A 57,185-nucleotide genomic window follows, 5' to 3' on the forward strand; every position below is an offset into this window, starting at 1 on the left:
ATTTAATTAAAATTTAATTAAAATTTAATTAAAATTTAATTAAAATTTAATAAAAATTTAATTAAAATTTAATTGAAATGAAATTAAATTTAAACTAAACGAAAAATAAATCAAATTAAATGAAAGATTAAATTAAAATTAAAGTTACTCACCGGCTCGATGAAGCCAAACTTAACGGAATCGGACACTGTTTTGGAGATGACTGGTTCCGGCGACAGTACGACGAGAACGAAACGGACTTAGTGGCCAAGAGCAGCGACGAGGAATTGACGGGTTGGACAACCGAACGACGGAAATGGCACGGGTTTAACTAACTGAGACGAGAATTTTTTTCATTCTCTCGACCGACGAACGCGATTTTCAAGCTGCCGCAATCAACAAAGTTTTTTTCCACTGCCATTTGCTCAACTGTCAACGATGCGCGAAAAAATCGAACATTCAGCATAAATTCGGAGTTATGATTTATGCTCTCCAAAAATTTTCGATGAGCAACATGTCTAACCAATGCCTAACAGTGTCGAACGCCTAACTTCCTCCGTGCTGGGGCTGTTGGTAAGAGAGAGAGAGGTTCATTGTTTGATCTTGCATTCAAATCTCTGTCTATTTTTGTCCTGCGACTGGCAAACATGAAATGGAGGAATGGGGAAACTGGCAATACGTAGAACCAGTAAAGCTTCTATCGTCCCTCACTGCAAGTGCTGTGATAGCCTCATTGGTAAAGGCGACTGAAAATTTACGATAGCAGGATTGAAGGTTCAAATCCCGTCCATGTTTGTAAGTTTTATAATGAATTCGAACTTTTTTTTTGTGACCTATTAGGCTGACACAAATTTCGATTTTCTCTAATGTCACCCCCCCTCGGAAAATTTTGGTCGGAATTAGACATTTTGAGGGGGGACACTAATAAATTATTCATAAATTTAAAAATTTTGTACTGAAATTAGAGTTGTCGCGAAAATTTCTTAACAAATCCGATGAGTTTTACGATTTTGCCTAATTGTTTGGGTAATTTTTCATCAAATACATTTATTATTTATTATCCCCCCCCTTGACGAGTCAACGAGCAAAGTGACAAAAGAAGAAAATGAGATTTGTTCCGGCCTTATTTTCTAAAAATAGAATAACACACTTAAAATAACACAAGTTTACAAAATAAAACGAAAGTCGCGAACTTCTGTCAACGACCAAAATTTTTGAAGCACAATTTAGTGCTGATTTCGTAACCGACCTTCAAAAAATTTTAAGTAGAGCAGTTTTTGAGTTTTAGCTCAATATCGAGTTTTGAAACTTTTCAAAATATGTAATTTACTAAAATTCAAATATATTACGTTTTGTTCAACCAATTTTAAATCTTTTTCTATAAATTAAAAGCTGAATATAATACCATTCGATCATCTGAATACAGGTTTTGCGTCAGATTGATGAAATTCAAGATATTGGCGAATTTCAGGGACGATCTTCTTAAATTTTAGCAAAATTCCCAAAATTTTTTGAAGAAATGTATTTTTTTCAATAAGAAAAACCCAACTTAAAAATTCTTTCTCGACGTTTATTTGACATATCATATGTAGGCAAGTTACAGTAAAAATTTTAGCTTAATCGGAGCATTGATTACGGAGAATGAGATGTTTGAAGTGAGCGACTTTGCTTAAAAATAGAACAAAAATCGATTTCAAATCATCAACCTTGTATGAAAAGTCGAAAAAAATTCCGCTCTACTGTAATTTTTTTCCTTTGCGTTTTCGAACTCAGGGCATGATTCTACACCAAAAATGATCATCAGCTTACCGAGTTCAAAAATGCTGTAAACTAGTGTAATTACCCAAAAATGAGTAAAAAAAGTTAGTTTTTACCCTAATTTTGCTTTCGGAATGTTATCAATAACTCTTTAATATCAAAATTTGTTATTGAAATATTTCCCAAATTCACTGTTATTAAGTTGTTATTGCCACTAACAAAACATGTTATTAAATAGATTTTTCAGGAACAAATTTTTGTTATGTGACTTGTTATTTTGCCGCTTATGACAGACAAGTTTATAACTCAATATGTTATGTTAATAACATGAAAATTACTAATTCCATTATGCAGTTACAGTCGAACCTCCATGAGTCGATGTTCCTTGACTCGATATCGACTCATGGAGGTAATTTTTTCCATACTGAAAAATTATTTCTAGGTTACTATGATGGTCCCTTGAAACAGCTTTCCAAAGGATTTCAGTTCCACTACTCGATATTTCTATTAGTTGATGGTCCCTTCAATATCGACTCATGGAGGTTTGACTGTATTTTGCCAAAATAACGCATTTTGTTCTGCTGTTGTTATTCTCTTCTGCTCGGGGTGTGCCAATGATAGGAATCCTGTACCAGTTATGGTCACATTTGTTAATTTGGGTTCCACTTCGCACTATTTACATGCATTCCTTATGGGATTAGCCATAACTGGTACACTATGGCGAAATAGGGTGCAAGGAAGCCAAACAGTTAAGGAAAATGATTTATTTCTATCATAATTTGAGCAAATTATGCAGTTTGAAAATGATTGCAACCATCTTTTGTGAACGTGATCTATTGAACGCGATTTTTTTCTTGTTAATTTCCATTGTTAACTGAAAACCAACTATGGTGAATTTGAGGTACTATAGCCATAACTGATACACTGAGCCTAGTGGTAATGTAAGATAATTCAAAATTTTGCATCATTTCAAGAGTTTTAACGACAAGATACGAAAAGAAGTGTGGCTTGAAGTTTAGCTTTCCGCAGTTGTTACCTGTTATGTAGCCTACTTAGTAGTCTAGCGAATACAGAGTCGTAGGTTCGAATCCAACCAGAACAAGATTTTTTTTCACAATACCATCTCTCAATAGGGTACGATCGGTGAAGTACTAGATTAGTAGTAATGAACAAAAAGCGTGGGTGTTATAATTCCTTGTGTAAATTGAAGCTGTTTCAGCAAAACATTGGATATTATAGGGTGGACGAAAGCCTACTACAACAGATGATAGGGGAAGGGGTGTCTGAAATTATTAAAAATGAGTGCACGTAGTTTATGGCCAGCGCGTTATGGCACATGGGCCTCCCAGTACATGAATGAGAAAAATGAAAAATCTAAAATATATTTTGAGTTATCAAAATTCAATTATGCTGGAATTGTACCATCTACTAATCCAACGGTGACATATTGAAATCACGCTCCACACAGATGGATGTTACCCTAACAAGACCCACTCTTCTTGCATATAGTTTCTTTCAGTCCATATAAAATTGATTGACGCATGGATGTCATCGCGTGATAAAAACCAAACTTCGTCATAGTAGATCATGGAACCAATGATTTATTTCCTAGAAAAAAAATCTCATTATGACACAAAGTTGCACAAACGGCACTTAAAATACATCATTTGCTGCAATTAATCATTCCAGGGCTTATAAAACACAACATGCAGTACCATGTTCCATATAATGTAACGTATCTTTTTAACTTCACGACAGCGCATAGTTTCTTTCAGCTTCACAGCAAACGTTTCCCACACAATTACGAAATTAATCTTTCACTGTTCTGCGCGATGCAATAAAAAAAACCTACATCGTTCAGTTTTGCCCATCTTTCCATTGTCATCATCATTGTATGGTTCATCCCCTCTCCCGATCAATTTACTGAACAACCATGCATCTGAATATAAGTTAAATAAGTTAACAACCAAAGGGGCCTATTTTCTTAACATCATCGAGCCCTTAAGGGATAGCCGATGCGTTATGGGCATGCCATATACTGGTGCATTTGTACGCTACCATGGGGTACATAAATAAAGCTTTCGCAGTGCGTTGGTTGATATACGTAATGAAATTATAATAGTGATGCAACACGAGGATGTTAGTCAGTCATTGTTTGTTTGTTGTTTTATGAGTTTTGTTTATATTTTATATGTTCTATCTAAACAGTATGTAACAGATTCCATATTTTTGTGCTCCAGACAATATAATACAGAAATGACTAGTTCATTTACATTTCGTTATTTTTTTTTTAGAGATTACATCCATTTTTATATCATTTGGTTAAACATCTAAGTTCTAAAATCGTTTCGTTTTAACACAACAGGATTGAATTTCGTTTTGAGTAGTGAAAATTAATTTCAAAGGTTCGTTAAAGATCAGTGAATCCTAAGGCTAGTTCTTGACCATATTGTTGCATTCTGTTTAAAAAAATATTAATAAAAAGACAGTTTACTAACTTTCTCCTTTGCCTTCAAAATGTTAGTGTTTTGATGGAATGTAGTCTGATCGAGTCGTTTTTAATTTGTTTTGTAGCTTCACTTCCAGTGTGTTTCGTTCTCTTTCTCTACTGTTCGATTTAGTTTTTTTTTGTTCGTTTGGTTCGACGTTTTCTCCATTCTCCAACACCTGCGTCGAAGGTAGGTGACGGCTAGTAGATTCAATAAATTTTGGTAGGAAACTTCACATGCGAAAACCAACCAGACTGGCAGTCCATCAATCCATCCGTGAGCCGGTCCATTCATGTGCGTGCATCTATTTGGACGATGGATAATAGTAGAGCACGGTATTGCCCGGTAGTTGCCATCTGGACGCCTGCAGTTCGATCAACTGTAGCAATGTCCGGCGTATGGCCGGAGCCGAAGCCGACGAGTTCAGGAAAGCATCACGCACTCCGGTCAGAAGGGTTTCCAGCTGTTGCGGCAGGTGCGTCTCCAGGTCCCGCCCAATGCAGGTCAGCACGAAAAAGAGACATTCGATCTGAAAGTGGTGAAGAAAAGCGATTGAGTTTTCAAGGTAACAAGTTCGGTGTAACTATGTTTTACCTCCGAGAGTGATCGAACAGGCGGTTTGACACAATCTTCGCAGCATTTGCCCAGAACGGTTAGCAGTACGATGGGAGGTGGAACGCCGTCGCATTCCGTCCGGAGTTGCAACTGGCGGCGCTTCAGTTGGCAGAACATTTCAGTTAAGAAAGCCATAAATGCCGTGAAGCGGGGCCGTGATGGGTTTTTGATGTTCATCGGTGGGCCCAGGACCTGGAATAGAAGTGAGTAGATATTACAACCTGTTGATGGACTTCGCTCATATGATACAGTACTTTATCACGCTCTTGGTACCATTGGCGACACGTGTTCAGCAGGGCTTCCAGGAAGGTCTCCTTTTGCTCTTTGGCAATAATCGAAATGCACAATCGTGAAATTGGAAGGGCATATCTGGAATTGAAAGAAATGATTAATGTAATCTGTTCGTAAATATTCCGTAAGTTTTGAGATTTTTTATCTAGCTGGGTAAAATGAATGTCTCTATTTATAATTCGGGTTGGACTTTCTTGATATTGATAATTGAAAGACAAGAAAATATTTTATGTCCTTACATTTTGAATGAGGCGTATTGTAGTTGGAAGAAATCACTCATGTCGGGAGTGAGATTCGATCGCAGGTCCATCGCGTGATAGTCACGGGCTTTAACCATCACCATCATTCATAAAACATAGTAAAAACACTAACATTCTGTGAAAAAAACCCATATAGGTACATAAAAGTTCGATAATAGCTCAAATTTTGACACCGTTGAAGATAACGGATACCGTAAACCGGTAAACCGGGGTAACATTGATCACTTTTTTCAATCTTTCTTTGATAGTTTCCTATTGAGTAGGGTAATTTGCCAATTGTTGCACGGCTAAAAATTCGCCAATTGTTGCACACCTTATAAGAATAACATGGAGTGTGCAACAATAGGCGAATGTTTAATATTTTATTTTTTTAAAACAAGTACAGTCCCTCTTAGTACGTGTTACGCTACTTTGAAAAGTATTCCGAAGCTTTTAAAAAAATTTAAACAGGTTTGTGAACAATGATCGCACCCTTACCAAATTTATGCCTACTTGCTTCTATATCTATACACAATACGATGAAATTGAATATAATAACGTTATATTCTAAAAGCATTATTTAACCCTCCAGCAGTCGCGCTTTTGTATTTTGTACAATACGTTAAATAAACTCGCCTGATCTACATGATTCAAGGTGGTGCTGGTGGTAGCGGTGAGCAATTTTTGGAAGATTAAGGATTTTTAGGACTACAATTTCCTGGAGCAGTCCCTGGAAGACTTCCCTGATAAATCCCTGGAGCGATTCATACAGGAATGCCTGGAGGAAATTCTATAGAATCCCTGGAGGAATTTCCGGAGGAATCCCTGGCAGAATTTCTGAAAGTATACCTGGAGGAATTCCTGTATAAATTAGAGAAATAGGGTAATTCATGTATTTTGGACAGGCTGAGGACAACGTTAGAAAAATCGTCCCCAGCTCCCTTAGAAAAGAATAGATTATTTTGCAAAGTTACTATTACGCTTATAATATGATTGTACTTTGCATTCCTGGTGATAAAAAGCTTAACAAACGCATTTTAAGCTGAGAAAATCACAATTTCCAATCGCCTGTTAGAATTGCATTTTGGACACCGAATATATGTTTTGGACACCCTCAGGTATATATAATTTGGACAGGGCAATTATCTCAATGTTTAGCCATGTGTACTGCTAAATCATGGAAGTAGCATAAATTAGCATTATTTTGAAGTAAATTCTTAATAATTAAGCGTATTTTCAACGTAAGTCATCAGAATAGGGTCTGTTTGATCCAATAATCGATATTCAGAAGTATCTACTTTTATTAGCTCTCCGGAACAAGACATACATCGCAGTGCATGTCCAAATTATATACATGTCCAAATTATATTTTTTACCCTATCCTAAGAGATCTCATGCGAAAAAAAAAAATCAGAATAAATCTCTTGAGGAATTCCTAGAGGAAATCTTAGAGAAATTTAAAAAATTCTTGGGGGAGTTCTTGGAGAAATCTCTGAAGGAATTCCAGGAGGAATCCCTGAAGCAATTGCTGGAAAAATCTCTAGAGAGAATCCTGGAGAAATGCCTGGAGTAACTTCTAAACAAGTTCCTGACGTAATTGCTGGAAGAATTATTGGATGAGACCCAACAGGAAATCCTGAAGAATTTCCTGGAGAAACTCCTTGGATGAATTCTTGGAGCAGTCCCTGGAAAAATACTGGAGAAATCTCCAGAGGAATTCTGGGAGGAATTGCTGGAGAAATTTCTGCAAAAAAACCCTTGAGAAATTCCAGGAGAATTTCCTGGAAGAACCCTTGGAGGAATTTCTGGAGGATCCCCGGGAGGAATCTCTGAAAATATCCCTGAAGAAATTCGAGGAGAATTACCGGCAGGAAACCCTGAAGCAATTCCTGGATAAATCTCTGAAAGAATTCCTGGAGGAATGTCTGGAGGAATCCCTTGTAAATTCCCAAAAGTATTCCTGAAGAATCTTTGAAGAAATCCCTTAAGGATTTCCTGAATTGCTGACATAGTTTCTGAAGGATGTCCAGGAGCAATTCCTGGATAATTTCTTAGAAAAGTTCCGAAGAAACTTCTGGGGTATTTCCTGCAGATATTCCTGGATAAAATCCTAGATAATTCCCTGGAGGAATTCCTAGAGATGTTTCTGTCATAATTGCTGGAGGAGTCTCTAGAGGAATTCTTGGAAGAATTACTAGATGAATTTCTAGAGGAATCTCCAGAGAAATTCATGGAAATTTATATTTCTATATCTGAAAAAATCTCTTGAGAAATTCCTGGAGCGGAATTTCTGGAGGAATTCCTGGAGAAATACTTGAAGGAAATCCTGAAGGAATCCCTGTGGGATCCTTGAAGAAATTTGTGGAGAAATACCTGGAGAAATACCTGGGGGAATCCCTGAAAAACATCCTGAAGGATTTCGAAGAAGCTCTCTCCCTGGAAGAATTTCTGAAGAAATCCTTAGAATCTTTGGAGGAACTTCTGGAGGATATCCTGGAGGAATCTTAGAAGGATTTCCTGGAGGAATCCATGGTAAAATCCCTGGAAAAAATCGTGCAGAAATCTCGGAGGAATTCCTGAAGCAAATTCTAATGGAATCTCAGGAGAAATTCCTGGAGAAATGCCAATGGAATAGCTAACAAAATTTATGAAGGATGTCCTGGGATAATTTCTGGAGGAATTCCTGGAGGAGTTCCTGGAGAAATTCCAGTATAAAATCCTGGAGGAATGCCTGAGAGGTATTTCTGTGGATTCCATGATGAAATTCCTGGAAGAATCTCTAGAGGAATTCTTGAAAGAATTACTGGATACGTTTCTAGAATATTCATAGGAATTCTGGTAGATTTATATTATTTTTCTATTTCTGAAAAAAATCCCATGAGAATTTCTGGCGGAATTTCTAGAGGAATTCCTGGAGAGATCCTCCAAGGAATTCCTGAGGGAATCTCTGGGGGAATCCTTGAAGGAATTTGTGAAGAAATCCCTGGAGGAATCTGTAGAGAAATTCCTGGAGGAATACCTGGAGGAACCCCTGAAAAATTACTGAAGGTATTTTTGGAGAATCTCCTGCAAGAATTTCTTAAGAAACTCCATGACGATTTGCTGGAAGAATCCTTAGATGAACTTCTGGAGGATTTCCTGGAGAAATCTTCGAAGGATTTTCTGGAGGAATCCTTGAGAAAACTCCTGGAGAAATTCGAGGAGAAATCCCTGAATTCCTGAAGCAATTCATGAAGGAATATCAGAAGAATTTCCTGGAAAAATGCCTGGAGGAATCCCTGAAAAATTCCTGAGGATATTCCTGGAAAATTTCCTGGAAGAACTTCTGAAAAAAATCTCGGAAGATTTTCTGGAAAAATTCCTGGAAAAATTGCTGACACAATTTCTGAAGGATGTGCAGGGGCAATTCCCGGATCAATTCCTTGAGTAATGATGAATTCATGAAGAAATTCTTGGGGCAATTTCCTGGAGGAGTTCCTGGAGATAGTCCTGGATTAAAACCTGGAGGGAGGAATGTCTGGAGGAATTTCTGGAGGTTTTCCTTTGAGAATTGCTGCAGGAATCCTTGAATAAATTCCTGAAGGAATCTTTGGAGAAATTCTTGCAATAATTACTGGATGAATCTCTTGGAGAATCTCTAGAGTAACTCTGGGAGAAACTTCTGCAAAAATCCCATGAGCAATACCTGGAAGAATTTCTAGGGAAATTTCTGGACAAATCCTCGAAGGAATTTCTGAAAGAACCCCTGGGAGAATTCTTGGGGAAATTCGTGGAGAAATTGCTGGTAAATTCCCTGAAGATGTTCGGAAGAATTTTTAGCGAAATTCCTAGATGAATCCATGCCTGGAGGTAAATCTACAAGAATTCTTGGAGGAATTTCTGAAAAAAAAATTAGAAGGTATTTCTAGAGAAAATCCTGGTAGAATTATTGGAGAAATCCCTGAAGGATTTCCTAGAGAAATTCCTGGATGAATTACTGACATAACTTTTGATGGAATTCCTTGATTATTCCCTGAAGAAACTCTGAAGAGGAGATCCTGGAGCAATTCATGGAAGAAATCCTGGAAGAATGCCTGCGTGGATTTCTGAAGGAATCCCAGGAAGAAATTCTGAAACAATCCCAGGAAAAACTCCTGGAACAACTCCAGGGGAATTCCTGGAGGAGTTTCTGGAGGAATCCCTGAAGCAACTCCTGGAGAAATATCTGGTTGAATTGCTGGAGGAATCGCTGATAAAAATTTCTGGAGAAATCTCTGCAAGAATCCAAGGATGAATGTCTTGAAGAATTCCCGGAAAATTTCCTGGAAGAATGCCTAGGAGAATTCCTAGTGGAGTTCTTGGAGGATTCCCTAAAGTAATTCCTTCAGAAATCTTTGGATGAATTCCTGTAGGAGTCTCTGGAAAAAAACCCTTAGAAGAATCCCTTGGAGATTTCCTGGATAGTTTTCTGTAGGAATTCTTGGTGGAATTCTTGGAAGAATCCCGGAAGCAATTATTAGAGGAATCTCTGGAGGAATGCTTAGTCCTGAAAGTCCTGAACGAATGCATTGAGGAAAACCTGGAGGATTTCTTGGAGGAATCTCTGAAAAAAATCTTGTATGAATTCTTGGAGGGATCCATGGAGGATGTCCTAGAGGCATGCCTGTAGAACTTCCTGAAGGAATCTCCAGAAGCACTTCTGGAGAAATCTCTAGAGGAATTTCTGGCGGAGTTTTTGGAGGAATCTCAAGATGAAATGAAATTCCTAGAGGAATTCCTGAGAAAATTCGTGGATGGATCTCTTAAGAACTTCGTAGAGGAATACCAGGAAAAATTCCTGAAGAAATCGCAGATGGAATTCTTGGAAAAATTCTGGAGGAATTCTCAGAAGAGTACCTGATGAAACTCCAGAAGGAATCCCGAAAGCAATCTCAAAAGCAATTCCTAAGGGAATTCCTAAACAGTTCCTGGAGGAAGTACTGAATTATTTCCTAGAGGAGTTCCTTAAAGAATACAAGGATGAATTTCTGAAGGAATCTTAAGAAGAGTTCCTGGGAGAATCTTTGTAGAAATTTTTAAAATAGGTTGTTCCAGAAAGAATCACAGAAGGTATTCCCGTGTTAAGCCCTGCAGAAAATCTCAAAGGAATCCATAGAGGAATCCATGGAGGAATCCATGGTGGAATTCCTGGAGGATATCCTAAAAAAATGCCTGTAGGATTAACGGAGAAATCTCTGGGAATACTCCTGGAGGAATCTCTAGAAGAATTCCTGGAGGAGTTTCTGGAGGAATCTCTAGAGGCATTTCTGAAGGAATCCCTGGATGATTGTTTAGAGGAATACCTGCAGCAATTCCCAGAGGAATCCCTGGAATGATTCCTGGAGGAATCTCTGAAGAAATTTGTGGAGGAATCCCTTGAGAAATTCTTGTAGGAATCCCAGGAAGAACTCCTGAAGAAATTGCAGATGGAATCCTTGAAGAAATCCTGAAGGAATTCTAAGAAGCGTTATTGGAGGAACTTTTTTTCCGGATCTCTGAATTATTGATAATCTTTGAATTGGTTCAATATTAAAAAAAAATCTTGCGGCCAGGGGAGAGCCACGGCCCCTGCCCCTTCTGGCTACACCCATGGCATCGTCTATGTTGAGGTGTCAGAAGAAATTGGATTCCTTCAGCAAGGGTAGATGGGCACATAGGTTCATAAATGGACAAGCAGGCCTAATGGCAAGGTGAAGCATCACGTGACATAATTTCTGTCAGGCCATTGGTGTTTTAGGTGGTATCTGCACAGATTCGGACATGCAGCCTCCCTCGCATGTCCAGAATGGCAGACTGCGACGAGATCGTGGAGCATGTGCTCTTTCAATGCCCACGCTTCGTGGGGCAAAGGCCGAGTATGCAGGAGATAGGCGGTAGACATATATCACTTTGGACTACATTCCATGGAACTTAAGACCCACGGTTAGTCTAAAGTACTTGCCAGCAGGGCCCAAGCTTTCAGGAGAGAGTAGCTGGTGGAACGCTAACCAATAGAGTGTGCTTATGTACGGTCCCGCTCCCACTCCAAGTCATCCCTAACGGGTGCACCACGAAGGTAAGGATGATTTTTTAGTGGGTCGATCTCCACATAACCCGAAAAATCACCTCTTGGATATTTGATCAGTAGATTTTTTAATTCTATGAAAAAAGAATCAGCGTAGAATAAAAGCCCCAACTAAGTAACATGATTGTTACCATCCACTCTACACAATCATGCAACTCACGCATTCTGACTCGATCAAGGGGTTCCACAAAAAGTTATGTCTTTATCGTCAACAAATAGGCATTGCCATGAAAAATGACGTTCTTTTAAACACGCGTCGCATACATCCCTAGAACCCCCGCTACTTACCTTCGTCCATCAACTGCCCGTTGCATCAGCTGCATTGCCAGTTCCATGAGGCAGCGGGCATTCAGCTGGTTCGGATCTTCGATCGCCTTGCTGAGAATGGCTTGAATCTCCGGCGAAAACTGTCCGATGTCGTTCGCTTCCGGTCCCACAGCTAGTCCCAAGCCGGCCAGTCCCCGTGTCAGCGTATCAGCCGAGGACAGTGATTTTGAGCGTTGTAAGGGTGCCAGGCTCATCGGACTGCTGCTGCCCGGTTGAAACATGATAGACGGTGAAGGTAGGCCACTGTTGGAGGTGTTGTTCTGAGCTGCCTGGAAGTTGCTGTTTGTGTGTGGTGCCGGGTGAACCACCGGGTCCGGTGCGAACTTTACGCGTGGTCCAGACTAAAAGCGATGAAAAGTGAGATTAAACGCTTCTAAAAGTTTCGTGGTAGACAGTTGTTTTACGTGCAGAATATTTCCGCTGGACGGTGAGTTGACCAATGGCATATGGGAAGCTTGGAGCTGAACTCCTACGTGCTGCATCGGATGGGTAGACATCATGATCGGTCCCCGTTGAGGACTGCCGATGTTGCCCAGTTGCATTTGTGCTCGAGGATGCATGCTCAACGGCATGTGGGCGTTCGATTTCGAGTGCTGCAAGGAGCTGCTGTAAATGTTGAGAGATCTGAAAGAATAAACAATTTTAGTCTCGTTCGTATGCTTAGAAGACAATCGGGCCAACCTGGAGTTCTGCAGCGGGATTCGACCGTCCTGAAGGTTGTTCATCTGAAATTCCTGGGCATGCACGTTGAGCTTGTTGGGGTGTCCATCCATGCGAACATCTACGGGCGGTTCAAGTTACAGATTTGTCATGAAAAGGTTACGGTTAGTAGCGGGTATTACTTGGAGGACGATAGATTTCCATCGGTGGCTTACCACGCATCTGTTGTTGTTGGGCATGTTGCATCGCCTGACTCTGGGTAAAGGCCAGGCTGCGTCGTTTGTTGGCATTCTACGGGAAAAAGGGTAGATTAATGACGGGATCGTTATGAACAGCAAAATACAGATAATAAAGATTCCGAAAATTATACCTCCACCAATTGAACAGATAGGTTTTTTTCATGTTAGAAGAGAATACAATTGATTAGTGAACATAGTGTAAGAACAACAGAAAAGTGCAATCATTACCATGTCCATTACCTGCTGGTTGGAAGTTCGGATAAAACTTCGCTCACGTGAAATTCCTGGAGAAATGTAGGCCTCTTGCATTTTCATATTCTTTTGATCGTGGTCTGCCATCTTTGGATTTAGTTTCTGTTTGTTTTTTTTAGTAGTGGATCGTTGGTTTCGTTTTTCGAATCATTTGGCTAAGCCTCCAAATGTTTTCGTATCTACAAAAAAAATTAAAAGCTGTCAATGTAAACAATTTAATGTGTTTCGTAACTAATTTACAATACATAAGTGACCCGATTTTGTCAGCCCCTTTTCGGAACACATTCTATGCTCTCCAAAAAAACCTGAGCAGTTTTTCAAACATTTTATCCCTCTATGTTCTGCATTATAGCTGTAGTTTGATGATAAATACAAATTAATTAGTTAAAGTTTGATCGTGAGATAACGAGAGCAAAAAGTTTGTTGTAAAATGGGGCTGACAAAATCGGGTCCTTACTGTAATAGGGTTTCTGTGGTGCAGCCGGCTACACATTCGTTTCTTGTAATGATATATAGGTTCAATCCGCAGTGCCCCAAGTCACAACTTTTTGTTAATCTGTTTAGAGTTTAACCTAGATGAAAAAGCACTGAACACTTTGTCTTGTCTAAGTTACAGGTCACACCGAAGCGGTGAATGGCGGGCATTTTGCAAGACTATGCTAAAGGTGACGGGTTCTATTATCAACCGGTGCAGCAACTTTTTGTAATAGAAATGTCCTTAACCTGCTTAGACATACAGTGTATCCATGCCTGTCACACGATACACATTTAAGCCCTTCAAGAGCGCGCAGGTCCTCCTAAAGTCTTTTTAACAATTCTTGAGGTACACTACAGGTACAGGTCACTTTGAAATCGAAGGACAGGTAAGTTGATCGATGAAGTCTGCTTGGTACCGTAAAACGGGGTATCATTGATCAGCGGGGTAACATTGATCGGTTTGACCGACCTCATGAAATATTCAAACAAGCATTTTACATTGAATCAGTTTCTGCTATCGAATCGTATATCGTTATCTGCTATTATTTAGCTATTAAATGACATGGAATTCATGAAAATTGATTTTCATAAACATTGAAATAAATCGATTTTTCCATAACTGTGTTTCGTAACGCAATGAGATACATTTTCAAACATTCATGCATGGCACGGATACTAGATACAGTATAAGATTCGAAATGACTGTATTACTTAAATATAACATCCTAGAGTTGGATTTAATAACCGAAACATTTATGAAAATGCTACTTTTCAACAAAATATACGATTTATTAAAAGTAGACTATAAATTCCTTAAGCCATTGCCTACCTTTAGGCGTTATACGTGGTTTGGAGGATTTTAATCCTAAAATAACTCAAAAAGTACATAGCTTGTAAGAATTTGGACAACATATTCGAAATTAGCGACCTCGAATTTAGTAAGTAAGGGTATTTTCGACACAAACAGACATTGATCACTGACATGATCAATGTTACCCCAAATCAACAAAATCAAAAATTAGATTTAAAAGTCAATTTAAACATATTTTTAAGTTTCACAATACTTTTTTGAGTTGCTTAACACATACTCAGAGGGTCAGTACTTGTTTTAAAAATATAAAACATGTAACGTTTGCTTAAACAAGAGAAAGATAGAAAATTCTGATCAATGTTACCCCGGATTACGGTAACAACTTTCGAATTCATTCAATTTTCGAGATATTTTGGAAAGAAGAGGAAGAAGTAACGTACCTCTGCCTAGTTGACTGATAATAAAGAAATAACGGAGCTTCGAGCGTAATAATCAATAATTAGTACAAACATTATCATAATAAAACTATTAAGAAATAAACCTCATATGCGGCATACGATTACATAAGCATAAAGTATAAAGCATGAATGTGAACGTCTAACTACATTTCGCACCAAATACGTTATCGCTGATTTAAAATACAATGCGGAACATCGTTTACAGGTATGTAGGTCTACGTTTTGCTGCTAATTTTCTGCCACCATCGATAATATACAAAATGCACAGCTTTTTACTGTAATTCGAGCTTAACCGAAGCAGCAGATCAATCACTGCCGATCTACAACTGCATCGTTCAACGCGTGGGGGCTCATCAAAGCAACAGTGGCGCGCGCACATGTCGGTGGCATCAACCATATTTGGCTTCTGACGTCGTTGTTGCTGCACTACCTTTATTTCCAGGGGATGTGGAGGTGCATTAGAGTGACCCAAGTAAATAGGAAAAATGTCAGATAAAATGCGATATTGACATTCAAACAAGTAATCAATCCATGAAACATTTAAAAACGATTCATTGACAACTTTTTAACATTTAACAAAATTTTCCCAGAAATCCGTAAAACAGTCATTTGCATCCATTGAAAATTGTGGAATGTTTCATTCTTTTCCAAAATATTCCAGAATTACAAAAGTTGCTTCATGAAATTAAACAATCCATTGAATGATGCAAAAAATAAGAAACAATTCATTATAAATACAAAGTGATCCTCAAAATATTGAAAATTATCCATACAATTTTAGAAATGTTGTATGAAATTATGTACGACTTTTTATCAATTTTTGACTTTTTCATCATCGCTGTACTTTGGGATTGTGCTTTGGATCATTTTTTTAATTTAATTGATCATTTTTTATTTGTTATGGATCATTTTTCTATATTTTACGGCTCATTTTTATATTTCAGGGACATTGGCGTATCTGGAATTTTTTTCCTAGGGGATGCCAGTTTTAGTGGCTTATAAAGTCGATTATCCGATTAGAACAATTTTGGTACTCAGCCTTAGATTGATGTGAAATGTCATTTTAACAAATATTGTATTATTGTAAACTAAAATTAGTTAACTAAACTTAGTTGATTGGCGTAAAGTCAGACCGTCTGTTTTTCAATGATTTTGGGAAAATGTCCTGTAAGCACTTGGGATATTAAATCGTGCGCATTATTTTCTAAAAAACTGTAGTTCTTTTTATGTAATGACCCATCTGCATAAAAGAAACGTCGAAAAGTTCAGAATTATCGAATTCCTTAGCTTATCTTTACCTGTGTAAAAAAATCGCGTAGTCCACTCTGACTTAACGCCGACTAGTTGGCTAAAGCGCTGGTATTGCGAATACGGAGTCGTGAGTTCAAATCCCACCAGAACGCATTTTTATCACAAATTTATCTCTCAATTTGTCAGTTAGCAACATTCTGAGATTTTTTTTTCGGTAAAACGTTTGAAATTTGTTACAAAACCCTTTAAAACGTTTTATTGGCAATAACATGGAAACTTCTTCAGCAATTTCTTCGTATTTTTTTTATTCATTGACAAATCCTTCGGGTTTTTTTCGGAGTTCCTTTGCCAATGGTTATGGTAGTTTCTCAAGCTCTATTTAATATCTCCAGTAACTCCTCCGGCCATTCCCATCGGATTTTTTTTTCGGTTATGTCCTTTATTCATTCGGCAATGACTCTGGATACTGCCTCGTAAATTTCTTCTAAAATGTCTTCGACAATCCGTTCTGCATTTTTTCGGGATTTCCTTCGGTACTATTTTTTGAATTTGTTTATCTTCGTCAGTCAATATTTTTTCGCCAATTTCTTTGAGGAACTTCTCGGAAATTCCTTTGAAAACTCCTTCGGTTATTCTTTTGCTATGAAAGTTGTTAGACAAATTCCGCGAGATTTTTTCAGTAAAAATAAAGAATACCTGTAACGGTTTTTTTTTCAGAATACCTTCGACAATTCCCATGAAACTTGCTGTGAAAATTGCTATGAAAATTTCCAATTTTTTTTTTGAGAATTCGTTGGTTATTGCTTTGAGGTGTTTCTCTGTGATACGTTTAGAAATTCAATCGACAAACTAATCAGGGATTTCCTTCGTGAATTTCTTTAAAAACGAATCTTCGGCTGTTCTCTCGGGCATTTTGCAAAATTTGCGCGAAAATTCCTTTTTTTTAATTTTTCTTTCTGAAGTTCCATCGGAAATTTTTTTCATAATTTTCCAATTTATTTGATGGTTTCTCTGGCATTTGAGAAACAGTTTCTTAGGAAATCCCTCACGCAATTCTTTTGGGGCGTTTTCGGACATGTTTTTTTTATTCTTTGGAATTTCCTTCGTAAATTTTTGGGAAAATTCAATTCTACGTCATTTCCTTATATATATTCTACGTCAATTTATTTTGTGATAGAATTTGGCCAACTGCTTCGAAAATCTTTAATAATTTGTTCATGAATTCCTTTGTCAATTATTGTAGGAATTTCTTCGTAAACTCTATTAAAAACATAGTAGGCAATTTTGAAGAAATAAATCTGGAAATTTTTATGGGAATTTCTCAGGAAATTGTTCGAAAATTTCTTCGAGTTTTCCTTTGAGAATCTTTAAGATTTTCTTGGCAAATCGACTGGGCTATTCCATTTTCAACTTCATTTGGCTGTTCTTTTGGAAATCGTTATTCCTTTTTTAATTTTCTTCAGTCCAATTTCTGAATATCTTAAAGAATTCTGTGTAGTTTTCAAATAAATTTTCTGAAAAATTTTCAAAGGAATGACCGAAAAAATTCACAAATAAAGTGCCGGAAGAATTCCCAAAGAATATGCCGAAGCAATTAGGGGAAGAATCCTCAAAGTAACCGTCTGAGGAATATCCAAATTAATGGTCTGAGGAATTTCTAGAGAAATGAAAGGAAGTGCTGAATACCTAAGTAAACCACAGAGGGATGATGCGATAGCCAAACGAATTCCCAAAAGAAAGGAATCTCAACGAAAGAGTTTCTAAAGGTGCCAGTAGACTGTTTGTCATTATGACAAATAATTGCCATTGAAGTCCGACATTTATCCAAAGTTGCTATGATTCACATTGTGTTCGTCATTTGTTGGGCTTGTTTGGCCAAATATTTGTCACGTCTAATGGGACCTTAAGGAATTTTCGAAAATATTTCTAACTATATAGTCGATATTTGCAAAATTTCCCAAAAGAATTGACTAACTTTTTTCAAAAGTATTAGGGCAACTCTCGCTGAGACCGGCCCACTATTTACACCTTGTCTTCAAAAATGTTTAAGGTGCTAATTTTCTGAAAGCCCTCGCTAAAAAAGTAAGAAAAATGCATTTGGTTACACAAATTGATGGACCCACCGCTAGCTAGAGCCACAACCATTTCTGCAGACCCCTCGATTTTGGTCAAATGGCGGCTCATTTAAACCGTTATAACTCGAAAGTTTCTCCAAAAACCACCTCAAAACGAATTGTGGTTGAAAAGAGGAATGATAGAGCTACTATTTGCAATAATAAAAGGTTGGGTCGGCCGTATTGATTTTGGCCGCCATCTTGGATTTTTATACCAAAACTTTATTTTCACCATGAGGGCAACCACCGATTTTCAAATTGTTTGCATCAATTGAAAGCTGAGGCATTTATACATAACATATTAAAAAATTAGAGATGTCTTTTTTCCTATCAAAAGTTATCTGCAGTTTTGTAAATTAAGCCACGTTTTCTCCATACATTTCCATGCGCACCGGCAACGACATGCAACATCATCCGAGTTTACGCCTGCATGTATACACAAAGGCGCATGCCACAATATTTGGCCAAATCGGAGGTTCGTTTCCGTTTTTGACTGTTTCTCAATGATGCGGGCATTGCTTTCATAACTTTTATAGTGTTATGAAAAGCTTGAACCTTCAGCTTTCCATTAGTGGACTCAGAATTTAAATTCGTGTTTGTAAACACTGCGAAATAACGCTGAATTTATGTAAACGGCCGGCACTGGGCCAAGTGCGCAAAAGTGGCATGATTTACAAAACGGCAAATAACTTTTGAAAAAGAAAAAGACATCTCTAATTTTTTGATATGTATAAATGTCTCAGCTTTCAATTGATGCAAAGATTTTGAAAATCGGTGGTTGCCCTCATGGTGAAAAACATATTTTTGTATAAAAATCCAAGATGGCAGCCAAAATCAATATGGCCGACCCAACCTTTTATTATTGTAAATAGTAGCTCTATCTTTCCTCTTTTCAACAACAATTCACATGTTTTTGTATAAAAATACAAGATGGCAGCCAAAATCATTATGGCCGACCCAGCCTTTTATTATTGTAAATAGTAGCTCTATCTTTCCTCTTTTCAACAACAATTCGTTTTGAGATGGTTTTTGGAGAAACTTTCGAGTTATAACGGTTTAAGTGAGCCACCATTTGACCGAAATCGAGGGGTCTGCAAAAATTGTTGTGACTCTACCTAACAGGGGGTCCATCAATTTGAGTAACCAACTGCATTTTTCTTACTTTTTTAGCGAGAGCTTTCAGAAAATCGGCACCTTAAACATTTTTGAAGACAAGGTGTAAATAGTGGACCGGTCTCAGCGAGAATTACCCATTACTGCTATCGTGTTTAATCGAAAAAATACCATAATAACAGAAAGGCGATAAAGTATTTTAAGAATTACTGCTGGTCTTGAAAATTATTTTTAGTTAACTAAATGATGTGGTTATCATGACGACTGTGATATTTGATTCGGGAATTTGGTATCTATATATTCATCTTTAAACCGATTTCAGTACACTAGAGCTCTCTTCAAATGTGCAATTCTTTGTCATTTAAATGAATTGTCACTAGCTCGGACTAGCTGGGCACAAAACACAAAAAAACCGGAAAAAATCCGCCACTGTTGGACCCACATCGGGTAACTGTCGTGTCTATGTTGGGTTTGGTGGCCAAAATAAAAACAGGTGAATGATAGGTTGATGTCGGGTTACACGCAGTGCACGCAGAATATGGCACCGCAAGCGAAAAATATACAACAAAGAAGGCACGGAAACAACGCTTTGTTTTTTCGTTAGCAGATAATGACAAAATCGCTCCCGAGTTTGTTCACAACAAAAACGGTAGGAATATTTATCTCGTTGTATTCACATCGTGATTTTCGCATTGTTTTACAACTGAAACTCGACTCTGAGGATGGCAAGAGTCTTAATTCGTCCAAATGCTCATGAATTCGATGATGTGAGTCGGTAATTTCAGCAGAAAAGTCGAAATATCGGCACACGCACGGCAAGCGATATTTGTTTTATTGCTCTCATCGCATGACATGCGTTTGTTGCGGAGCGCCTTTGTTATCGACATGCACCGCTTAGGACAAAGCGTTTGTTTTTCGGCGTGATCCGTTTTTCGTACCCTGTTACACGTCATCAATTACGAACAAAGCTTCAACCGTTCAACAATTGGCGAGAGCCGTCCAACATTAGGATGAGTTAGCTTAAGGAAGCGTTCAACATTTGGGTTACAGACTTCCCATACAAATGTTCTATTTTCTCTTAGAAAATGGAATTTAAGGGAATGCAAATTCAATGGGCAGTGTAAGGGATAAGTAGATCTAGAAGTTCACTGGATATTTTTCAACTAAAGTGGAATTATGCACGGAAAAACAAACGAAAACCAAAATGCCGGTACTAACCGTTCAACAATTGGCGAATTACCCTACAGATGGTTGTTAACAAACTTATAACCTTCAGCAACGTCAAAAATAGCTGTGCGCATTTACCAGCTCAGCAATTTGGGTGCTAACGAGTAATAATTTTCTGAGACAAGACAGGTTTGCCTGCCTTGAACAATTTATGTACCACCCGTGATACATTAACTCGTAATCATAACTGTATCAATTGATTGTTTAAAATTCAATGTTTATTGTTGTTCATATCCCACGTTTCACGTATCGCTCTCTTATACCAAACAATCAGCTAGGATAAATCAGCACCTCTTTGGTGCTTAATTTACAGAACAAAAGTCTGTTGATTGTTCTGGCAGTTGAAGTATCTAAACATAAATCTGGTGATGGATTAATACCGGGTGTAGTTTTGTTCAAATGCACCATTAATAAATATTTGGATTATCGTGTGAAGTTCCCAAATTTGGGTGACTGTCAAGGAAAAAAACCTAAAAGGTGCCAATTTATTCTAGGGGGTGCCCGGCACCCTGGAACCTTCCCTAGCTACGTCATAAGTGATCATTTCTTATGTTTTATGATTCATTGCCGACTGTGGAATCGAGTTCAGTTCGACGTCTTCTGGCGACGGAGATAGTCGACCCAAGCAAAGGCGAATAACAAAATAATAACAAGTTCTGTTACCTGATTATCATTCGTGTGATAATTGAGTTTGTTATCAATTAGGTTGAATTAAAAGCCAACATAACAAAAATGATAACTCAAATTTACTCCTCGAACAAAAATTGATAAAAAGTTAACTTATAATTGATAACTCGTTGTGTTATACAATATTTTGTTCAACATTACATTTAGTTATCAACATGAAAAAAAAAACAGCTGATTGATAACAGGGTTTGTCAAATTGTTATCATTCAGAGCTAGCAAAAATTGTTATCATTCAGAGCTAGCAAAAAGCAACTTTGCCGACATCGTCAGCAATTGAAAAAAGTTTCTTTTAATTTACAACCCATGTTTTCAACTATTGGGTCCAGCGGGTCTCGAACCCTGATCGAGCGATTTCTGGTCGCAGCCCCTAAGCCAACGGGACTTAGTGAGAGGGATAGTGATTTAAGGCTACGCTTTCGTACTGCAGTCGAGTTGAAGGTGGAAATTGGAATATCAGATTCTCAGTTTTGGGAAAGCATTGAGAAATGCGCTCGGAAACCATTCATCTAGATGCAAAGCCGCCAAACCCACGGAAAATATTTTGATTTCCCAATGAAAATTGGCAACAATCGGGTTTTCGTGCTTGCAATTAACATTTTCTGGTGACTTTATAAGAACATGTTTTAGAAACACATGGAGGCGCATGGTTGTTTTGCCTACGCATTCTATGTAATGGGTGATTCAAATATGACGAGAATCGCTTAGCGGAATGGGGGGTGACCATCCATGTATTTAAGTATATGAAAAACTTGGGACAGAGGGAGGGGAAATGGAGTCGGAGATGCCCAAAAAATGATGGACGTAATTTATGAATGTTTCCATAAAAAGGCATCTTGTCCACGTTTTACGAACCAGTTTTTCAAATCACAAAAATCCGATGAAAATGCATTAGTTTAGTGAATATTTTTGCGGAAGCATCAAACAAATATTGTCTAGTTGATGTTACCACTTTTAAAGCCTAACAAATGAGGCTATTTATCATTCAAAACGATGAAAGTTAGGAAAATGGCATCTTACCCCACCCCACTTTACCATACATTGCCATATTGTATGGTAGACACGAAGATACCGGACAGGCAAGGATGGGAACACTCACTTGAAAAGAGCTACACTCACTTGGCATTTTCTCAGCTCAGAAGCGTGCAATCATAAAATGATGTATGGAAGACTTTTGCATTGTGGTTTTGTCTAAATGTTTGCCGAATAAAGTAGGGGTCGCACACGCATAGCAAAGTCGGGACAGAGCTGTGAAAGCGTCTCTCCACGAGGTGAGTGTAATTTACATTCACCTCGTGGAGAGTTGCCTTTGGAGCACCCTCACGACTTCGGTATGTGTGTGCGACCCCTACACTATTCGGCAAACTTTTAGACAAACCCGCAGTTCAAAAGTCGTCCATACATCGTTTCATGATTGCACGCCTCTGAGCTGAGAAAACAGAAAGTGAGTGTAACTCTTTGCAAGTGAGTGTTCCCATCCCTGCGGACAGGAGTGGAACCCATATACCCTCAGTTTTGTCTTCCTGAATACTTGCGCTTCGGCTATACTAACAAAGTTCTGAGTAGTAAACAAAGAAACATGATGCAGTATGAATAGAATAAGTGGTAAAAGAAGATGTAAGAGGAGAGAAAAAAGAAGAAAAAAGATAAAAAAGGGGAAGAAGAAGAGTAAGAGGAAGAAGAAAAAGAAGAGGAATAAAATGAAAAGATTGTTTCAAAATCTTTCATTCGGAAATTCTTTCGGGGATACGATTTCGCCAATTATATAGTTTTAATTCTAAAAGCAATATTCTATCACACATTTCCGTTTTTTTTTGAAGAGAAACATGTTTAACCCTTTCGTGACGAACCAAAACAATTGTGCTGTTGAGCAACAACAGTTTTGCGTATTTTTTTCAACTGTTAAGTCTTTGATTTACCTGTTGTAAATTGTTTTATATATTGAGCCATTACATATACTTGCATGCGTGCAAACAAACTTTTGTTTATGTTGTGTGTGAGATTTGCCACAACAAGTTGAACAAAAAGTGCGCAAAAAATGTAAAACATGAAAAAGTTTTATCTGTCGCAAATTTTTATTTTTTGTTTTATCTAGGTGGACATACAGCCCAGGCGTAGCCCAGGTAGCCCATATAGCCGAGGCGGTAAACGCACGGGTATTCAGCATGACCATGCTGAGGGTGACGGGTTCGATTCCCGGTCGGTCCAGGATCTTTTCGTAAAGGAAATTTCCTTGACTTCCTTGGGCATAGAGTATCTTCGTGCCTGCCACACGATATACGCATGCAAAATGGTCATTGGCAGAGGAAGCTCTCAGTTAATAACTGTGGAAGTGCTCATAGAACACTAAGCTGAGAAGTAGGCTTTGTCCCAATGAGGACGTTACGCCAAGAAGAGAGAGAGAGAGGTGGACAAAACTAGGAATCGAAAGTTAGAGTAGTTCTTGCAAATGCCATAGAAAAAGTGTTGATTCATTGAATAGTCTGGATAAAATGGATTTTCTCTGGTTTCGATAAAACTTTTTAAGAACAACTTATTGGGATAAAGAATACAAACAGTTCGATAATTTTTAGAAGTTAGTGATAAATAACGTTAAAGTTAGTGAAAACGTTTTTCGAAATCAATATAAATTAAAAAAAAAATCATGGAAAATACTTTTTTGTAAATGCATAAATTTTGGGGAACACAATCGGGAAGCTCGAATGTTATTCAACATATTACCCCCCTTGTGGACCACTCTAGTGTGCAGTGCATCCATCAATGCATGGGCGGACGAGCCCATTATCATATGTGCCAAGTCAACCTTGAAAGTGTTCACGTCCGTTTGTCCATCGGTCTCGGTCGCGTCGCGTTATTGCTTGGTTGGTCGGTGTGCTAAAATGACTCTTCGTCTACCACCACCGACCGCACCGCTTTGTTGTCGTATATTCTCCGCTTGAAGCCCGCTGCGCAAGAGGAGAGATAAATTTGTTCGCGCACAGCCGATCGCAGTCAAACAGCTGGAACCGAGTAATTTCTCTAAAACAGCTTTATCTTCCGAAGAATTACATCATTTCTTCGTTCCGTTCGTGAACCTCGCGGCTCGACGACCGACTAGAATCGACCACGCGGCGATACCACATCGCGGCAGAGCTGATTAATTGGTATTTGCAAAAAAAAAGATAAATATTGTTGCAATATACATACAGCAAAAACTAAAATTATTGTATATTGTATGTATGGTTCTCGGTATCCACCCACACTGGTGTTTGATTAATTGGTTTGGCAAGTGCGCACATTCGTTGGTACGGGCTTGCTGTAGTAGCGTTGAAATTTTAAGCAAGTACCGCATGCGTCATTGTGTTTGCACTGAATACATGTTCGTTTTCATAGCCAAAATATTGTTTTTTTTTTATGAAATATGTATGAGGGAACTGACGGCTTCCGCAGACTGTGATTTTGTGCAAGCATTTGGACATGTTTTTTCGAGCCCATATGTCCTGAAAGTCAGCTACAACAAAGTCTATCAGTATTCCTATTTTCAGTCACATCTTATGTCGCAATACCTATGACTAAAAAATATCGAATGTTATAGCGAAGAATAATCAATACCAGAGGGTCTCAGATTACACTTCATGGTGCATGGTGCTCGGCGGTACATGTGTATACGATAAACGCTATTAATAGTTTATATACGATATCATATCATCTTTTTAGATTAAATAAGTTTGCAAGATTTTAACATTTGCCGCTAATTTGCTCTACACTGTTCCGATAAACTACAGAGACACTGCTCGTGACTAAAGTCGTAAAGTCCTTGGAGGTATTCCAAAAGAAATTATAGAAGGACTTTCTGAAGCAATCATTGGATGAATTCCTAGGTATTCTTGCAAAATTCTAGAAGAAAGTTTGGTAGGAATCCTTGAGGAATCGTCAGAAAACAAATATAGAGCGATTTCAGAATTCTAAGTAATGCCCGAAGAAAACCTTTGCAGGAATCCGTAAGGGAGGGGATTTTTCACATATATATGGACAAAAACTAAATTGAAAAATAACCAGGGTCACCTAATTTTCTGGAAAACTCCAGTGGAAATAAAACATTTTCCATAGACACCACCTACTTTGAAAAATCATAACTCAAGAACGATAGACATAGACACATTTTTTTTGTGAAATCATAAGCAAATTTTGTCAGAAATTGAAAAAATACAAAATTTTTCACAGTTGAGGAAAATTGTTCAGAAATGTCGAAAAAACTATTTAGGAAGAGCGGAAAAATTCTCAAAAAAATATTTTTGGAGGGAAATTACATAAGCTATATTCTGTGAAATTTTCAAGACGTGGTTTTTCTCCGTTCTTGAGTTGTGACCAATTTAGTATAAATTGTCCAGATATACTATATGAGCCGTTTGTTTAAAAAATCATAACTTAATGGAAATTGTTTACCAGAATCGGTTTAATAGACCGTTTCTATTCCTTCCAACTTCCACAGCACAGTGTAAAACAATATTTCATAATATATTGTAACGCCTACAAGTTATGCAACCAAGCAAACTGTGACGCACCATCTTCAAAGTAATTAACACACAACCTATCACCTTTCGACTGGCATCCACGCACCAATGTGTGAACCCTCTGCCAAAAACTATAGATATGTGAATAACACTTCTACCCATATGAACTTGTGCGGCAAAGGCAATTACAATCTTCACTTTTCTTCCCATCTCCCATATGACCTGGAATCTGACGTAGCTCACACACTGAAGATACCTGTTCGTTTTTATGTTTATTTTCATGTCCATTAATGAAGAAATTATTGGGGAAACCCTGATGCAGACTTTTGAGAATTTTCCTGTGGAATTCTAGAAGCGTTTCCGAAAAAAAAAAATGAAAAAAATTCTTAAGGAATCTTTAGAGAAATTTCTGAAGGAGTTCAAGCATTCAAATAACTAATAAATCATTGTAGGAACTTCTGTAAGATAATTTATAACCAGTACAATGCCTGTCTGTCTGAGAGTCTGTCTTATGATTTTCACTGTGTAGTGTTTCATTTTAATGTTTAAACCAGTGCTGCTATTGCTATTGCCACCCATTCATTGCCAAACCTCCCGCAGAACCTCTTGGTTATTATGAATCTTTAGGTGTAGTCCACAGTGTGCGTCGGCAGGCTTTGCATGCTGCTACCGCCTCTTAGACTATACAGAGATCACCACACAGGCCGGAAATCCATTTGGGAAGTACCACCCATGACAAGACAGTTACCCGACTATGAGTGAGTACCACCGTCTTGTGGTAGTGTACATTTTGAATGGTTATATGACGAAAAAAAAAGGGACTCCGTTAACCGCAAAATGGCATAAGGAAGTAGACCAGAGATTCCCAAACTTTTTTGCAATCGCCGCGCCTGTAAATCTATCAGTGCAGAGATATATCCCTCTACAAGCCCTGTTTCCTAAGACACAAGATTGAAATGAAGACACGCCACTTATTCTCAGAGTGTAATGCAGCTCATACATTTTGAATTAATACTAGCGCCGGCCAAGTCCTTACAGTCAGTTGGAAAGGGAAATAAATGCTAGGGAAAGGAGTCTTGAGGGATTCCGTGAAAAAAAATTTGAGGTAATCCTTGGAGGAATTTCTGAAAAAAAATCTTGAAGGAATTTCTAAAGATTTTTTGTTTATTCATACAATGTATAAGAATATTTGGAAGGAATTCTTGGAGGAACTCTCGATACAATAATTCGAGGAACTCCTGAAGAACCTTTGAAGAAATTTCTGTTGGAGTCCTTGGAGAAACTCTTGTACGCATTTTTAGAGGATTTCCTGGAGTAATCCTTAGAAATATTAACGTAATACTTGGAGGACTTCCCTAAGGAATCCTAGGAAAATTTTCTGATAGAATTCATGCAAAAACTCTTGTTCAAATCCTTGAAGAAACTGCGGAAAGATTTTTCGTACATGCTTAGAGAAATTTCTGAAGAAACTGGTGTTGACCCTGGCAACACGGATGACCACATGCCTATGAGTGTAGTAGGAAGCGTGGATCGGGTCACCCGTCGATCGTGTGAATGTAGGTAGAACAGGCAGATCAAAACCAAAACGTCAGAAGAGATGATAAGCAAAATTGAACTGAGATTGCAATACCTACCGCAGTGAGAATTTTGGCAAAAAATCATTGTATTTTTTCATTACTAGTTGTGGAATACATTTTCTACTTAGTAAGCACTAATTGAATTTGAAGAACACTAATTATTGAACTCCTATTAGTACGCGGCACCGTGGATACATAGCTATTGCTAATTGTAAACACAGAACTCGTAGGTGTAGCAATTTATAAGTATTCGATTTGTAGTAAGTATTTCCTAAATACTGAATAGTATCCATTCCTAATTGTATAATGTGGCAAAGGATTTTTATGTAGACCGAATTACCGTTGATTGCTAGGAATTGAGAATTCTACACCAGGGTTCAGCGAAATTGTAAGTTTGAATGACGATGAAACAAATGAATCAAACTGTATCTTCATGTTTTTATAGCTTTTTAGCAACATTCCAGCAAATAAGAGTCCGTGACGTGTTTTACTTCCCTGGCGACAACAACTGGTAGAGTTCTTAAAGATTTTTTTAGTGGAATGTCCAGATGTTCATCGGAGAAATTCCTCAATCGAATCCTTCGAGGAATCCCCAGAGTAGTCCTTGAAGACATTTGCGAATGATGAATACTTGGAGTAATATTTCAAAGGATCCACGGACAGGAGGTATACCTAACAACCGATTGGAGAGTTTTCTCAAATTAATTCTGAAGCAATGGATGCAAATTCGCCTTATGGATTTTTTCGAGGAATTCTTGAAAAAATCTTTGGCGAAAACACGGAAGAAAAAAAAATAAGGAATTTCTGAATTAATAATTGGGGGATTCTATAAGGAACCCTTGGAATAATGTTTGAACTAATCCATGGGGATACTTCTGAATGAATCATAGGAGGAATTCTTTGAAGAAATTCTGGGAGGAATTCGCGAAGCAATCTAAACAATTCCTGTTAATTATTTGGAGGTTTACTTTGACCAATACGTGGAAGAATTTCCAATTTGCAGCTGACAAATTGTTCCCTTACAATATGTTTGAATCTGGAAACTCCATTTTTTTTTAAATCTTTATTAACCGTAGTGTGGCCAGCAAAAAAAAACACCCGTAGAATGTCGGCAGGGTACCTGGGTACCCACGAAACTGAAATGATCATATCTCCGTCAATTTCCCACCGATTTTATTTTTTTTGGCTCATTCAACTCACAAACTCATTATTTATCGATATAGTATTTGGTTAGACCAGTCCGATCACCGTGGGTGCCGGGAAATCCGGATTTCCGGGCATATGTTTTTTAACAAAACAATGCTTGCAATATTCGGTAGGTTAGTGGCAATATCGGTATCAATCATCCTAAAATTGCTTCAGCATATTGTATCTGACCAGCCTGCGATCATAAAACGTGTTGAATTTATAGCTGCGATTTCGTATCAGGCTTCCCGTGGGGCTATGGCTGGCAATGGCCACTATACGGTATCCAAGGCTAAACAATGTGGGATTTAATGTGGTATAAAGTCATCCCAAAAATCCGGATTTCCCGAAAAATACAGTCATCAGATCGGCGCAACCACATATTTTCTAGATAGATAATGAGTTTCTGAGTTAGATGAGCAAAAAAAAATTGAAATCGGTGAAAAATTGACGGAAATATGATCATTTCAGTTTCGTGGGTACCCGGGTACCCTGCCGGCATTCCACGTAATAAAAAAAAAAATCAGCGGCCGCTCCTCCCGACCCTCCTCACTTGGAAATTCCGTCAACCCCGTTAATAGATATATGTTCACGAGTTCTAAGATCTGGCAGAGTTTCAACTTCCTACTCTCAATAATCATAAAAATATCGAGAATTGAAATCGAAAAAGGTACCTGGGTACCCTGCTGGTCACATAAGGGTTAAGATTAGTTTTAAGAAATTGCTGATACGAAATAAGCTTTACGGGAAAATCGAACACAAATATCAAAGTCACACATTTTCATTATAATTTAATTTGAAAAAAAAAATTCTCATCACACTATCATTAACCCTAAAAGGGATACCTAGGGTACATTGGACCTCAGGCGCCTTTCAGAGCTCGTCTTTGATGGAACACACTCAGCGAGGTGACGAAACTGAGGCCATGAAGGTATCCCTTTTAGGGTTAAGTATACATCCATGATCCACTTGTTGAACACTTGAATAATCTACGATATTAGCATGACTGCCAGATTTTTTTTCACTTTACATTTGGCCGAATGCCGTTTGGCCGAACGCCATTTGGCCGAATGCTAGCTGACTGAATGGGTCGTTTGGCCGAATTATGACCAAAAGAATTCAGAGGAAATTGTTGACACTCTGGCTACCAATATGATCATCAGAAATATTTCCTTCTTTTGATCATAGGCTTTTCTTTCTAGTTTTGACATTCACGCATTAGTTGGCGTTGAAACTGCCAATATTTTATCAAGGATTTTTCCGTCTTTGTATCATAGGCTGTTCTTTCAAGTTATACTGATGCGGGGAAAAGTGGCATGGTCACTTAAGTTCATCATTCATTTTCGGCCAAACGGCATTCGGCCAAAAGGCATTCGGCCAAATGACCCGGAACCGTTCCAGGGGTTATCCAGAGGGTTTCAGAAAGGTTCCAGTGGTTTTCAATGGGTTTCAAGGGCGTTCCAGAGGTGTTCAAGAGGGATTCAGAGTGTTAAGGGCAGGGTTGCAAAAAAATGAAAGCATGCAACGAACGTGATTTTTTGTTTTTGTCTTTTCACCACACCGCTTCTGACGTTGAAGCCTCTTTCCTTCACGGAGGCGGGTGAGAAGAGAATAAAAATTCTCTTGTCGCTCACATCGTGACGACGGCGAGATACAATAACAACATTTTCCCTGTCATTGGCACTCAAAAGAGAAAATTCACCACGCTTGCTTATGGGCCAGTCGCATTCATGCGGCCGTTGTTGACATGAAGCATCCATCAGCGCAGAGCGTGTGTTGATGATGGTGGAGTCATTACGTCCACAAAGTAGTTGAGTTTTTATGTGTTCACTTTCAAGTATCTCACTGCGGAGCTGAAAAGAGAGTTCAGACGCATTCACAACCCAACTATACTGTTCCAGTATAAAATGTCAGCCAACACAATAACTAGAGCCAACACTGTCAGAGATCTCGGTGTGTTACTTGACCACAAGCTCAATTTTGCTGAACAGGTAGGTAGCTTCAACAACCGCAAAGGCATACGCTATGCTCGGATTCATCAAACGAAATGCTAAACAGTTTGAAGATGTATATTGCCTGAAAACACTGTATTGCGCGCTGGTGCGCAGTTTACTGGAATATGGTGTGCTGGTGTGGGCGCCTTATCATGCTGTACAGTGCAATTGGCTTCTTTAACGGTGTTGAGATAATTCGATATTCTGAATCTGCATGTCAAATTGAGCCGAAATCCAAATTTTTATGAATTTTGGAGCCCGGGAACCTATTTAAAAATCAATTTGAAGTTTGTATGGGAGCGATTTGTCGAATCACCCCTCGTCGCAGTTTGTACTGGGCGGAGATGTCAAGCAGTTGTCCAGCTGTCAAAAGGTGATTTCAAAAAATCTCTTTGAAATTGATTTTAGGTACCAAAATAAGGTTCTAAACATCTGAAAAAACCATAGCGACTCAGAAAAAGGTGCTCTTTCGTATAAAGTAAAAAAAAATCAATACATTTTTCTTAATTTAAAAACCCAATTGGATGGAGCGAATCCAGCGGAATTTCCTGCGGTTTGCACTTCGTCGGTTACCATGGAACGACCCTTTAAGACTGCCGCCATACGAGCATCGCTGCGCATTAGTGCACCTGCCTACCTTAGCGGATAGAAGGATACTACTGCAACGCCTTTTCATTTTCGACATTTTGCAAAATAACATCTACTGAACAGATTTGCTTGGCAAAATTCAGTTCAACGCCCCTTTCCGATCAACGAGACGAGCTGATTTTCTTCGTTTACCGAGGCACCGCACCCTATATGGACAGAATAATCCCTTTGATGTTTGTTGTCGTCGTTTCAACGAAGTGTTTGTCTATTTTGATTTTGATATGTCGAGGAATTTGTTTAGAAATAAGATTAACTAGTAAGTTTTAATCTGTCTGTACGATAAAATCGAAGACGAGTACGATAAAATGAATGCCTAATGCATTCAGTTCAGCACATTCAATTGAATGTGATTTTTTCAACTCTGGTTAAGGGGGTCCCAGAAGTATTTCGAGGCGTTCCAGGGGATACAGGAGCAACCAACGGATTTTAAAGGGATTTCAGGGTCGTTCCATGAGTGTTCTTGGGGATTGAGTGGGTCCCATGTGGAGTGATTCAGGGGTTTTTAAAGGCGTACTTTTCTTTTGTCGTTTTCGCTTCTAATCAAATCTTTTCAGCCATTTTGCTTCTTGTCTTGTTCAAAACTATTTCAGTCCACTAGAGCTCTCTTCAAATGAGCGATTCCTTGTCATTTAACCGTTATGTGTCCGACAAACTTTTTGCTTTTTTCTACACCGTGTTTTTTAAATGGGCGCTGGGTACCCGGGTACCCGGTCGGACACATAAGGGTTAAATGAATTGTCACTAGCTGGGACTAGCTGGGCACAAAACACGAAAAACCCGGAAAAAATCCGCCAGAGTGAAAAAAAATATCAAATGTCGGGTCAAAGTCGGGTCAAAGCCGGGTCAAGTTTTATCAAATGTTGGACCACTGTTGGAACCACATCGGATAACTGTTGGGTCTATGTTGGGTTTGGTGCCCAAAATAAAAATAGGTCAATGATAGGTTTATGTCGGGTTATACGTCATCAATTACGAACAAAGCTTCAACCGTTCAACAATTAGCGAGAACCGTCCAACATTATGATGAGCTAGCTTAAGGAAGCGTCCAACATTTGGGTTACAGACTTCCCATACAAATGTTCAATTTTTTCTTAGAAAATGGAATTTAAGGGAATACAAATTCAATGGGCAGTAATAGGATTAAGTGGATATAGACGATCCCTGGATATTTTTCAACTAAAGTGGAATTATGCACGGAAAAACAAATCAAAATGCCAGTACTAACCGTTCAACAATTGGCGAATTACCGTAACGATTAGTTAGCTAGATTCGATTAGAAAAACGAGAAAGGCCACAAAAAATCAGCTAATTAGACCGCTGACAACGGAAGGTGGGGTGGTGTATAAGGGCCTATCCATAAACTACGTAGACTCGTAGGGGGAACGGGGGGGTCTGGCCAAAGTCTACGCTCCATACAAATTTAGAAAATTTTGTATAAGCAGAAGTCTACGAGGGGGAAGGGTGGGTGGTCTGAGAAGGCCAAAAATGAGTCTACGTAGTTTATATACATCGTCTAAATAAATCTCTGTTTCAACGTAAGTTTCGGGTGACTTTACAATTACATGTGACATTTCACTTCTTATCACTTTTGTTACAACGCATTTCAATTCTTTCACAGGACTCGATAGTTCACATGTTTCCCATATCTTGTTTCTTCTTCAATGATTTATGCGATATATTTTTGTTCTGCTTCGCTGGTACACCTATCATTTCCGCCATTTTCACCTTTACCAATCACAGACAGCATCAACGTATCAACTATCTCGCTGCATCAGTGTGTTTTGCTTCGAATTCGTATTTATCACTCAATGTCGGTCGTTAGAATCGTCTCCTAGACTTCTTTGCACATATATAGAGCTGACGCCATCCCGCATTAGCTTAGTGATCTCAATTTTTCAATCACGCACACTTTACCCCGTTGGTTGGTTGGTTTTGCTTGCGCGCACTACACTAACGCTGGCTGTTAGAATGTCGTCTTCGACTTCACCGATGAGTCACCAGAATTTTCGATACGCGATTCTCGATTCACACTCGATGAGCAAATTGATTTCGCCACGCACCAGCGCACGCCCAACACGCAGCACACCGACGATGTAGGTACTAAACGGTGGTGGTGTATGACATTTTCACGTTTTCTCTCGGTTTCAATCGAACGGATAATCACAACAATATGAATTCACCTCACGTTGCACAGATGTTTGATTTAAAAATACCACCGAATTTCTTCCGCCGCCGCTGCGTTGCCCGTGTGCCAGGCGTGTAAATAGATCCGTATTATTAGACTCGGTAAGCTTACACGGCGGTAGGGTGTCCCGCTCATAAGAAAGATATGCATACTTGAATATTTCGAGAAGAATGTTTCTGAGGATTCCGCTGGTTAATTATCAGAAACTGCATATTTTTAAAATTTAAACCTCTAATACCAAACTTTTGATTTTTATTCAAACATTATTTTAAATCGCCTTAAATCGATTTAAACTTGGTGATTCATTTTTGTGGATTTTATTTGTCAATTTTCTTAATTTTTATTTTGGTCATCCCTAAATTTTGACCATTTATAACTTATATAATGAGCTTTGAAAAACTTTTGACATAACTTAAAATTCTTAACACGGAAGAAAATTATAACGATTAGATTATTTTTCTTATAAAACACCAAATTTTCTTAAATTTCAACACCGTTTCAAAATTTAAGATGCTAATTATAGTTCATTTATATTGCCTCTGATTGTCTTGAATACAGATATGTTTTATATGAAAGTAACAACATAGGCGGCAATTCATTGAAAAAGTAATGGGATGCATATTAAAAATTGACCAATTTACTAAAAAATCATAAAATTATTTAACTATAACTTTTTCTCTCGTTAATAATTTCAAGTTGTGTCAAACGTTTTTCAGAGCTCATTATATAAATCATAAATGGACAAAATTTCATTGCATTCTGTTCATTGAATCCGGAGATATAACAGCTCAAAGTTGGCTATCGGATAATTCTACCTTTTTTCTAAAATGCCTATAACTTCGTGTAGTATAGCCCGATCTTTTTCAAATTTTGTCCACTGATACACAATTAGTTGATCAACTTATAGTGAAAATTTAAGAATATTTGATGCACTTTTCGAATAGTTACAGCTAATTGGACATTTTTTGAAAAAGAAAATTTTGCCTATCCCGATCATTTTGTCCATCCCCTGTAGCTGCGACTCAATACAAAAGAAACAGTGACATCTCAGAAGTGATCAAAACATCATAACATTAAAAAATGTTAAAAGGTACGCTTCAAAAGACGTCAAAACCATTTTGTGATGTGCAGAACAGTCCTTAATATCAGTTAAACACATGAAAGTTTTCATTGCACAGGAAAGAAAAAAAATACAAAATAGGGAATCGCGCTACTTGGGCGGTGGCTTCTATATTCGTCTGTTTTCCACTATAACTCAGTCAATCTTGAACCAATTGACACAATTCTTGGAATGCGGTGAGATAGGTATAGTATCTACCCGTGTACAAAATTTCAAGTCAATCGGTTCAAAATTGACCGAGTTACAGTGGAAAACAGATGAAAATAACAGACGAAGAAAACCACCGCCCAAGTAGCGCGATACCCTACTCAAACTATTGTTTGAGCATTACAGGATTAACGCTTCCGTAAGGGGATAACGAGAGTGCGAAAGAATACTTTTCGCTATAACTTTTTTGATTTTGAATATTTTTTAACCAAATTTTGACACAAGAAGCACATCTCATTCTAATTTAGAGATTCGTTGGAGATTGTTGGAATGGCCAGCTGATTCCGGAGTTATTCCGGAATCAAAATGGTTTGGGTCATTGAAATTGGCCATTTTGGGAAACGTTAGTTTTCGATATGAGACCAATTTAGTTTTCGCCCGGAGCGGGAATCGAACCCTCACCCCATAGCATGGTGCAATCAGAAGCTTGACCCTAACCGCACGGCTACGAGGCTCTACCAGGAATATGTTTCAATACCATCATGCGAGACCTTCAACTTCGTGATATTTCAAGATACATCATTCTTAGCTGTTTTTGTGTTATCCAAAATACTTATGGCCATTTTGGAACCGATATACTGATTTCACGAGAATCGGTTCCGGTGGTTCTGGGGTCTATTTTTCGAAGATGAACAAACACCATCATGCAACATATGATTTTGAGAGTTATAACATATTATCACGATGATTGGTCAATTAGAATGCATTTGGGCATTTCGGAATTAGTGGACCGATTTCCCGAAATCCAGTTCCGGAGCCAAGTTTTGAAAATAGTTCAATATTATCATGCGGCATTTCAAAAATCGTGGTTTTCGAAATACACCATTCTGTGCTAGTTTCGCGTTGTCTGAAATACTTCTGATAATTTGGGACCCAATATACGGATTTCCCGGGAAACTGGTTCCGGTGGTTTCCGGATCATTTTTTGTTCGTAAGAAAACAAATACCGTCAAGCAACACCTCAACTTTCATGATTTTTCAAGATACATTATTCTGTGCCGTTTTTGAGTTATCTGAGATATTTGTTACTGCGGTCCATACTGAGATTCCTCCAAGAATTCCTCTAGGAATACCTCTATCGATTCTTCCAGAGATTTCTCAAGTTATCCCTTCATAAGGTCATCGAGATATTTCTTCAATGAACTACTCTTAGAATTTCTCGAGGAAGTCCTGATGAGGTTTTACTGGTAATTGCAGAGATTCCACCAACAATCTCTCGATTTCTCTCGAAATTGTTATTGGGATTTCTTCAGGAACTCCTAGACGGATTATTCAAGACAATCTGGGATTTTTTGCAGAAGTTCTTCCGGTGATTTTTCCAGGAATTCCTTCTTGGGATTCCTTCAGAAGCTCCCATTGGCCTTTCTTTGGGAATCCGAGGAACTATTTGGGCGGGTTTTCCAACAATTTCTCCTAGAATTCATTCAGAAATTCTAACTGTGGTCCCTTCAGGAACTCTACAAGGGATTGCTGTAGAGTTTTCTTCTAGTATTCCTGCTGGGATTTTTCCTGGCAATCTTCCTAGTATATTTCCGGAAATACCCGCGGTGATTCTTCCAGAGATTCCTTCAAGTATTTATCCAAGACTTAATCTTGAGATTTCATCCAGGAGTTCTTCCAGAAATTTCTGATGGGATTCCTCCAGGAGCTCATATTGAACTTGCTGCTGGGATTCCTCGAGCAATTCATATTAGGGGCTGTTCATAAACCACGTAGACCAAAATTTGGCAATATCAGACCACCCTCCCGCTATGATACCTTCCAGAACTCTATGAACTTCTCCAGAAATTCCTCCAAGAATTCTTGGTGGGATCATTCAAGACAATCTTCCTGGGTTTATTCCAGAAGCTCTTCCGGTAATTTCTCCAGGAACATCTTCCGACATTTAATCCAGAAATTTCTGCTTGGACCCCTCAAGCAATTGCAACTGTGGTTCTACAATTGTTTCTTGGACGCATCCAAATTTTTTTATTGATTTGACCTAATAGGAATTGCTTGAAGAATCTCAGCAGGAATACATGAAGAAAGATCATATGAGTTTCTGAAGAAAACCCCATCAGAAATTTCTGGAAGCACCCCTGGATGGAATCTCAGCAGAAAGTCCTATATAGTTGCTCGAATTCTCAAAGGAAGGCCAACAGGAGCTCCTGGAGGAATCCCATAAGGTATTTCTCGAGAAATCCCTGGATAAAAACTCTGAAGGAATTCCTGGAAAAATCGCCAAAGGAACTTATGGAAAACTCCCAGGAAGATAGTCTTGAATAATCTTACTAGGAATTCCTGAAGATTCCTTCAATAGCAATTTCGAGGGAAATCCTAGAAGAGATTGCTGGTGGAATCTCTGCAATTACTAGTGAAACCCCATCAAGGCTTCCTCGAGAAGTTCATTGACGAAATATCTCGATGAGCCCATAAAGTGGTAACTTGAGAAATCCCTGCTAGAATCGATAGAGGTATCCCTAGAGGAATTCTTGGAGGAGTCCCAGAACAAACCGCAGGAACAAATATCTCAGATAGCTCAAAAATGGCGCAGCTGATGTATCTTGAAAAATCACGAAATTTGAGGGTGTTGCTTGACGGTATTTGTTTACTTTCGAAAAATAATGATCCGGAAACCACCGCAACCAATTTCCCGGGAAATTCGTATATTGGGTCCCAAATGACCAGAAATATTTCAGGTGGTTAGTGACGGAAGGGCTAATATGGTAATTCTTGTCCCCACATTTAAAAGCCATTTAGGGGGTTTTCAGCGTGTTTCAGATTCAGATTGACTTTGCAGGTTTCAATGGCATTTCAAGAAATATCAGGGGGTTTTAGAGAAATTCAAGGGTTCAAGGAGCGTTACAAGGCATTTTAAAGAGCTTCAGAGGCTTTTAGGGGCTTCCACACGATTCAGATGATATTAGGGGTGTTACAGAAGGGATTCAGAAGAGGGGGTGTCAGGGGTTTTCTGGGCCATTTCATGAAGTTTTAGGGAGTTTCAAGATCCCTTTCAGAAATTCATGGCATTTCAGGAGCGTTGGATTGGCTTCCTAAGCAATTTGAAGGGGTTCATGGAAGGTTAGACTCCCTTGAATCACCCCTGGACCCCACTGGAACTCCTCTGAAACCACCACGAAGTCCCCCCAATCATCCCTGATACTCTATTAAACACTCTGAAATATCCTTGGAGCCGGCCCCATGAAAAACTCGTACAAAACTCTCGAAGGGCTGTACACCCCCTAAAACTCATTTGAAATCAAACGATGTAACTTCCAATTGGTTTGATTAGCCTTAGCAAAAATCGAGAAATCTTGTACTCCCTAATACGCTTCTGATACCTGTAAGTGTTGGTTATTTTGTGTCGTAAGTGTTACCGAGATTTTCGTGATTTGTGTTGGGTAAAATAAAGACTGATTTAATGACACGTAATACTCGTGTTTAGTGTAGGTCCCAGCCAGCTAGAAGCTCCCGATAGGATGAATAGGACAAGGTCAGTCTCTACCACCCTGCAAGGACAGTCAGCACACTATACACCGTAGTTCGGAAATCTACCACTAGAGGGACCGGTTACCATCCCCTGGGCGGCCATAAGGGGTGGTGTAATGGGGGTCTCTGAGTAATGGGTCGGCTGGAGAAGCAATGACCGAGGTCCTCAAGGCGATCAATGACCCAGTATTTTTGCAGAGTTCGTCAATCAAGACAGTAAATCATTGAAGCGAAGTAGTTTGAAGCGTCTACGCGCCGCCGCGCCATCGCGCGCAATTCCAAGGGCGCTGTGGTGGAAGAAGACTAGGAGTGGTGAGTAGAGATGAGGGAGTAGAAGTGTCAGGGCCCTGAAATATACTTTGAAGATCTGAATAAAGTGTAGTTGTCCTGACGGACTTGGTGGTCTAGTGGCTACCGCTTCTGATTTATATGCAGAGGGTCCTGTTTCCAATCCCTGGCTCGTCTCTATCCTTCTACTGTATCTTTCTATCTACTTTTCTTCCTCTTCTACTTATACAACTCATGTATATTCTATATTCGTATCGCTAGATCCAGAATTGAAAAAGTCTGTTTCTCTTCCTTTTAATTTTCATCACAGCACAGTGTAAATCTATCATATAACGCCTACAAGTTATGCAATCAAGCGAACTGTGTCGCATCACAGTAATCCTCACACAATCTATCACTTTACACCTGTCATCCATGCACTAATACGTGAACGCTGTGCCAAAAATAAACATTTCTCACCAACACTCCGACATCCGCATGATCTTGTGCAGGCGCAGAGGACTCAATGGCCTGTTGGCAGCAAGCGATTGCAGTTATCTTTTGACGTAGGACTACGTCTCTCTTTTCTATACCGGGTGTCATTCTAAATTTTCAGAAATCGGCCGCGTTACGTTTGAAGTGGAGATTTTGAGCGTTAATAACTCAGCCGTTTCTCGTTGAATTTTCAAAATTTTGGCTCCAATCGACTGGAAATCTTTACACCAATTATGTCCAATATTAACATTTGCTGATTTTCAATAACAAACTATTGAAAAATTGGGAAAAGTGAACCCATGTTTATTCCAGCCAATCACGATCGAGCACATTTTGGATGCTCCCGTCGAATGTAAAAGCTACTGCTTCTTCGCATCTTCCCTCATTTGCCTTTGTCGTATCGAGGTGAACGCATCGAACGAGAGCTACCCACTTTCTTCGTTTGCGTTTTCGCTCATTCTTGTTTGTCGGCTCGGTGGCGGTGGTTTTCGGCAAGGGTGCTGTTGCACATTCACCTTCTAACCGCCTAACGCGGCAGACCAAGGAAGAGTTTCAGCATCAGATTGATCGACGGTGGTGACAGAGCCAGCAGCAAAATCCGGAATCGCACCCAGAGTAGCAAGCGGCGGGCCAATTTTCGACGGCTTCCAGCAAACAGCACGGAGAAATCCAACACACATTGCGTGGCATGATGAATTGATTTCAATTTCTTCCTAAAACCGTCCATAACTCAAACGGTTCTTTTCAGGACCATCGAAAATGCTTCCTAGAGAGTTAATTGGATAAAATTCCTCCATTGACCGAGAAAGTGTAGTGAAAACAAATAGTGAATGATTGAACCCTTGGTGGTGGTTCAGCATACAGTGAAGGCGATCACTAATCTCATCCACGGCAGCAAGCGGCGGGCCAGTTTTCGACGGCGTTCAGCATTCAGCACGGGGAATTCTAACACGCATTGCGTGGCATGATGAATTCATGTCAATTTTCTGTCTGAAATCGTCCAATATTCAAACGGTTTTTTTCAGGACCATAGAGAATTATTCCTCAAGAGTTGTGAATCAGATAATTATTTCATTCCATCGCTCGGTTAAAGTGTGGTGCAACCGAAAAGTGAAAAATTGTATGCTTGGTGGCCCCGCTACAATAATGATGCCGACCACTAATGATTCCACCAGGAATTTAGCAACGCTTTATCCTATCCAGACCATTTTTCGTGAAACATTGTTTAACCCTCTAATACCCAACCCCGCCTTTAGACGGGGTATAGTTTGAGCATTTTTGTAATTTTTGTTTCGTGGAAAATCAAAATTTTTATATTTTTGACTGATATTTAGGACTGTTTTGTATATCTTAAAATGGTTTTTGGTGTATTTTAAAGTGTTTTTACATTTTTTAAAAATCATTGAAAATTTGATGTTTCAGTCACCTTTTAGAAGTCATTGTTTATTTTGTATTGAATCGCTACAATTAACATATTTTAAATTTTTCCCAAATCATTCTACCCTAGTTTAATAGTTTAAGGGAATCGAATACACTCTAAAATTATTTTCCTTAAAATTACACGGAAAATAAAATTTTCTATGAAAAAAATTGAAAATAAAAATATTTCAACAGTAATCATAAAATGTACAAATGTTTTCATCTCAAAAAATCCGTACCCCAAATAGGCTTCCAGGAAAAATATAAAAGTGTGGGGATGTTCAAAAATAAAAATTAGAAAAATCAAAAACTGAAATTCACGAAATCGAGAATTAAAAAGAATCATCTTCCAAAACATGTTTAAATCGATTTTAGATGACGAAAAATGATATTGAGATCAAAATCAAAAATTTGGGTATTAGAGGGTTAATTAAACCATTTTTCGAAATAAATTGATCTAAATCTTCCAATATTTTGGTAACTTCATTCGTTAAATGAAAATGTTCTCTTTTCTCGGTTGATTAACCGTTTCAAGCGTCTGGTGCATGCGGGGCGGAACATGCAAACGAAATAAACTGGAAAGCCTGCCGAATGGGAGGAGCTTCATCTGCCAATCTAGGGACATAAAAGCTGTTCCCTCTGATTTCTTTCGTCATTTTCGTTGGATCAGTCAGGGAGGATGGATGTCACCTCCACAGCTGAGCAGTGGCACATCAACCCAACCGCATCCATGGCAGAAAGCGGCGTACCAGTTTTCGGTGGCATCCTGTATTAAGCAAGGAGAAAACCAACACGCATTGCGTGACATAATATTTTCATGCCATTTTGTTCCTAAAATCGTCAATTAATCAAACGGTCCTTTTCAGGACCACCGAAAATGATTCCTCAAGAGTTGTAATTCAGATAATTTCATTCCATCAATCGAGAAAAGTGTGGTTCAATCGAAAACTGAAAGATTGAATTCCGGCCACTAATCGTTCCACTCAGAATTTAGCAACGCATTGTCCTATCAGAACCATTTTTCGTGAAACATTGGGGAGCATCCAGAAATTACGTCACGTTTAAAAGGGGGGGGGGGGGGGTCAGCAAAGTGTGACAACCCATACAAAAAATTCAGAGGTCCCATACAAAAAGTGTGACATAGGGATGAGGAGGGGTTGAAAAAGACTAATTTTTGTGTGCCGTAAATTAAAGACGATCCCTTGTTTAATTCTAGCATTTTTCGAATTAAAATGATCTAAATCTTTCTATATTTTGGTTACTTTATTTGCTAGATGAAAATTTCTCTCATTTCTTGGTTGAAAATCGTTTGAAGCGTCTGAAGCATGCGGGGCGGGGCCTGCAATTGAAATAAACTGGAAAGCCAGCCGAGTGGGAGGAGCTTCATCTGCTAATCTAGGGGCATAAAAGCTGTTCCCTCTGATTTCTTTCGTCATTTTCGTTGGATCAGTCAGGGAGGGTGGAGGAGGATATCACGTCCACTGCTGCGCAGCAGTACTTCAACTGCGACGAGTGATAGCACAAGGAATCTCATCCACTGATCACGGTTGCGGTGGGCCCGGCAATGGAAGTTACCTCCGGAGCTGGGTAGCTGCGCACCAACCCAGCGACGACTCTCGACTATCTATCTGATAGAACCAGGAATCTTATTCACGGCAGCAGGCGGCGGCAGTTTTCGATGGCTTCCCGCATTCAGAGCGGATAATTTTCAATTGTCTTTCTAAAATCAACCGTTATTTGAACGGACCTTTTCAGGACCAGAGAAAATTATTCCTTAAGAGTTATGAATCGGATAATTTTCGGATGTATTTCAACGATCGGTAAAAGTGTAGTGCATTCGAAAAGTGAATGGTTGAATGCTTGGTGGCTCAGAAACAGCAAAATCGATCACTAATCTTTCTACCCGAAATTTAGCAACGCGTTATCTTATTCGGAGAATTGTACCTGAAACATTGTTTCATTCTAATATTTATAGAATTAAAATGATCTTAATTTTTCAATACTTCGATTAGTTTATCCGTTCGATTCGAAATTGTCTCAAAGAACGGTTGCAGTAGTTTGAAGCGTCTGACACAATGTGGGCGGGTCATGCAAACGGAATAAACTGGGAAGCCCGCCGAATGGGAGGAGCTTCATCTGCTAATCTAGGGGCATAAAAGCTGTTTCCTCAGACAACTTTCGTCATTTTCCATGGATCAGTCAAGGAGAGTGGAGATGCCACCTCCCAGCTAGGCAGCAGCACACAAACTCAGCGATGACTCTCGGCTATCGTGGTGACAGCATTAGGAATCTCATCCACGACAGCAAACGGCCGCATTCAGTATGGGTAAAATCGCATTGCGTGATGAATTCATGCAATTGTCTTGCCAAAATCTTCCGTTTTATTAACGGTCTTTTCCAGGATCAGCGAAAATAATTCCTCAAGAGTTTTGATTCGGATAATTAAAAGCGACAGATTGAAAGCTTGGTAGGTCAGCAATAATGAAGTGGCTACTAATGTTCTTCCTGGATGAAAACAACGTATTGTCGAAAGAGTTTCACGTTAAACTTTCGTTGAAAAGATCTGTTTAATGCCGTTCAATTATCTAATAATTTTATCCGCTCGATGAAAATTCTCTCGTAAAACAGTAATTTAACCGTTTCTCTTCAAAACGAAATAACTCTTGAACTAGTCAACATCTTCCCAAATATCAGAACCAGCTGAATAACAGCTTCTTGAGCTAAAGTTAGCTTAAGAGTGATTTGTTTTACTCTTATACAGCAAAAATGTGTGTTGGGTTGTGAATGCGTTAAGCGAAAGCGATCACACAACAACTTTACTCAACACATCAGTCCACCATTTGTATTATCATAACAACAAACATTGTATTATGGAAATACACTGAAACCTCCATTTAAGTCGATGCATGGCTGATCGAAAATATTTTTTACCGTGCCAGCAATGACAAAACTATAGACTTTTATATTTTTTAACACTTCGCATGACAAAGGAGATTTGTCAAAAAATATAAAACTGTATAGTTTAGTCATTGCCGGCACGGTAAAAATTATTTTCGATCAGCCATGCATCGACTTAAATGGAGGTTTCAGTGTATAAAAGTCGAAATCTCGTTCCAGCCTTTGTCCTACGTCAACAGCCTTTGCGGTTATGTCTCAGACATTACCCACTCCTAGTTTTTCCCTTCCCTTTAAACATTGACCATGCCTCAAACTAGAAGACCACCAACGCACTGAAGATGTCTATTAGTCCCAAGCAGCTATCTCATTGGTTCCTTTGGAGAGTGTAGCTGATCTGGCAATACTGGAGTAGCGACTGCGTGCGGTCAACCAAGCTCAAGTTCAAGCTGAGTAAAGTGTACTTAGTTGTCCGTGAAGTGCTATTATGGTTCCCTTTTGTAAGTGCGAGAGTTTCCCGAGCAAAAGGGCATACCTTACAAATACCAAACGAAGAGCAACATGTGGTCTAATGCCTAAAGTTGTTATTGCTGCGTTATTCTACGAAATTTTATGAGAACATCACAATAACTGTTGGAGGTATTTGAGAAGAGTTTGGTATTGATGTGGTATTTGTTGGTTTAGCATAGAAAATAACCGAAGAACAAGATTTGCTATTACATCGTGAAGTCATCGAACAAATGAAACATTTATTAACAAGAAATGTTATTAGTTTGTTACCGTCAAATGGGGTAACTTGCAACACTTTTCGACTTTGAAGCAATATCATTGAAAATCTAAACATTTGAAACATCCTGTGAAGCATCGTGTACGCTAATTACCCCGAGTAGAATACTATGCAGCACTTGGTTTACCAAAATACGTTGCCACCTAAACAGGAGGTGCGAAATACATGCTTGTTGCAAGTTTCCCCATCTATGGGGTAACTTGCAACACAGGACATGAAGCTAAGTTAGCTATCATTAAACAGCACTAACATTCTAGTATTTAGTCGTATTGTAATTTTTTGATGTTATGCATAAAGCATACCATGAAAAAATGTACACTAACCAATTGACATATAATTTTTCATGAAAGGGTTGATAGTTATTGCAAGCGAGAGTATATCGTTTAGCAACAGGTCTCACGTCCCTCAAATATAAATATATATGATTCTCGTGACTTAGCACTCATTACAAAATGTCAACAATGATTATTGTCTTTTCTTGAAGAGGTAGAGTGAGTCATCTTTAAGTAGTTTTCAGTTTGAAGCGATGTTTGGCAATTTCAGCTAAATTAACATGATTGAAACACACCTATTCAACTTTGTAAATTCAAATTCGCTAATTTGGGTATTAAGCTGAAATAATTTACTCCATATAGGTTCAGAATTGATGTTGGTGATTGTTTTACAGCGTTCATAAACAAAAATTGAACTTTTAACAAGATGAAACATGAATAAAACTTCAAAATGTGGTATTTCCTAACAATGTTTGAAGGTTCCGTGCAAAAAAAAATGTAAAAAATGAATTGTCATTTGAAAATGAACGCGTTACGTAATCAATAAATGATTTATTTCGGCTATTTCTGTCAAATATATCGTGAAATGAAGATAAATAATAGAAGGTTTCGTCAAATTCAACTGTTGCATGTTACCCCATAGTGGTTGTCGAATATAATAATGATTTTTTGCATTACTCAGTCGATAAGTTTATCAAACTTTTATCGTTTAGCTAAGCTTACTATTAGGTACCCTAACTGCAAGCAAGGTCATCAGACTTATCGCACTTACCGTAAGGGAGAGGTCAAGCACGATTTTCATACTTGTTTTTATGGCATAAAATGGGCAATCCGTTTTAACAGTGTAGCTAAACCATAAACAAAGAAATAAAGCTAATTTTTACACTAAATCGCTCTTTGATACACATAATCTCTATAACCGAAATAGTAGGGCATACTAGTTTTCATTATTATTAGAAAATGCTTCACATTTAGTGTATGTCATCGTGTTGCAAGTTACACCGCTGTTGCAAGTAACCCCGTTTGACGGTATTCATTAACTTTGAGATAACAAATACACATGCAAATACAGCACTTGAAATTTCAGGTATGCATTCATTATTGAAATAATAAGACTTGTTATTTTCTATATGTTAATTATACTAAACTTTGGTATTCGTTTTTGTTATTTTGCCTCTTATTACCACCTAATAGAGGGCATATCAAGGTATGGTAGTATTTAAGATAAATACCTTGATATGTTATTCATTTGTTATTTTCTTCTGCTCGGGTTCCTGTCCGCAAGTTCCATGAGGTACTACTGCCGACCGATTTACCCGATAATTACATACCCCCGAAATTTCCATAGAGCCCTCTGAATTTCTCTGAAATGTCTAAGAAATCGCTTGCTACGCTTTGTTTGGAGTTCCCTTATAACTCTAATTCTTTTTGCAAGGTATTTGTACGGCATTCCCTTCTGTTCAGGTATCAAAGCTGTTTTTCATTGGGACACCCTAGCACACCCGAATACACTGAGGCAATTTGCACGACGACGTTACCGACACGGGAACAAGTGAAAATTAGAGATTTTTGCGAGAAAAAGATCACTGTTTCTCATCATCATAACCGGCTTCTACGGGGCTTCCGTTTTCGGGAAGAGGAGGCGGCGGCGGTGGTGGTGGTGAACTTGTAGTGATTCAGATAAATCAACACGTACCACGTAACTGCGCTTCGTGCACTCTCTGTTTGCCATTTCGCTCGGCTCACACTTGAACAACGCGGTTAATTGAGAGACGGACGACGACAATTCGCGCAGCTTCCGCCCACCACCGCTCACCGACCGAACGATTCACGAAGCAATGTATACGGCAAATGGAGACGGGTGGTAAGCTATTTCTTTTTTTTTTCACTCGCTTCTTGCTCACCCTCCAGTTCTTGGTAAGAATCAATTCCTTTGATACGTTCACTGATACCGTAGAATGACTTGATCAACTTTCCAAATGAACTTCTCTTTGACGGAACACACTTTACCTTTGCGTTACGATTTCGTCTCGGAACGAGAGTTCAGTTTCCGTTTACGTCACACTTTGCCTTAATTTGCAAACGATCGGATTCTCACGCGCGGCGCAGGATTTCAACTTCTACGAATTCCACGATCCGGAAACAGAATTTTTCTCCACCAGTTGCGCCCGTTTCTGGATCGAACAAATTTTTGCTTTTCTTTCGGCCAGTACAATTGAAATATTTGTATTATATAAAAATCCCGTGCGTATCTGGCTCGCGCGAGATACACAGCCAGCAGGCAGCAGTGTCGTGTCGGAGTGGAGTCGAGTTACTGGCAAACGGATTCCTTCGTGAGCGACGAATTGGCTCTCGGTTTATTTAAAGAACGTTTTGAGATTTTCTACCGCGGAACCACACAGTGACGTGAGCGGGATGGGACGGGACTTTTCTGCGAAACGAAGTGGTAGACGAGGAGAATTCAGTTAGATCATGCTGAGATTGTCTTAGGTTCTAACCACGGCCAGTTCAATACTTTTTCGTAAGGATATATTTTTTAAAGTTTTTGGACATGTTCTTCTACTTCTTCTTGGTGGGACGTCACAACTGGAACACAGCCTGCTTCTCACTCATCTTCAGTCTTCTATGAGCTATATGGGTCTTCAATACTGGTATCAGGCCCCCTCCTTGTTCATCCCCGCTGTTAGGGAAATTAAGCCACTGCGTCCAATAAGCTGAAGTTTTGTGGCATTTCCCGTTTTGATATTCGCATTTAGCTAGCTTATTACCATGTGGTAGGCCCGGATTTAAGGGGGGAGGGCAAAGTGGGCAAGTGCCCGGGACCCCCAATTAGGGGGGAGGGAGGTCCAAAATCTTGAAGTACTATATATTTGTTTTAAACGAAACCCCACGAAGGGCACTATAATAGACGATTATATTTTATACATGTCCTGTGGTAGTTATAATTGGGTTCTTAAAGGTTTTTTTTTTTATCTGTATTAACGAGATTTTTAGCCCTAGGCTAGTTCATCTCGGGATCCTTTTTCGATGGAAGAACTCACATTTTGCGAGTTTATCGGGAGTGGGATTCGATCCCAGGTCCTCGGAGTGATAGTCAAGTGTTCTAACCATCACACCAGGCCCGCTTCACATTCTTAAAGGAAACCCAGATTATTGATTGACAATTATCTAAATTTTCACTAGAGAATAAATCGAAGAACCAAAATTTATGATTGATGATGTAGTATTAGATAACTACACATTTTTCAGTGCAATAACTTGAAATTACTATACAGAAGCGTCTTAATAGAGTGCGAGAAAGATAAAGTTGAATCGAACGAATGTTGGAGTCTCTGAGGAAGGTCCCCAATGTGACTGAATCGTTGGACAAGATTAAACAACAGCATTTGTATTTTGTAGATACTGAAAAATGCATTTCACATTACATTCCATCACAGTCGGAACCAAAAACCTCCACAATTTAATCAATAGTTTTATAATGACTATACATACGTCACTTTTTGGATTCGACTGCGATAGATTTTAGCTTGAAAATGGCTCTTCCAGTCTTGACAAAAAATAAAATACAGCTATTTAATCTTTTCCGACGTTTCGGTCTCATTTAGGACCTTCCTCAGGATCTCTAAAATTAGTTAATTATTTCATTAACGGTTTTTACATTATAATTGTTATAACAATTTTCTTCCAATTATTGCCTATTTTTCGTCCAGTTTTGTTGTATCGAACAATGATTGTCGGACGGATGAAGTTTCTGCGTTTGAGATTAAATATTATTTTACAAAACAATCCTTCGCGTTTTCATTCTTCCCATACATTTTTTTTCCCAGTGTACTAATTCCCGCACAGTGAAGGATAGTTTTAAAAAATAATGTTTAATCTCAAAAGCAGAAACTTCATCCGTCCGACAATCATTGTTCGATACTACAACACTGGACGAAAAATCGGCAATAATTGGTAAACATTGTTATTACTATTATAATGTAAAAAACCGCCATTTTCAAGCTATACATACGTCGGTCGATTATACGATTATATTTTGAATTGAAACAACTGTTCAACACCCATCTGCATCAGTTAGCTGAGGACAGAGATGCTATTATGGGCAACAGAAAATAATGATTCCTGGTGATATTTGGAAGTTTGGGGCAGTTTTGGAAACTATATCCAAAAAGATCTCCAAACATTTCATTTTTTATATCTTTACAGAAGTTTTTGGTATTTATAGCTATAGTTGCCTCTAAGAGACCTATCTGTATTCAATCTAAATCATGGAATAGTCGTACAATTTTGCAATTTATCTATATAAATAAAAATGGAATGGTGTTTGTATGTCACGAATAGGCTCGGGAACGGGCCAACGGATCTACACCATTCTTTCAGTGTTTCATTCGTGCAGGGTTCCGACGTGTTCGTACGACAAAATATTTGGGAAAATCAACCGCAAACGCACCGAAAACGAGAAAGTTTGAAATTCCATTTTGCTGGGCATTTTTTCCCAGAGCTACATGTCAAAACACAGTAGGCAGGCAGAACGACGTTTGCCGGGACAGCTAGTTCCTAATAAAATTGCTTTACGTATTTAAGTTTTCAACTGAACGCTAAATTCGAAAACTTGCATAGATTTGGATTAAAGTTTTTCCAAACAAAATGACATTTACGTTGTAAATCTGAAGTTTTTTTTTTCGAAATTTTAGTCAAAACATGAAAAAAAATTTAATTTTCCATCTATTTAAGGAGAAACTTCAGAGAATACAAATATGGCTGCCACCTAGGCTGCCACAATGGCCGATTTTGTCCCCTACTCACGTTTTCAAGAGCACCAATCTTGAAAATTCGTAAACAAATGCTCTGGATTTGGAAAAGCTGCTTCTTTTTGCAAGTGAGAAAAGCCAGGATTAACAAGTGCGCCTCGGTTCGATTCTTCGTTCGTCAGATTTGTGCCTCTAAAGTTTGTATGCAAAATTGCAATGGGATTTCTTGATGTTTCACCTTAAGGAAAAACGTCTTGAAATCTCGCTTCAACAGTGCATCAGACGCACAAATCTCAAGAAGCTTCATACAACAGTGCATTTTATTATTCTATTCTTGCTCACTTGTAATAAGCTTAATATAAAAAGATAAGCTGCGCTAGTTTTGTTAACGAAGAGACTTGTGCCCTCGAAATCGCGAGTAGGTGCCAAAGTCGGCCATTGTGGGAACCATTTTAGGATTCTAACAAGTCTGTCCTTAAATAATTTGTCAAAATTTTGAGCATTGGAAAAGCTTTTTTTTTTCAAAAAGATATCAAAATGATTTAATATTTGGCCTGAATATTTTCAACAACAATAATACAAAAAACATAATTGAAAAAATAAAATAAATATTAGGTTATTTTAATGAACAAAACAGTTGCGTAAAAAATAGGGATAATACACTGGATTTAAAAAATGTAAATGAATTTCTTCAAAATGTTGTGTTTGGGGCCTACTTTATAGCGTTTGCCCCGGGCCTCCCGTAGTCTGAATCCGGCACTGCCATGTGGCAAGTAATCAGCTTCAGCTACGACGCGTCATCTCCCAGCCAGGTGCAATGGAATTTATAAACCCCTAGAGCTTCCCAAGTTCTGCAGACCAGATCTCACTGGATTGCAAGCAACCACTATTTAGAAATCTTTGCCTACGCGTGTATAAACTGCAACTGCATAGCAGATGTTCCGAGGTTTCTAGTTCCGTGTTACAGAAACGACAGATATCACTCTGAATCTGGCCATTTCCAAGTGATACCTACTCCGGCAGTGTCTAGTTACTAGGCAAGTGTGTGTTTGGTTTTATAAGCATTTGGTGTTATAAATCGTTTTGACTGATACCGCGGATCGAACCCACGACCCACGTTATCGCTAGCCCGGCGCTTTAACCAACTAAGCTACAGAACAAGTTACAATTCTGCAGAATAGAAAGTCAAACTGGATTCGAAGCACCAATCTAACTGGGTCCGTCTTTTACAACTTTATCTCTCTATTCGGCTCTTAGAGGCCAATCTCCCGAACTCTCGCGGCCTTCGAAAAACAAGTGTGCGCGTATTGTTTTTAGAATGTTGATATTGAAGCTCGACTGATCGGTGCAAACTCAGTAGCTTAGTTGGTTAAAGCGCCGGACTAGCGATAACGGAGTCGTGGGTTCCAATTCCACCAAAACAAGTAGTAATTTTCTCAAAAAATATTTCTCAATTTGCCAATTAAACGTACTTTGCCTAAAAATTCTTCATGTTTTTACGTCTATTTCTATGGATGTCCTGAAAGAATTTTTGCAGGATCCTCTGAAGAAAATCTTGAAGGATAACCAGAAAAAAAAAGAACTGGAGGATCCCAGATGAAATTGTCGGAGCATTTCCAGCATGAAATCCTGGAGGCTTTCTAAAGAAATCCAAGAACGCATTTGTGGATGAGTAACTCCGGCAAGAATTCAAAAAAAAAAAAACTCTTCCTGGATGAATAGAAGAAGTTTTGAAGAATCTCAGAGGAAATTGTTGATGGAATCCCAGAGAAGCTTTTGGAGAAGAAGCAGGGTGAATCTCCGAAGGAATTTCTTGAGGAATCTCAAAAAAAATTCTGGAGGATTTTTTGAAAAAAAAAAATGGATGAATGGCCGTAGGAACTTTCTGAAGAAAACCTCGGAGAAGTTTCTCAGAAGAAGAACATCTGGTTGAATCTGCCAGCGGGGATTTGCTGGAATATGAACGGAAGTCACTTAACGGGCCAATGTGAGCTGATTGAAAGGTGGAAGCAGCACTTCCAACGAACACCATGCAGGTGTAGAAAATACATGCAACCGAAGAAATGATATGGCTATGTCAGCACGTCGAATGCTGGGAACCTATAAACTCAACTCCTTAAAAGAGGCTGTTCATAAACCACGTAGACCAAAATTTGGAAATCTCAGACCCCCCTCCCCCCTCGTACACTTTAGTCCATACAAAAATTTTGAAATTTGTATAGAGCATAGGCTTTGGCCAGACCTCCCCCTCCCCCCAAAACGTCTACGTGGTTTATGAACGGGCCCAAACAGCTTTTCCAAATCGAGTGCATTTGTTTACGAATTTTTAAGATTGGTGCTCTTGTAAACGTGAATAGGGGTCCAAGTCGGCCATAGTGGCAGCCATAGTTGAATTTTTTTTTTATTCTTCAACCACTTAATCTAACTTACAGCTCTTTTGTCCACTAGGGCACTGCGTGAAGGATTCCAATTGGCGGCTGCATTTACGCTTCGTACAGCGCCTAAATGTATTCTATTCTAATTCTACTACATAAGTGACCCGATTTTGTCAGCCCCTTTTCGGAACACATATTAAACTCTCTGTAAAAACTTAAACAGTTTTTCAAACTTTATATCCCTGTATGTTCTGCATCTTAGTTGCAGGTTGATGATGAACAATAGTAAATTAATTAAAATTTGACTGCAACATAATGAGAGCAAAAAGTTTGTCGCGAAATGGGGCTGACAAAATCGGGTCCTTACTGTATGTCGAACTGGTTGCCGTTGCGCTGCTGTTACTTTTCTACCCTATCCATTATAGTATGATGAGCACGAGGATGTTGATGTGTAGCTCTTGTTCTTGTTTCCAGTCCGATTGGGGGTCCATTTGAGATGCCATTAGCCGATATCCAAGTTTCCGGGTCCGTTAGAGTATATGCTCAGAACAGGGTCAGGTGTCAGCTGCTCTCGGGGGGAAGAGCAACTGACGAAAAATTGCAAGTGTCGGGGCTGGGATCGAACCCATGACTATCCACTTATGAAGTGAACGTGTAGCCACCACGCTACGGGCCCGGCCCATGTTTGTATTCTCTGATGTTTCTCCTTAAGGTTGTCATTTAACAGCTCAATATCATTAAGGGTGTGATGTAACAAAAACAAAAACAAAAAAGTAGACAAACTGCCAACTGCACTGGCTGATTATCAGAATCTGAGAAACTGAACAACAACCGGAGGATTGGGAGGAAGGTATAGTTTGCGATATCTTAAAGAAACTCGACAAGTAAGAGTGTGAGAGCGTGAATTTCCTAGTAATCATCATTCTGGATCTGGCGTTTTCTATTACCTAAAACAAATGAGCTCGTGGAAAGTTATCACACCAGCTCCGTCGATCGCCGATCGACGACGGACCGGATCTTTGCCGTGATAACAGCATCGCCAACGCGTAACCTTTTCAACTATTTCAAGGCGACAAATGATAGTATCGACTGTGCAGAGCTTTGGAAAATAATGAACGTAGGCGTTCCAGGGAAATGTACAAGATTGATAAAAGAAACGACAAAGACTCTAGTTCACACGAATCTCGACGGAGACTACGACAGGGTGATGGACTTTCGGGCCTGCTATTTTCAACCGATCTGGCCAATTCGCTTGTTTCGCTGGCGACATGGATATCATTGGCAGAAAATTTGGAATGCTGACAGTGCTGCACACTTGCCTGAATCGCGAAGCAGCAAAAGTCGGTCTGGTGATAAATGGGTTAAAATACAGAGGACATGTTGGTAGGCAGGGAATGAAATTATCGATCATGATCACGATCATAGAGCTTCTTTCCACACGCATTATCGTCGGAATAAGACATGCACCTAATTCAGACCCGGTGTTCTCCCGAGAATGTGTTTTCGCAAGTCCCGCGGTGCCAAAAATGGATTATCACCAGCAACGGAAAGTCGATTGGTTTTTTTTTCTGATGGGGATTTTGTTCTATTATCGTACAAATTGGGCCGAAGGGTTCCAGATTTTCATGTTTTTTTTTTCCACAGGCAGGGCTCATGGATATGTATATGAATAAAAAAATTGAGAATAATTCGGGGTCACATATTTTCCCAGAAACCTTAGGTGGATTTTTTTTGTTTTCCCCTGACACTACTTACTTTGAAAAATCATAACTCAAGAACGAAACATAGTAGAAATAAAGCTTTTTTTTAGAAAATGAAACAATTTTTTTTGGGAATAAAAAAAAATGAACTGGAAAAAGTTTTACACGAAATTTTTCACAGAGAAAATTCGTGAAGAAAAGCCGGAAAAACTATGTCCGAACTCATTCCTAAGTTAGTCAATTTTGTGAAAAATTAACATATACTGTGTCTGCCTCAAAACACCGTCTAAATTAAATAAACTTTAGCACAAAAGCTCGCGATCGGCTCGGGCAACCGAGTTCACTGTGTCTGCCTCAAAACACCGTCTAAATTAATTTTCAAATGAATTTTTAGCACAAAAGCTCGCGTTCGGCTCGGGTAACCGAGTGAACTCGAGTGAATTGATGAAATCTTAAATATTTGTATAAGACGGTGGTAAGCGTGAAAACTTTTCATTAAACTACTACTTCCATTTGTTAAACTTAGCTAGGCGCTATTGTATTGGAGATCGCGATGATACCGTGGATAATGAAATGACATTTTAAAACGAGACAGATAGTCAGGTGTGGGTTTGAAAGTTTATTGGAGGAAAAAAGACAAAACTTGGAGCTCTAAAGACGTGCCTTAGCAAGTTGTGGAAAAGTGAGCCAATATCCAAAAACTTCATATCAGAAATCGTTATATAACACAGTTAAGTGAAGAAGTATGTAAAAGTATCTAATAACAACCTTGTTCGAAAATTATTAAAAGTGTTCTACACAAAGTGAAGTTACGAAGGCTAAAAAGGTGGAAATCACGTGTAGGCGAGTTTTCACCTTATAGGTGATTATAGTGATTTTCAAAAGCCAAATACCATTGAATCTAAGGAAAATTGCATAAACAGATATTGTACCTTTGTGAAACCTAAAACGGAAGACGCAGAAGGCGCGAATTAAGACAGAAGAAAAGGTAGTATTTTAGTGTGATGTTTTAGAAAAGGGTGTGTATTTAATACGGTGTGTGGCTTAGCCACCACGTGGCTTTTCTGGTTTGGTCTATTTCCAATCGACAGGTAGTGAGGCCCCAATCCGGTGCAACAAACCGCTGAATTGAGATTCAGCAATTTATTGCCAAAATGATAATTTTTGCCATTTTTCGGGAATGGGGCATACGTCACCCTTTTCCCCAATCAATTGCAACAATTTTGCATTTTTCGCTCATGACGAAATAAGGGATATGAAGAATGCCAAAGGAAAAAGATTTCTTGAGCCCACACGATGTGTGGAGCACAATGACACCAATTGTTAGAAACACGGACGGAAAGCGCCCAGAAGGGGAAACCAACATTTTGGGATCTCGGCTTTTAATTTATGGCATAAACATTGGGCATGGTTTTCAACATATGTTGAAGCCCTCTGTGCCTGTATTCTGGGTGACGAAATTCAAGTACATACAGGGTCGTCTTGATGAAATAAACAATTGCCTAGAAATCCGATCGTAAAATGGGTTGAGATGAATGATCGGATTGTTTTTGCAACAAGAAAAAACTTGGAAATGCATAACCTTCCCCGAAGAGAAAGGTAATCACAGACGACGATCATAATTGGATCGTAAAATTATGTTTTGAATCGATCGGACGACCGTCCACACATCCATGCTTAGAAGGCGTGAAAATTCTAACGCATGAGTGATCGTAAAACTGAGACGGGTGACGAAGAAAAGTAATAAACACTATAAATTTATGATCGCCCGGTGCGTTCATGAAAAATCAAGTTCGGGGATGATGATGATTGGTGTGGCCCTTGATGACTCAGCCACTAAGGCAAGAAATTTTGAGATTGAATTCGCGAGTACTTTCGCTCCCCTCAGAATTTTGATATGATCTCACAGATGTGAGAATGTGGATGGGGGATGCTATGATGCATCGGAGATTTAGTCTTTCTGTTTTGTTTTGGGGAGAGTTTTCGGGAGGTCCGAATCTCAGAGGAGAGATAATCAAAATTTAGATCGGGAAAGGCAAGAAAATGAACAACGAAATATAAACTCAGAATCAGAGGCTGATACGACACCGTTAAAATTGGAAGAGCAGATAAATGCTAATTCGCAAAAAAATCAATTCGACCAAGGCATACCAATGGATATAGATGAAGATGAAGATTTAATATGGCAAGAAGAACTGTCATCGGAAATTGACGTTAAAGAATTCATGATAGATAATTGGACCTATGATGTGGATGAATATAAAAACACTGAATTAAGATCAAATGAATCTGAGGAATATATTTCCGAATAGAAGTAACATTCTGTACCATGATGCCACATTCTAAATCATGAAAAAGTTTTATCAAATTATTTAAGTTTGTTTGTTGGAAGAAATGATTGGACAAGGTTGGTGCACACCAGAATGAATGCGCAGGGTATAGACACGAGCTGTTTGAGAATGAAAAGTACGAAAATGGACAGTTTTGTTTTTCCACATTGCCAAGGTACAGAATGACAAACGATTGGTAAACCAAGCTACCACCAGGAATACAACATTCCTGATTCATCAAGGTACTGTATCTTACGATACTGAAAAGTTCTTGAATGAATAAGACAATAATAATAAATAAAATGAGCATGCCATGAAGCATGAAACATCCACAAATATAAGAAAAATGAGAATAAGTACAAGAATAAACGAAAATGGCAGGGTCTGGTAAACCAAGCTACCACCAGGAATGAGGCATTCCTGATTCATCAAGGTACTGTATCCAATGATACAAATACTTCTTGAATGAATATCAAATGAGCCATGAAAAAAAAATAACCGAGCAATAACTAAGGTCCAGAAAAAATAATAATAATAATAATAAAAAAAAAGATGGTCTGGTCTGGTAAACCAAGCTACCACCAGGAATTAAAACATTCCTGATTCGTCAAGGTACTGTATCCAGTGATACAAATAGTTCTTGAATGAATAACATGACCATGAAACAAGAAACAATTCCAAATGAATACGCAATGGTAAAGGTTTAGTATACCCAGTTATCGCCAGAAAAAAAAACAACTTCTTGATTTCATCAAGGTACGGTACTGTAACAGTACGATGAAGTTCTTGAATGAAAAAAAAAAATATACAGCCAAATATTGCTCCCAAAGATAAGAAAAAGACTGTCAATCTTGCCTATTCCATATTTTCAATAAAAAAAAGAATAATAAGAGTATCAAGAGTAAATAAAAAGATTCACTTCGAACATGCATCAATGATTGAATCGATAATTTATGGCCTGAAATCAATGTATTAAGGGAAAAATAGGAAAAAGTGCTAAAATCAAAAAAATTAAATCTAATAAATTGTTTATTTATCTACAGAAGGAAGATGCATAGAAAAGCACAATTTTCTTATTCAACAGTACAAACAGCAAACACGTTCTAGAGGAGAGATAGATGTAAAAGATCAAAGGCGACGAACACGGAATGAAGAAGAAGCGATCGTGCAGTGGATGTTTAAGAACGAGTGGGTAAGAAATCAGCAGACTAACCAACATAAATATTTTTTTTTTTTCAGGATCAATTGTAAGAGCTAAGTTCTCTTTTATCGAAAAGTACAAAATTAGGAAATATCGTCACATAAAAAAAATATAGGAACGTGGGGATTATTTTTGCGAAATTATTTTTTTTAAATGTTAAAGTTGAAAACTTTTTAATAAACTGTGTTAAATAAGAATTTTACAAAAATCTTTAGAAAGGGATATTTGTTTTATTTCCAACAATTTTAAATGTTGGAGAATTATTTTTTTTTTTCCATTTATGCTGGGGGATGAAAATTTCAATTAGCATGGTTTTTGTCAATTAAGGGAATTTGTTGGAAATTTTTTTTCATAACCATTCATTAAAACGTGTGTTCAATAAAAATAAATCAATTGTAAAGTGCTCATAATCAATAACCAAAATAGTCGTTTGAAGCTTTTAGATGAATAAGAATCAAGAGAAAACGTAGGCCATTAGGAAGTGTGAATAATAAGACAATAATTCAAAGGCAACAAGTTTCAACCATACAAACATGGATGTATGATAAATGAAAGAAAAAGTTCCAGAAATCATCAATCAGAGCTCAACGAGCAACATCGGAACCGTATTAACAGGGATGTACGGTAATTGAAAGAAAAGTTCCAGCATCAACAACGAGTTCATGATTGGCGAGTCGATTAGGTTGGTCAGAAGGGTAAACTGAGCATCAAACATCAAACATCAGGGTCAACGGAACATATCTTCTACAG

At 38.5% G+C, this 57,185-nt stretch overlaps 1 protein-coding gene across 6 annotated transcripts; it reads right to left on the bottom strand.

The window, feature by feature from the left end:
* Positions 1 to 3,312: 3,312 nt before the first annotated feature.
* LOC109425163 (uncharacterized) lies at positions 3,313 to 46,401 on the bottom strand. Of its 6 annotated transcripts, none has more exons than XM_019700410.3 (9): positions 46,089 to 46,401; positions 12,920 to 13,110; positions 12,656 to 12,731; positions 12,462 to 12,561; positions 12,185 to 12,404; positions 11,742 to 12,121; positions 5,096 to 5,210; positions 4,821 to 5,033; positions 3,313 to 4,755 (listed from the first exon to the last, which is right to left on the bottom strand). In XM_019700410.3, exons 2-9 carry the CDS (start codon positions 13,016 to 13,018, stop codon positions 4,531 to 4,533), a joined length of 1,428 nt encoding a protein of 475 aa, XP_019555955.2. In that variant the 5' UTR covers positions 13,019 to 13,110; positions 46,089 to 46,401; the 3' UTR covers positions 3,313 to 4,530. The 6 variants fall into 6 exon arrangements, with proteins under 6 accessions (XP_019555955.2, XP_019555953.2, XP_019555954.2 ...); XM_019700408.3 differs by having other exon boundaries at positions 12,623 to 12,731; XM_019700409.3 differs by having other exon boundaries at positions 12,908 to 13,110.
* Between the last annotated feature and the right edge of the window lie 10,784 nt (positions 46,402 to 57,185).

The sequence above is a fragment of the Aedes albopictus genome, chromosome 2 (genome assembly GCF_035046485.1).
Source record: "Aedes albopictus strain Foshan chromosome 2, AalbF5, whole genome shotgun sequence".
In the NCBI taxonomy this organism is placed as follows: domain Eukaryota; kingdom Metazoa; phylum Arthropoda; class Insecta; order Diptera; family Culicidae; genus Aedes; species Aedes albopictus.

Coding starts and splice junctions, on each gene's coding strand:
- LOC109425163 (XM_019700405.3), bottom strand. CDS start 13,018: ATGGCAGACCACGATCAAAAGAATATGAAAATGCAAGAGGCCTACATT. Junction 12,405..12,461: donor ATCCCGCTGCAGAACTCCAG/GTTGGCCCGATT, acceptor TTATTCTTTCAG/ATCTCTCAACATTTACAGCA. Junction 12,122..12,184: donor CCAGCGGAAATATTCTGCAC/GTAAAACAACTG, acceptor CATCGCTTTTAG/TCTGGACCACGCGTAAAGTT.